General features: G+C 45.9%; 1 protein-coding gene and 1 long non-coding RNA gene across 2 annotated transcripts; one reads left to right on the top strand and one right to left on the bottom strand.

Annotated features, from left to right (window-relative positions):
* Positions 1-31,885: 31,885 nt before the first annotated feature.
* LOC143510232 (heparan sulfate glucosamine 3-O-sulfotransferase 3A1) lies at positions 31,886-65,093 on the bottom strand. Its single transcript, XM_076999361.1, has 2 exons — positions 64,025-65,093; positions 31,886-34,101 (listed from the first exon to the last, which is right to left on the bottom strand). Exons 1-2 carry the CDS (start codon positions 64,615-64,617, stop codon positions 33,480-33,482), a joined length of 1,215 nt encoding a protein of 404 aa, XP_076855476.1. The 5' UTR covers positions 64,618-65,093; the 3' UTR covers positions 31,886-33,479.
* LOC143510233 (uncharacterized) lies at positions 64,025-65,645 on the top strand. The gene is made up of 2 exons (XR_013129933.1): positions 64,025-64,304; positions 64,417-65,645. It is a non-coding gene; the product is annotated as an uncharacterized LOC143510233 (long non-coding RNA).
* The last annotated feature ends 6,444 nt before the right edge of the window (positions 65,646-72,089 follow it).

Below are 72,089 nucleotides of genomic sequence, written 5' to 3'. Positions count from 1 at the left end.
CTCTCCTCTAAACTGTGCAATAGAAATGAGCTTGTCTGTCCATAAACTGCTTGTCTCGAGGCACGCTGACTGATGGAAGACTCCTCTGTGTCCTTCAGGGGTGGAGAGGTGGAGGCTGTAATCAGATCTTCCCTCACTCCCAAGTCCTGAAGACGCAGGTGAAGAGAGGGGGTACAGACATGTTTCTTTCTCTCTGGTTGAGAGCGTCCTCTGTGTTGCCTTTAGTCTTGGTCTAAAGGGAATTTGACCCCGATGTTGTTATAAAGGAGAGACACAGTAGTCTGTTGGCTGGTCTCATTGCCATGGCCATGGGGTACGAGCTGGTCTCAGACCTGTCTGGTCATAAAGGACAGTAGCAGCTGTGGGATGCAGTGGAGGAGGTGGGGTCATCCCCGTCCCTGGCTCCACCCACCCAAGAGATGACTGCCACACCTGATTGGCCATGCTGGTGATGGTGTAGTGTAGTTCTCTGCACTGTTGGTCTACTGCACATTTTAGTTCAGGTTAGGCTGATAGGGGATTTTTGCCTAGCAAAATTAGTTTGTGATAGAATATATGTGATTTATACAGTGGAATCATTGGTTTCATTTAAGTTAATTTGAAGTGTGTATAAGAGATTGAGACCACTCTGGACTGGTTGGTGTGTGTTTGTGTGTGTGCACCTATGTGTGTGCGCATGTGTGTGAGTGTGTGAGTGGAGAGTATTCCAAATTATCGTTGTGGGGGACATGGTTACTTGCATCTCAAATTCAGACACAAGTATCATCACTGTCATCACCTTGTTCTGATCTCATATCATCTCTCAGTGGCACTATAGAAGGCTATTTGGAGTTCTCTAGTTACAAGTTCCCTAATCCATTGTTTTCATGGGAAGCCAGAGACCCAGTGGGTGTGTGCATGCATAGTGCTTCTACTGTACCTCACTTCAGATGTGGCTGCTTAGGTATAAATATCTGAAAACTCTTATTTAGGTTCTGCATCACCAATGTATAACTGTCAAACCTGACAGTAGCTCAGTGAGTATGTAAAAAAACATACCAACTGTTATGCAGCCTTTTAATTCTTGCAAGCTAGTTCAATGGTACAACTGACACACCAAATGCAACCTAAAGACATTCGATCTATGATAGTACTTTAATACTATGAAACCTCATGAGCAGAATACAGTAAGTTTGAACAGTACAATAAGTCTACAATATGAGCTGTCCTTAAGCATTTCTTAAAGTGTAAAATCACACTAACTGCTTTGTCCTGGTATATGTCCCATACTATTCCACTCTCCTGCACTGTGTGTGTGTGTGTGTGTGTGTGTGTGTGTGTGTGTGTGTGTGTGTGTGTGTGTGTGTGTGTGTGTGTGTGCGTGTGTGTGTGTGTGTGTGTGTGTGTGTGTGTGTGCGTGCACTTGGATATAGGTGCTCTGATCACTTTAACTGGGAAGCTGTGGGTTTCCACCATGCATTCCCTTGTCTAGTTGGTTAGGATTGTGATGGGGGATCAAGGCTCTTTAGGCTAATATAGATATGTTGGCAGGTTGACAGGCTGTAGAACTGTTAGACAATGCCAAAGACAAACCGTCTTTCAGTTCTGAGCTCTTGTGAGCCGGTGTGAGCCACAGATCCTCTGCCTAAGAATGTAATTAATGTAAACGTCCAAGTTACAGCCTAATCCTGGTGATCATGAGGGTGGTTGTTCTTCCTCTGTGAAGTGTTGTTCTTCCTCTGTGAGGTGTTGTTCTTCTGTGAGATGTTGTTCTTCCTCTGTGAGGTGTTGTTCTTCTGTGAGGTGTTCTTCTGTGAGATGTTGTTCTTCCTCTGTGAGGTGTTGTTCTTCTGTGAGGTGTTCTTCTGTGAGATGCTGTTCTTCTTCTGTGAGATGCTGTTCTTCTTCTGTGAGGTGTTGTTCTTCCTCTGTGAGGTGTTGTTCTTCCTCTGTGAGGTGTTGTTGTTCTGTGAGGTGTTGTTCTTCCTCTGTGAGGTGTTTTTCTGCCTCTGTGAGGTCTTGTTCTTCCTCTATGGTGTCTTGTTCTTCTATGAGGCCTTGTTCTTCCTCTGTGATGTGTTGTTCTGCCTATGTGAGGTGTTGTTCTTCCTCTGTGAGGTGTTGTTCTTCTTCTATGAGGTCTTGTTCTTCCTCTATGAGGTCTTGTTCTTCTGAGGCCTTGCTCGTCCTCTGTGAGGACTTGTTCTTCCTTTGTGAGGACTTGTTCTTCCTCTCTGAGGTGGTGTTCTTCCTCTCTGAGGTGGTGTTCTTCCTCTTTGAGGTGTTGTTCTTCCTCTGTGTCTCTTGCTCTCTGTCCAGAATGGTGCTTTAAGTTGTAAACATGTACTGTTGCAGTGAGGCAGGGTTTTGCCTCTTTCGTCTAATTATGTAAACTGTGAGATTTCTTGCTTTTTAAAAACTATTAAGGATTAGTGTTGCTATTAGAAAACAGAGATGCAGGAACAACCAATTATGAAGCTTGAAATGATCAAAAATAAAGATGTTATGAAAATCTTGTATATGAGTAGACACTTTGCTGATTTTGGTTTATTTTATATTTTTCAAAATTAATTGTATGTGTCAATTTATATACATTGAAGCACTACCTCTTGGGCCAGAAATATAGATTAGCCCATAAGTCTTTTGATCTGTTGTAGATAAATATCTTCAAACTCAGCTTGAACCTTTTTCTTTTGAAAGCTATTTGAAAACAGGTGAGACATTAAAATACAGAGACTCATGTTTTCAACAGACCTTCCAGAACTAATGGGAATAGGTTCTGTTGCCAGACAGCTGCTAGCTTCCCTAGCAACTAGGGCCTTTGAAATGAAGTGAGGTCATGGCCACTGGTGGGAGGTCCCTCCCCACCTATCTATCCCAGCATGCACTACCACCACCCTGTGACCCTTCAGAATGGTGGCCAGGGGAGTTGAAAGACTCCTTGCGATGAGTCAGTCCAGACACACTGGAGTCCTGCATCCTCTCTCTACTTCGGTCTGGACGTTTTCCCGAGGCCTCTGCTGAGATGGGGCAGGTCGGGCGAACGAACAAAAACAAAAGCTGTCGAGACCTGCTGTTTGTTTCTGCACGGTTCAAAAGGGCTGTTGTGCGAGGCCTGCCTGACGCACTTCCCCCAACCCCCCACTGGTGAAGCCGAGAGTCTCAGACTCCCCCCAGACTCCTGCACCCTCAGCATGCCTGCCCTTCTGGTCCAGACCGGACGGCTCCATTTCTTCTACCTACTCCTCACCTGCTTCCAAACACAGCATTAATTGCAGCATTAATACACTGGAGGGCACTCACCTTTAGCCTCTTCTCCAACACCTCCCATCCAGCTGCTCTCCTCGCTCAGTCTGTGGTAGCAAAGGCACCTGGAGTTGGAGATCCAGGTTTATCTGGAGGAGCCTGGACAGAAGGAGACGCAGGTGGCTCAGTGGGAAAGCCAAGCTACCATTCTACCCTCAGTGGAATGGGCAGGGTATTAGAATGGTGTAGTGTCTGTAAGTATATGGGCTAAGACCAGGGTGCTGTTAGCACATGTGCTGATGTATGTAACAGGAGAGCAGGTAGGGGAACGACGTCCCACAACTGACAGGAACCACTCTTTCTTATTTGTTGCTTTTAAACTCTCTGTCAGGAATGTCCCACTGAGCAGACAGTTGTATTTCATTTTGTGGACATTTTTTTCCCAGATTTGATATTTTGTTGTTAGACGTAAGCAGTGACAGTACTGTATGTAGATGGGGTTTAATCTGTATTGCAGTGACCTTTGTATAGCTGGGATTTAGGGGTGCACGATATGGACTAGAATTGCGATAACATTGTTGGATATCCCGATATCGATGTGAACCACGATAAATTAAGATTAAAATACAGAAATGTAGTGTCTCTCTGAACAGCAGCACGTTAATTTGTTTTGTTTTTTACTGTGTAATGAATCCAGAATAATTCCAAATATTTTGCAAGTTTATTCAACAATAGATTCAATCTAGGTTTATACTTTCACGAGTGAGCGACTCCGCACACCTCGTTAACCTCCGCGAACGGCGGAAGCGTTTAATCTTGCCGTGTCACATTCTTTGCAGTGTTGTCCGAAACGATATGTAGGCCTAGTAGTATTAAAAAAAACACCCCTCAAATACAGGGGAATGAACTTTTACCTGACCAATTTTAATGTTGCTTTGTGTTTTAGGTTTGAAAAGTGCTGGAATTTAGGCTAAAGTATTTGAAAAGGCTTGAAATTGTAACTACTTCGTTTCACAACAAATATCTGTCTGACTGAACAATTCTCTTGTATTACGTTAACAAATACGAGCCTCTTGTAATTCCAGGACGAAACATGAGAGCACGTGAAGACGTTAAGATTGGGCGTTTTGAAAATAAATATCCATTAAATAATGTGATAAAAAAGCGAATTATTTCGAATCATTTAGAGTATATGTATAAATATTTAATTCAATATCGTGCTGGGAATTATTGAAATGGACCTTGAAAGTGACGTACAAGTGCTTGAATTCCACCTTGTATAGGTGTATGAACCCTGCAAACATGACTGTTCTCATTGCGACGAGACGCGGCGCGCGCGAACTTTAAATAAATAATAACATTAAATAATGTGATAAAAAAGCGAATTATTTCGAATCATTTAGAGTATATGTATAAATATTTAATTCAATAACGTGCTGGGAATTATTGAAATGGACCTTGAAAGTGACGTACAAGTGCTTGAATTCCACCTTGTATAGGTGTATGAACCCTGCAAACATGACTGTTCTCATTGCGACGAGACGCGGCGCGCGCGAACTTTAAATAAATAATAACATTAAATAATGTGATAAAAAAGCGAATTATTTCGAATCATTTAGAGTATATGTATAAATATTTAATTCAATAACGTGCTGGGAATTATTGAAATTGACCTTGAAAGTGACGTACAAGTGCTTGAATTCCACCCTGTATAGGTGTATGAACCCTGCAAACATGACTGTTCTCATTGCGCCGAGACGCGGCGTGCGCGAACTTTAAATAAATAATAACATTAAATAATGTGATAAAAAAGCGAATTATTTCGAATCATTTAGAGTATATGTATAAATATTTAATTCAATAACGTGCTGGGAATTATTGAAATTGACCTTGAAAGTGACGTACAAGTGCTTGAATTCCACCCTGTATAGGTGTATGAACCCTGCAAACATGACTGTTCTCATTGCGTCGAGACGCGGCGCGCGCGAACTTACAAAATTCGAGAGGTGCACGACCTCGTGAATCGACAGCACGCGAGGCAATTGCACACGGGCGAAGCCACCGCGATTACGTTATTTTCGCCTCCCGGACCCTCGCGCCGCATCAAGTGTAAACCAGGCTTAAACCAAATCGCGTGTCTGATGAGCGTGTTCACCCCACTCCAGGGTTGCCAGGTCCTACAAAAGTTTTCCGCACAAAATCTGCGAGTGTAAGTTGTCGGCGGGGGGGGGGGGGGGGGGGGGGGGGGGTGGAGAGTGTGAAATGGAGACAAATTATGTATTATATCGCGATCGATTCTTAGTGTTGACTTGTAACTTCCGCAGTAGCCCAACTCAAAAGTAGCCCAAAAAACCGCACCCCGCGGCCCCAGTATTTTTACCCGCGGCTGGATTTTCAAACAAGCCCAATTTGGCGTGAAAACCGCGAACCTGGCAACTCTGCCTCACTCTGCCTCTTGCCTACTTACGTCACGTGATCATAGTCTGCAGCGCGAATAGCTCCCTCTATTGCTGGACGAGGATAACGCAATTTGAGTTTGCTGTTATTCAAGGAGTTATCGTGGCTCTTTCGATGTGTTTATCGTGAAACTTCACATCGCGATAACGATAAAAATACGATTAATCGTGCAGCCCTACTGGGATTTCTTGAGTCCTTGAAAAATGCTATATAAATATAGTTTGTTGTTGTTGTTGATGATGATTAATACTATTTAACAAAATACAGGGCATATAAATTAATCCTGGCTTTCATAAGTCAGACAAAGATGGAGCAGGACCTGCAGATATGTATGAGAACCCCACTCCTATTAAGGAAAAAGATTGTGAAGTTTTAGTCGTCAAGTAGTTTTATTGTCAATTCTGCATATGTACAGGACATACAGAGAATCGAAATTATGTACTCTTACATAATTATGTAACAACATGAAAGTACACTGAGAAGTAAAATTAAAATTATAAATAATAAGAGAATGATGACTAACTGTACAAGGTCACAGAGTAGACATATGTCTACAAGAGACACAAAACGGGACAATAGTGCAATACAAGAGTAACTTTAAACAGCTCTGATGAACATGACTGAGATGATGAAAGTGTGTGTGGACAAAGTCCCCTGCGTGGATCTCCATAGTAGAGGCAGGACGTGAGGCTCCTGTGCTCACCACCACCACAATTAGACACCACCTTCATGCCAGCACAGTGTTGGGAAGGCTCGCCAAAACAGAGTGTCTGTGGTTGTCAGCCCACAAACGTCAGTGACTGAAGTTAGCTAAACATCACTGGGACTCTTTGGTCAGAGACGATATATAGTCTTCTGGCATCATGCACCAGAGGTGGGTTTGGCATGAATAGAGCCAAGGTCATCCAGTGAAGAACTGGATCCTCACTGTGAGTTATGGTGGTGGATCTGATGACGTGGGCCTGTTTTTCTTACTGAGGCCCTGGGAATCTTGTTAGGATGCATGGCATTTTACATTCCATCAAATGCCAGGAAAGTTTATTCTCCAGGCAGAAGCATTTTTTGATCTAGGACTGGGAGGTGGTTGTGTCTTCCAGCAGGACAGTGACCCGAAGCATACCAGCTAATGCACAAACAATGGTGTGTTGACCATGGAATCAACATTGTGCACTGACCACACCAGCCCCCTGTGACCCTCTCTGAAATCTGTAGGGTGAGCAGAAGCTCAGACCCATAGACGAGGTTGGAGAAAGAGAAGAATACAGATGGTGTCCGTAAATGTGGTTTTGCCGGATTTTTTTATTAATTCATGAATTAATTTTTTATTAAATTATTTACCCTCTCATATTTGGTAAGATTGAGTAAAAACAATATGATGAACTGAGAAATATATAAATTCATTGTTTGTTTCTACTTTTCCATTGTATGTTCTTTTTAGAGTTTTCTTAGATTTATGGCATCGTAAATCTGAAACCAGTTTAGATTTATCCCAGTCCCATCATAGTTGATAGATGCATTATTTAAAATTGCACATTTTACATGATTTAAGAAGAGCCTCCTAGACCTGTGGTGATCTTGAGAGGATTGTGCAACCTGAATGTCCTTCGTGATGGGAGACACACACACACACACACACACACACACACACACACACACAACACATTCTTTCACATCAGTGAGATCTGGTTCTGGTATAGCATGAATCTGCAGCAGATGCATTAGAACTATAGTTTGCCACCTCGAGTTTCAAGTTGCTCTTTTCTTCAAGCCAAGATATTTATAGGCAGAGCAGCAGCCTGTGGCATAAGAGACACCATTCCAGCTGTTAAGAGAAACACAACAGAGGCAAAGTCAGTCACTTCAACAAAGGCAGCATGAAAGAGTGTGCTCTTGAATTCCTTGCCTCTTTGATAATACTTCCTGAGCACAGAGGTCTTGGCTGCTCTTTGAATGCCAGATGAAACGGTCTCACACTTGTGCTGAAGCATGTGTTTCGGCACAGAGGAGGGGGAGAATGATGCAGACCCAGGGATCACTGGGAGAGAGAGCAGGTGCTCAGGGACTGGGAAATATCTAGAGGAAAAGCTGCGTTATTAAGAAAAAAGTATTTATGTTTACTCCAGCACTTTATCCAACCTTTCCTAATTCTCTGTTTCTGTCTCCTCACCAATCTCTCTCTCTCTTTCTTTCTCTCTCTCTCTCTCTTTCTCTCTCTCTCTCTCTAATGAGTGGGTCTTGTTCCTCTTACCCTCACATACCCTCCCTTGTCTGAGTGTCCTGGAGAGCGGTTATTATCAGTAAAGTGCTTTTAAATCCTCTGCTGCTCAACAGCAGGATGTCTTCTGCATGCTAATCCCGTCAGATAGCAATCCCTCTCTTGCATCGCTCTCTCATGCCTGTTGTGCTGTCAGCAGCTGGAAAAGCATTCCTGACTCCACAGTCACTGTACACCACGGGGGGACAGCCAGCACCAGACTCTCTCCCAGGCATAGCACTGTCCACCAAAGCAGGACTGAATTTGGCCAGTTTTCCTTTGAAAACAGAGTAACTTACCCACATGCATGCACAAAAGCACAGAGCCGCTGTTGACATTGTTTTTTCATTGTTGATGTTTTAGTTAGTGGAATCTTACTTTTGCACACCTGTGCCACTTTCTTCAAATATCCTGGATATGAGGTCATGGAACGTGATGTGGCCAGAGAGTGCCTTTATCCATCAGACACGCAGCCTACAAAACCTGAAGGATTTTGCCTTTCTAAAGGTCACAGTTGTAGATGGGGAGGTGGCATTTAAACCCCATATAAGCCTACAGGTGCAAGGAAAGATTAAAACTTAACGGTTTTCAACATGATTTTTGGAATATTGAATGACAGAAATTGAAAAACATTACCACTGTTGTTCAAAACAGGAGAATTTGACTGGGAATTGAGGGTTAAGGGACACTTAGAGTTTTATTAGTGTAAAAAGCAAACCATCAAAGCACATGTATCTAGAACCAAAAACTCCAAGATCTGAGTCTGCACAACAGTGTGATTTTGTCATGAACTACCTGTGCTAGCCACATACTGAAGCTGCTGGCCTGATGACCTGTTAGGAGTGAAGAAAGAGCATTTAGTGACCTCTGTGTGATTCTAAGGACAATTCTGTGCACGCTCACCTGGGCCACAGGTTACTGAGATCTGTCTCTGCTCCTTCGGTTGCTGATCTCTGAATTCCACCCCCAGCCCACTGCCGACCCCTGTTGTGTTATTTCGGTTTTTGTTAACTGATGTTCACATGGATGGGTGTACTACAATATGACAAAACATCAACTGTAAAACAATGCATTCAGTCTGAAGCGCACACATCCATCACACGACGGCGTGTGCAGTTTGTCAGCTGTGCGTGATCGAGGGATTAAACGAGCATCTGTTTCGGAACCCTCTGCTAATTTGTGCATGCGGCGGCGCTGTGTGGCAGCGAGCCCATTCGCTAATGCTGGGGTGTTAGGGGCGGGGTTGAGCGTTCCTGTTGATTCAGCACATTAACCGATTAATGAACTGAGGAAAACATCAGCCTGCAAAAACAGCCGTTCAGAAAGAAGCTAGAGAGGGCTCTCTGACTTCCTCCTGTGGACTAGAGTTATAGTCTCACAGGTTCATATATTTAAAACCTTCAGGCTAGAGCTGATGTCACTGAAAACCTTGGAAAATGTTGACATTTATTTGTTTGTACCCAAGGATGCCAAAGAAAGTGTTCCACTGAACAGCTGAAGCTGACTGAAAGTTCAGCTCAGTGGTAAAGTCTAGGGTTAGGACCAGTTTAACCAGTGAAATGTGTCTGCTGGTGAGTTGACTTTCTAACTAAAAATGGCACTTACACAATAGGAGTGTGATTACACTCTGGCTACACAGGGGGCAGTGTCCACAAAGAGAAAGCTAAAAAGAGGTCTGCGACTGGGAGTTTTCTGTAGCATTTCTGTAGTGTTTCTGTAGTGTTTTTCATTCATACAAACTCGTTTGGATAAAATTGATAAATATCCTGCACGTTTCTTTGGGACAATAACACTCTGCTTGTAAAGGATTTAGTAACTATCTTATGAACTGATTTAGGATATTTTTTCATTAAAATTGTGTTTTCATTTTTTAAGTATAGAAAATCTGACATATGTAATCCAGCCCCCAGCAGGAGTGTTTGGATGTAGTGTGGTAATGCAGACCCCTACACCTCATAGCTGATTGGTCCATGGTGCATGAAGTCATTCCTGTAGCTGCAGGGATGGTCTGTAACTCTTGCTTACTTGTGAAGTAGCAACATATATAGAACTTCATTTCTTTCTCTGTGTGTGTGTGTGTGTGTGTGTGTGTGTGTGTGTGTGTGTGTGTGTGTGTGTGTGTGTGTGCACCCTCTGACCGAAGACATCACTAGAAAATACCTGAGCTGGAACCCTTTCACACTGAGGTTTACAACAATGCTTTCATTAACGGACTCTCTCCCTCTCCCTCTCTCACTGTTTCATGGCCAACTGAACGAAATCTGATCTCTAAGATCAGACCCAGTTTGGTTTCTTTCTCTCTTACTAGGAAAAGGCAGCACGAGTTAAGGAGCTCTGTGCCCTTAGGGCTGTGGGACAATCAAGACCTCATCATAGACTGGCTGCATTTCTTTGCCTAGCGATTCTGGCACAGATATCTAGAAAATGTAAACATGGTTTAAAATATGCTGTTCTGAGGAGTATAGAGAACATAGAGTATAGAGAACCAAGAGTATAGTGGAGTATAGAGAACCAAGAGTATAGTGGAGTATAGAGAACAGAGAGTATAGAGGCGTATAGAGAACCAAGAGTATAGTGGAGTATAGAGAACAGAGAGTATAGAGGAGTATAGAGAACACTGAATATAGAGGAGTATAGAGAACAGTGAGTATAGAGGAGTATAGATGGAGTGTGGATGCTACAGACCAACCGATGATAAAAGACTCTCCCTTCCCTTCTCCTCAGTCCTCTCTGCAGCCGAGCCAGAGATTCCAGTTCCAGAATAAATTTTCTGTTTTATAGTTTTAGTAATTTATACTATAATGTAATGATTGTGATTGTAATAAATATTAATATAATAATGTTATCTATTAAAATGTAGTTTTGTGTGTGTATAGATGTGATGAGGCAAAAAGACCATGGTTGTTTCTCTCTGATTCTGAGAGGAGTCTCCGGGACAGAAATAGTAGTTAATAATGAAAGATTTATGTTGAGTACGCTTGCAATTACAGGCTGCAGTAGACAATTAGGTGCCTCCCTAACACAGCACCCAGCTCCTCTGACTTCCTGCCTCATCTCTCTCTCTCTCTCTCTCTCTCTCTCTCTCTCCCCATCTCCATCTCTCAAACACACACACACACACACACACACACACACACACACACACACACACACACACACACACACACACATATACACACACAAGAAATGCACATTACGCCTTATGTTGTCTAAAACATTCCAGCAGAAAGAAAGAGATGCAATGAAGGAAGGACGGAAATGTCCTGGTGGGAACACTGGGCTCAGTGCAGTGTATTCAGCAGTGCAGTGTATTCAGCAGTGCAGTGTATTCAGCAGTGCAGTATATTCAGCAGTACAGTGTATTCAGCGTCGTGGCAACCTGAGCATGGCGTTATGAGTGCCCATTACCCTCCCCTGTCCCTCCACCCCTGTCCTGCTGTACCTACTTGTTTGGAGGGCAACACAGCACGCTGGCGTCCCCGACAGCTCAAAGGGCTGCTTATCCCCTCCGGGCTCTCAGCTTACAGCTGGTAATTACAGACAATCACGGGAGATCAGCCCTAGCTGCATGAGTGACCTAGCCCAGCATCTGGTGCCTGTGTCTGCCTGGCTGCACCCCACCCTGAACCCCACCACCACCACCCCCCATCCAGAGGTGGGAGAACTGGGGACGTTCTGTGTGCGTGACCACAGGTGGACCGGGCAGGAAGACGGCAGAACACAATGGCGTCATTCACAGCTCTTGTATGGATGTCTTGCAGCTTTAATAGGGTTGGAATGACAGACACTGACAGTTGGGGAGTGCTCCCTTCACTAAGCATGGTTATAGGAATGAAGGACTGGGGGGGTGTAGACCCAGCAGAGGCTTGGTGCTAAGATTGGGTTGAGTTTTTTGTTTGGTTGGTTTGTAAATGAAGTGTAATCATAGAAATTGCTAAAATATTCTTCACTACTCCTCAGAGGAGGTAGAAATGTACCTGCGTAATGGAGTAGTGCTTCTATCTAAAGGTGTTTGAATAGTCTCTGTTTAGAGAACCATTGTGTCTTTCCCTGCACGGTGTTGACAAAAGAGCTAGAGCACTTCCATAGGTAACCACACTAGAGTCCCCTCTCTCCCTCCATCTCCCTCCATCTTCCTCCATCCTCCGCCATCTCCCTCCATCTCAATGTAGATTTGATTAGCAAATAATGGAGAAAGCTCAAACTGCAGTCAAAAGGGGAGGATGCAGTGAGGAACAGAATAAATGCGGCGTAATTACAGGGAGTGGAGTGTAATGGACACGAATGCTGTCACTTCACTAACCACAGAACAGCTGAACTACTGTCATGAGCAGGGAGGAATGCTGTACTGGGTAGAGCTGTAGAACCACAGAAAATGTCTCATAGACATAGAGTCATCCACCATGCCATTTCCCCCCCATTCTCTCTCTGATTTGCGCTTTCTCTTGCCGGTCTTGGTCCGTCAAGCTCGCTCTAACTGCTCCCCTCTCCTCCTCTCCACTCCTCCTTTCTCCTCTCTTCCTCTCTTCTCTCCTCTCTCCTGTCCAATGCTTTCCATTCCTCCTCTTTCCTCTCCTCCTCCTCGATTCTCCCTCTTTCATCCATCCTCTTCCTCTCCACTCCTCTCCTCTCCAGTGCTCTCCTCTCCTAACCCTTCCCTCCATCACTCTCTCCATTATTCCATTCTCTCGTATGTGTGTTATGTTAATGTTAATCAGAGTCAGTAGACTGTGGTTGGGCTACTCCCCGTACTCAGACCTCACGTTAATCAGTCACCTCATTATAGATCAGTCAGAACAATATATGTGCTTACAGACAGTCCTTCATGTTCAGCACAGGAGCCCCTGTAGCCCCCCCCTCCGCCTGGCTATGTCCCTCCTCTTCCAGCCTGCCCAGACGCATGTCTGGTATAGTCATGGCTCAGAAAAGGTCTTAAACTGTTTTTTCATTACATCTGGAATGTTCCAATGTTTCTGTGTTGTTTCCTCTTGTGTGTGTCATTGTGTCTGTAACCTTCCTGAACTCTGGTAACATTAAGATGTAATGGCATTGCTGATTGAGTCAGTGGAGTAGGAGTTGAGATCCAGGTAGAGCCTATCAACACGCCCATATACTCATTGACATGCCCACAGACTGATTGATACGCCCACAGATTAATCGACACGCCCACAGACTTGTCGACACGCCCACAGACTCATTTATACGCCCACAGACTCATCAAGAAGCCTGTGGACACCATCAGCTCTGTCAGGGGGGCTTTTGTCTAGAAGAAACTTAATGAACATATATAATCACTATTATTATGAGGCCTATTGAAAAGCAGAGTTCTTTCATTCATTCCCGTGTAGCACTGCACAGTTCAGCGTTTCTCATGTTCCTGAGTTAATAAGCCACATTGCAGGCTGCGAAAATGTGATCATAGATGCTTTCTGTTTGCGCTATGTGGAGCCCTGCCGTTTCCATCATGTTAGGCTGGGTGTTTTTAAAGCCTCGTAGCTGTTACCGTATTTTATTACGTCGTAAAGAGGGAAATCCTTAAGGCATCACTGGGATGCTGAAAAGTTTCAAGATTTCTCTGATTGCAGTTGGAGAATGTGGCACGTAAACGAGGCTGAACGTCTCACGAGAGCTCCAGCTGGAGGAGCAGTCCAGGGGCTGCGGTGACCTACCCCTCCTCTCCAGACCTACCCCTCCTCTCCAGAACACAGTCGACATTCCCGCCTGCACCCCGCAGACATTATCCCCACTTAAACCCTTGAGTTGTCGAATGGTTGGAGAGTGTAGATATACATATATTGGATGGTGTAGATGCACGTGTGTTGGACAGTTAGACGTAGACGTGTCGGCCTCTGTACTGAATGAGGAGGTTGTGAGGAGCGGTAGGAGAAAACGGTAGTAGTTGTGACAGCCTGGGGTCATCCTGGGGTCAGCCTTGTCACGGTGGAGCTGCTGATCTATCTGTGTGGTGCGGTGTGTGTTGTGGGGGGGGGGGGTGTTGTGGGTGTGGTTGGAGGTACACTATTATCACTCCATCTGTAGTTGCGGGGAAGAGCTAACGTGGCATTACAAGCATGAGTAGCTGTGGATAGGAGAGTAAGACTAGCAGCTCAATTTCTGTGGGGCAACATTCATTTAACTTGAATTGTTTTATATCAACAGTTCTAACAATGTAAATGAAAAAAAAAACACTGGCAAGGTTCCTTGTTTGTATAATACCATGTTAAGAAGTTTAATTTGTCATCAACATTGAGCACTCTTAGTATGAAATGTTACTCGCTAACACTTATCTTGTCAGTTGATGAACAAAGTACATTACACAAAAAAATGACAAATCCTTTAAATAATTATGCATAAAAACAACAACAGTAAATAAATACATTTTACCTTCTCAGAATTTGTAAATTTCCCCCGAATTTTTCTAAATCACACTACTAAATTCTTAGTATCAAATCAACGATACTCTGGAGCATTAACCACTGGCCAGACATACTGTCCTGATTGCCACAGTACAACAACCAATCACAGCGCTCTGATTGCCACAGTACCACAGCCAATCACAGCGCTTGAAATGCCTTGGCAGAGCTCTGCCTAGTCCTGGGGCAGGATGATACTGTGTCACTGGCACAGGCTCTGCAGGGTGTCTTAGCCTTGATGCTCTCCACGTGTCAGTTTTGTCCACTCTCTTTTCTCCACAATTCTTTTGCCAGCTTTCTTTAGTCAGACTGACACTTTTGTATTAATGCCTTTTGGTTTTTTATAGAAAAACATGTAATGCATTTATATGTCTGTGCATACCTGGGTATTGAGAGCTGGGTGCTTAAGAAAAAGAGTCTGTTTATGGAATCGATAAAAAGGAACATCTGGCCCTGCAATTGTGTTACTGCATTAACATCCACACCTGCCACTGTTGCAGAATGGATTCAGTCGTGCCATACAGCGTCATACCCCACACCAGTGCCGCAGCTCCATACGCAGCCTCACTGAACCCACAGTGAGCCGGGTTAGCAGGGGCGTGGCCTACCGCTCTGGACATCACGCTCGCATGGCTGCTGTTTAGGCTCCTCCCACTGCGCCCCTATGTGGAGAGTGATTTGCTCTTGTGTTGGTGTGGTTCAGCCCTGCGGCGTGGGACAACTGAGGGGTGTGGCTGCCACGCTGCTCAGGGCCGTAAAGCACTTCCATATGTGAGGAGGTGGGGTGAGAGGGCCTGTAACCACCCTCACAGTGTCTGTGTCTCCCCCAGCAGTCTCAGACTGGGGCCACCCGGGGCATTTTGCCATGACCACAGCAAGCCACTTCATCACTTCTCCCCACAGTTTACCAGAGTCCAGCTCTGACAGGCTGGGAAGAGCAGTAACAGTGTTAAAACAGTTATATTCTCAGAGCGGGCCATGCTCTCAACGTTGGGCTTGTCATTAGGTAATCTGTTTAAACTGATTTTGAAGTGAAGGATGCCGTCACTAGGGATTAGGAGGGAGTTCTTGACCGGGGCCTTTGATCACTCTGTGAAGTTATTCTGAAGTTATGCAGTGTCAGGTTTTGCTTTCTCATTGTGAAAGACATGCATGTGCACTCTGCCTCATCGGTGTGTGTGAGCGTGCACGTGTGTGTTGAAAGGGCTCATCGAGACGTCTGCACACTGTTTGAAGTGCTGCTTCAGTCCCACCCCTCTCCTGCCTCCATTACCATGAAGCATGGCATGAAAACCTGCCTCCCCCTCATCTCTCCTCATGGAACGTCCCCTGCCTCCCCCGCATCTCTCCGTGTGGAACTTCCCATGCCTTTGACCTGCTCACTTGCCATCCATCCCCCCACACGGCTCTTTCTCATGCTTGCTTTCTTTTAATGCTTCTATACATCCATACTTCTCTACTTCCCTCCTGTCTCATAAAAACACTTCACTCAGCTGCCAAGTGGTGAGGAATTGAGATTTAATTTCAGCAGACTACACACTAGAGGAGCAAGAACCATTCAGTCCAGAGGTCCTACCCTGAAAGTGCTCAGCTCATGTGAAGGTGACAGTAGCCCCTACGGCCCAGATGATGACAGACTTCTCACACCAGCAACACTCTACCATGCAGTCAGATGTCCTGCTGTTGTGATGTCCTTTCATGCCATGGTTTCTCATGATCTTTTGGCTTGTGAGGGCACATATTTATATTGATTATTTATTTATTCAGCATATAAGTACTGTATGTTATTTCTGTAGGCTCATGCAGCACATGTACAAATGTTATCCAGGCTTTGGCTTGGATGGAGGTGGAGCCTGAGGATCTGGATGGAGGTGGAGCCTGATGACCTGGATGGAGGTGGAGCCTGATGTCTTGTGGTTAACTATTACTTCAGAGGCCTTTATCAGGTCCACAGGGTTCTCATGCTCCGCGTGTTTAGCCGCAGCCTGTCAGAGGAGGTGGGTGGCAGTGGCTACGTCTGCTCCTGCCCCACCTCTGGCCCACTGGCAGGCTCTTTCTGCCCCATTACTCTCCATTAGCCCCATCCAGCTGGGGCTGCACAGCACAGAGGGGCTTGTGGAGTGACCCGGGAGTCATGATGACGATGAAGGTGCAGGTATATGTTTGTGTGTGTGTGTGTGTGTGTGTGTGTGTGTGTGTGTGTGTGTGTGTGTGTGTGTGTGTGTGTGTGTGTAAACAGTGTGTCTGTCGGGGGGTGAGAGAAGAGAGGGTCTAGCCTGACCCCTAGATCTAGAAGGGTGCCATAGACCCAGAAAGGTGGAGAACCAACACCATGGTTGATTGGGCATGATAGAAGTGTTTATTAATCTGAAGAATCTGTTCATGCTTGCGCGCATGTACAGGTGGTTAAGGCCTCAGCGCTGACATCAGCAGCTGTTTTTCACAGGTAATGTAAAACGGTACTTATCTGACCTCAGAGACTGCGTGAAGCATGTGAGAGCAGTGTGGAGTGTCGCGGTGAAGAACACCCCATGACTGTAAACAAAGATGAGCTTCCTGTTTTGAACATCAGTTGAAGTTTTGTGTGTTATTGACACAGGCTATTAGCCCCACTTCTGCTTATTGGTCCAGAAAGACTCCATCTGCCTGTTAAATACATCTTTGCTGCATCTCCACGTCTGTCTCCATAGGATATTGTGGCCCAAAAAATGCATGAACGTCTCTTAGCGAGCAGCGAGACAGCTTTTAAAACAAGCAAACACAGATGCAGAGGAAAACTGCTAAGGATTTGCAACAAATCTATTTATGAAGAAATGTTATGGTTACTGCAATTCCCTGCTTGAACTGAACTCATATGAATTTATAAAATGTCTTGTGAAATGTATTCAGTTACCCCTTCTCTCCGCCTTATTTACAATTTAGAAAACGTAAAAATATTTTTATTGATACTTAATTTATATCCTCTGCTCTTGAGTCCCATAATGTTTGACAGGACAGTCATGAAAGGGCTGTTGAGAACATCTGTTGGTTTTACAGTCTGCAGAGCTTCAGTGCACATGTTGAACTTTCCCTACACAAATGCTTATTCCATGAAAACCTTTTTCCCCATTCTCATCGGAAGACTTCTGTCTTTCATGACATGTTAGTGAGAGCAACCACCTGTGTCCCAGACTGCATTGGCATGGCAGGCGACACTAAATAAAGCAGAGCCAGCGACTCTTTAGGAGATGGCGTTTATGTTGCCATAAAATAATAGCCAAGCACATACCAAGCTAAGCACACACACCCTCATGAGCACACACGCTACGCAGAAAAGGGTGTTTGGACAGAGGGTCAAAATAACAGCAGAACTGTGTCCCCTTAGCTGGACAGATGATCTGTCCCCACAGCTGGACAGACGATCTGTCCTCAGTGCTGGACAGATGTTCTCTCCCCATAGCAGGACAGACGATCTGTCCCCTTAGCTGGTGACACCACGTCAGGCCTGATCTTAAAGGCGGATGCAGAGAGAGGATAAAGGAGAGGAAGATGGGGGAGAGTCTTTCTTCTGGCTCCCAATCTTCATTATGTGTCTTTCTATCTCAGTCTATCTCTCTGTGCATCCGTGGGACAATGCTAGAAGTTCTGGTTCTTCTCCAAAGTATCAGGAAGTGCCATTTGTGCCCCGGCACCATTGATGCACTTGTAACTGTATGTCTTCCACATGTATGGATGTGTGTGTGTGTGTGTGTGTGTGTGTGTGTGTGTGTGTGTGTGTGTGTGTGTGTGTGTGTGTGTGTGTGTGTGTGTGTGTGTGTGTGTGTGTGTGTGTGTGTGTGTGTGTGTGAATGTGAATGTTCCATTGCACTGGGCTGCAGTTGGCATGTCTGCAGCCTCTATGCTGACCACAGTTAATGTGTTGCTTGGCAAAGTGTGAGTCCTTGGAGTGGGTCCAGTGGTGCTCCAGGATCATCACATGCCTGAATGTTTACGTGAGTTCCTCTTCACGCAGCAAACCAAACAGAGAAGCAGCCGTCGTTTTATGGAGCATAATGTACATTCAGAAATGTGATGCATTTTATCGTTGTATTTAACTTGGTCATAACACTTGAACGTACAGGAACATGGATCGGCTTTGCTGTGTAAAATCACAGGTGGTGTGGCGGTAACCCTTTGCCTTGGCTTTAAACTTAACCCTAACCCAAACCCTAACCCTAACCCAGTCCCATGTATTCTGTAAGTTGGGTGTTGTTTTAGGTTGCCTGCATAGGACAGCATCTCAGCACCTCTTTCCCAGAATGCCATTCAGTGCGTGAAGGAGTAATGCCCCACTGAAGTTGCTCTTTTGAAAGAATGACGTGTGAGAAGCAGTAGGAGTGAGAGAGATCAGAGATCACATGACCACCATTAACTTACATTTTTGCTTTCTTTCGTAGTCAAATGTCCCTCATGTGTTTTTGGTGTGTCTTCTGTGTCTGCCGTCTGTGTCATAGTGAGCAATGTTTGTTTTTCTTTCAGCTCACTCTAACTTGTGCCTTTTCCTGCTCGTGCTATGAATATAGATAGAAGTACAATTTCAGCTTGCAAACTCAAAGCATTTGATCCAGCTGTTTTAATCACCGAACACACACCCTCAACAACCAGCTACATATGGTTTTTACTTAGCCATTATCTACAATGCAAAATCTGTCAAACGGGAAAGAGCCAGTTTCTTCTTCTGCCGTTATACCAGTGTGTTATGCCAAAGTGCCAGTATAATTGTATTTCTAATTTTTCTGTATTTCTTCACATTATGCGTTTGAACCTCAATATCCGCCCTCTCTGCCCCTGCTGTATACACACGTGTTATGATGGTCCCCCCCCCATTCTGTGTATGTTGGGGTAAGTAGCCTTTGAGACTGAAGGGGAGCATCTGCACTGCTACAGCTCTGCCTCAAACACCACCGCAGAGACACAGACACAGACAGACAGACAGACACAGAGAGAGAGATGGACAAAGGGGGGCAGGCACAGACAGACAGAAAGAGCCACACACACAGTGACCTTTTCTTAATCCTCGTGAGGATCTTCAATACTGTAAGCACGACCCACCCCTATAGTTACCAGTCCAGTGATCAATGGTCTTTATGTGTGTGCGTGTGTGTGTGCGTGTCTGTGCGTGTGTGTGTGTTTCCATGCTACTCCAGTGTGCTGCCTGCCATGACTGTTTCTCTCCTGTGCGGTTGTCCAAGGCTGCCCCTCCACAGCCTGAAGCAGGTGATTGTCTCGCCCAAGTTTTGGAGTGCAGACAGGTGTTCCTGGAGGCCAATCCACAGATACTAAAGACCATTATATTTACCATCATTCACTCTTTTTACCATGATTCTCTACCTCTAGAGTGGCATGGTCTCATGGTCAGTTGACATTTTCAGAATGCAGATTTAAATGCTTTTCTGTCCGTCACCTGTCCGTCACCTGTCCGTCACCTGTCCGTCACCTGTCCGTCTCTTGTTTGTTACCCGTCTGTCACCTGTTTGTAATTGTTTTATTATTGCTGCCTGTACGAGTCGCTCTCTACCCTTTTGTAGCCGTTGGTTGCCCAGCACTGCGGCTCTGTGTCCACTGGAGAGGCCAGGAGACAGGGTGATGGCGCGAGATGACGGAGCGGGGGACACACCCCAGTCTTGTAGCGGCATTCGGCTCCACAGGAGTGAGATCAAGCAGCAGTCTGTACCACGCTGTAGTGGAAGAAAACACTCGACCGTCTGGCTCAGAACAGCAGAACGTACCAGATTCTTAATAGATTTTTTTTTCTTTGTTTGGTCAACATGTCTTTTCTCATGGTCACTCTTTGTTTTAGCTTAGTATAACAGTGTAGTAAATGCTGATACAGTTTTCAAGATGGTATACATTTAAAATTTTTCAATTCCTAGTTTGAAAACCACTGCATTAAACATCACCAACATCCTCAAATCTTAGCACTACACACTGTATTAAACAACACAACCTACTCATGTCTTAGCACTCAATAATTAAAAGCTATTTTTTATCTATAAGGGTTATTTTACATAAATGCAATGAAATGTTTTGCGTTTGAACAGTATAAATGATCATCCAGGTCAAAACACAGCTGTGAGAAATTTGTTGCCTTTACTAGATTTTTGGCTTTGATAAATTTGATGTTTACAAAATATTTGTAATTTTGTAAAGATTTTTGTAATATATTGTTAGGTGTGTTTTGATCTACTGAGGTAACACCACATGATATTTTTAGATTAACTTGTCATACCATGAAGATTTCTGTCTGCCACACCTCAGCTTGCCTCATAACATTACGTGTGTAGAAAGTCCAGTGCTGTGGGAGGAGCTGTGAGGAGGTGGTGAAGAGCTGTGTGGAGGCGGTGAGGAGCTGTGAGGAGTTGTGAGGCGGTGGCGGGGAGGTGGTGAGGAGCTGTGAGGAGGCTGTGTGTCCACTGCAAACCTGGATCTGTACAGTACCAGATCTGCAGGTGACGAGTCGATCCGTTCAGGCTGTCGGGATATAGAGCAGCCTAGGGGGCATTGGGCTGATTCGTGGGGAGCTGTGAGTTTCAGATGCGGAGGGCTAGTGTGACCGCTGGTGACCTGGTTAATGGGCGTGAAGCTGGCAGTGGGAGTGTATGGGAGTGGGGGCGGCCTGTTATGGGTCATGAGGAAGTGTCTTTGTCTGCAACTTCCTTTAGGTAAATGGCGCAGGATAAGTGTGGAAACCAGGATGCTCCTCATCAGAGCTGAGAGAGCCGAGATCGGCGGAGCAGGGATGGAGCTGCCAGAAGAAGGTTACTCAGAAACCTACATGGACGGGTCATTTAAAAAGGCCGTGACCTCTAGGGGGAAAGAAGGGCGTGTGTTTGTCAATGCTGCTGTCGGAGGAGGGTCCAACCAGCCGCTTGTGTAGAATGTTCCATCGTTGTCATGCCCACAGGACTTTAATCACTGCTGGGGGGGGGGGGGGGGGGAGGGGGGGGCTACGGCTCAGTAAAAACCCATTTTGATGCCTCATTGGAGGGGCTTTAAAATCTCTCCACACTCTTCCCCTATACTTTTAGCCCCCTAGATTAAAATTAACAGTGTAGAACAGCACCGAATATGGAGCGTGGTTTGCCACAGACATACCTGTCCTTGTTTGTCCTGAAAAGAAAAAATATATAATTAATTACCTAATCAAATTAACATGGACATACTGAGGGTCAGATACTGTATATTTTGGCAATGTGCTTTATTACATTTCAGAATTGTAGCCTAATGCAAACTTTTTGTGTGGCATCACAGATCACGGACGTAATGGGGGGGGGGGGGGGGGGGGGGGGGGGGGGGGGGGGGTGCTTTTTTTTTTTCAAAAGCCGGGTTTGGTCCCCCCCAGTTTTTATGGTTAAAACCAAATATTTAAATAGCGACAAATCCATGTCCCCCCCACTTTTGAAATCAAAATTACGTCCATGTCACAGATCATGATTGCCTGTGAATCACATGACTAATTCTGTGCAGGGCTGATGGTCTGTTCTGATGTCCATCCTGCTCATCTCTATGGGTGGCTGATCAAAGCTGTGTGTGTGTGTGTGTGTGTGTGTGTGCGCGCACGCTTTGGACTGTGCTGTTGTGTTGTTTTTCTCCTTCAAAGGTGAGGGTGTGAGTTTCATGCCTCCAACCACTGGAACACCCCCCCCCAGCCGAGACGGGAGATTAGCTAAACAAATCCGGTAGAGTGGTTGAGGTTAATGGCAGGGCAGACATCCCTGGCTGTCTATTGGTGAGACGTATCTTAGCAGCACTGATGTAAACCAGTTTAGCAAAGGAAATTACCTGGATCTAAAGACCTTCTCGTTCAAGAACAGAAAACAGTATTGCATGAACCCAGTTATACTAGAGAGAGAGTAAGATCCTGTGTGAATCCCAAACTCATTTTCATTAGTTAAGGAATTCTTTACTGATTCGTTCATTACCCACTGGATCTAATCTTTCCAAAAGATAAACAACGTGATAATAAAGGAAAACCATTGAAGGTTCTTACCATTTACATGGATGCCTTTCTGACATCATTTGTATATGTGCAGCCTGGTTAGGGGCGTGGTCAAATGAGACTCCTCCCACACCTGCTGGAAGGCTGCACACCTCGCTGGCGTGGATCTCTACTGATAGCTGGTTCAAATGCTCCAGGAAGTCTTTATTCCCTCCTGGACTTGTGTAGGTGACCACTACACTACTACTAACATATGTTGTCAAGGACAAGCCTTTATGCTCCTTGCTGACATCACTTTTGCCCTTGTGTGCGTGCATGTGTGTGTGTGTGTGTGTGTGTGTGTGTATCTCACAATGGGCCGAGTGTTGAGAGGTACAATGTGGTCATCCTCAAGAAGTAATTTTCTGGTGGTAATAACCACCGTCAGTGTGGCTGTCAGCCTTAAATTCTCCTATTTTCCCACTGTTCAAAATAAAAGGAAAAAAAAGTATATCCTGGAAGGTTGAAGTTTGTTAGCGGTCTTTAAAATAATTACTTTGAACATAAAATGTGCCAAAGTTCAGGTGCTGGGAAATACCCGATAACAAAAAGCACCTGTCAGAATCAGGCCCTCCGTTTATAGTGGTTTTTACCCCTAGGCTGAAGCACACGCTGCACAGATGTAGTAAAGCACAGGCGCTTGCTCACGCTCGCTGTAGATCGTTTGATTATGTCTGAATGTGAGGTGGATGGCACCAACACTGTTAATGAATACACCAGGAGAGTGCAGAGGGTGTGTCATTTTGCAGACCTGTGGTGGTGGTCCTTGCCCAACCTCTCAGCGCTCATTACTTCTTAGGTGTAACATGTTTGCCACTTTCTTCCGCCTCATATCTTGATTTGCATCAATACCTATTTGCAAGTGAAAATGTGTGTACACTGAAACCAAATACAGCCTGTCTGTAGCTCAGCACGCTGATGTAGCATCTGTGGCCACACGTCGACTCCCCATAGATGACCGGCATCATTCCTCTAATACTTCTTCACTTCTTTTTCTATCCATTCAACCCCAAAATAAAACGGCAAAACCAAATTACTTCGGTTAGTAAATGAACCGAATGCTTTCACCAATGATTCACCAAAGCACACGCATGTGTTCTCCCTGTGCATGTCTGGGATTTCCATGCGTTTGAATTGAAGGATTCCGTTCCCATAGCCCTAGGTCAGGTCCCAGCACAGGCGTTAGTCTGCTGCTTTTTACACCAAAGATGCTTTGCTGGATGATGGAGGATCATCAGGTTCCTCCAGTAGGGCTGCTGCTTCAGAGGAAGGGCTAGACGAAGGTTAAAAGCCCCTGAGTCTCACAAGCACATTCTTCACGTGGCTCGTAATAGGATCAACTCCTCCGTAACTCCACCGATGGGCCAGTCCTCCCTCAGTCCTGCTGCCGGGTCTCAGAGAAAGGGCTGCACCCCGACTCACACTCATTGGGCACTTTAAGGGTAGGGAGAGCTTTTTATTTTATTTTTTATTCTTGAAACTCAATTTCTGTGGTGTGCTGAGGAGGGCATGGTATAAGTCCAGGGTGTAAAGATTTTTTAGTTCAGACCTCAGAGTGTGCTCTGGCAATGGAAGGCTTCATCCGTGATTGAAGAGCTTTAAATGGGCTACTCTGGGAAGATATTCATAACAGTCCCCTTGTGCCCATTAATAAACTTTCACAAGGCCAGGTTCTGCTCTCTCCTTCCACTCATCTTTCTCCAACAAACGGTACTTGGTGTCTTTTAAAACACACAAAAAAATTGTGTGACTTATGGTGATATATTGAACATATTTCCTCATTTATCATGTTTAAAGTCCACAAAAGCAACTTGATGAGTGACCAAATGTGACTCCTCAATCACCGTAATCGTTCTTATCGACCTCTTATTTATCGAGCAGGCCTCTGCAGGCCACCCTGAGGCAAAGAGCTGTCATGTTCCTGGTTTGAACCAGATTGGGAGGAAGTCCAGAGTGCGGGTTTGCTCCGCCAGCGCGTGTGACCTTCCCACCCTGTGCCACGTACTCTGGGTCATTAAGGAGTGTTTGGAGGCACAGTGCCAACCTGAAGTCTCCACAGACTACTGTGTAGGTATGATGGAAGGTGGAGAGCCCTCACCCTTGACCCCAATGGGGTGATGGATTTGGGCGGCGCTACTGGCGTGTTCCGTTGGGACTAGTTTGTCATAATTCCCACAGGTCCTCAGGTCGGCGCTGGACGCAGGACAGGGACATACGCATGCGGTCAGATACCTCGTAACGAGGACTGGCGAATGAGAGTAAAGAAACAGGCCCAGCAGCAGCAGGAGGTCGGCCTTCTCAGAGGACCGGTCCACAGCAGACAAAACCAGACAACCGTTGGCCTGTGCTCCTCATATCCTGCTAGTTCATTGCCAAAACAGATGCAGCCATAGACGCTGTAGTTGTGTTGGGTCCATGGCGTGCGGTGGATATGATTATGGGCTAGTGCGGGGCCTGAGGGCCGTACCGAGCTCTTCTGGAATGTGATCCAGATTATTGGGTCCATGTTCAAATTTAATGTCAAGCTGACAGGGCATGAAGTGGAAGACAATAACTGCAGAAGGCTGTGGAAGTGAAACAAACGCTTTACCAACACCATCTTCAGCCCGTCCACCGTGCGCTGCTAATTAAAAGGGCTCTTTATGTCTGGGCAATGCCCCTTCTTTGTTAAGTCAGAATCGGATATCAGAGACGGAGCAAAGAGTGAGCTCAGACTCGCTGACATAAATACCAGCACCCTGAGGATGACCTGAGGGTTCTGGCCCAACACCTGGGATCTGTTACCTGATCCTCCACACACACATGCACACACACATCAGTATAAATACATAAACACACCATGACATCTCAGCAAAACCTGCTGGTAAATTTTGAGTGTGTAACATGTAGCACATTAGTTTGTCAGTATCTCTGAGATGCCTGTTACCTGTAAACATTTGTAGTTGTAAACATTTGCAGTTGTAATCCGTACCTGTCAGTGGTCATAGTCTTTTATGAATTTTACAAATAAATACCCAATATCGTCTATCTGGACGTCTGAGAAAAGGTTGCCTTGAGCAGACAGTAATGTGTGACACATCATGCTTTAGCCAAACACGACACGGCTGTGTGAATTCTTCTAGCAGGCAGTTGACACCTCAGACAGCTCAGTCATAATACAGCATGTTTACACTGCTGCCCTCCCGCACATGCATTCATCATTCAGCCAGGGCCTGAAGAAACCCACTCCTGTGGAAAAATAACTCCGTGTCATACCTGCTGTATTTATGAAGCTGGGCTCAGGGCTTTAACGTGGCCCAGCTCAGACCTGCTCTGCTGCATGACTCCCGGGAGAGGGCATTTGTCAAAGCAGAAAGGGGGTGGGGGGTCAGAGGAGAGGCAGCAGAGTGAGTCTGAATGGCACAGTATGAAATGGGCTGGGGGGGGGGGGGGGGGTCTCCCTCAGTGATGGTGATGGGAACTGAACAGACTGACCTCATATTAATTCTACCTCCACTATTAGGGTGAGTTCAGGCTGGAAATTGTTGCACTGCAGTATGACACTGTTTGCCTGCCTCCATAGAGTTCACAGCAGTTCCACAACATTGGTAGAGAATGCCCACCGTGCGCTAACAACAGACCAAACACACCCACAACGCATAGATGTACATATGCACACATGCAACACAGAGATGTACATACACACACACGCAACACAGAGATGCACACATGCAACACAGAGATGTACATACACACACACGCAACACAGAGATGCACACATGCAACACAGAGATGTACATACACACACACGCAACACAGAGATGCACACATGCAACACAGAGATGTACATACACACACACGCAACACAGAGATGCACACATGCAACACAGAGATGCACATGTGCACACACAAGCTCTCACATGCACACTCACAACTTCATATTTGCAGAGAAGAACTCAGAGTTGATTCTCTCGCCTATAATGGCTGTGTTAACCTGCCATATGCTCACCACTTTGTCTGAGTTCATCCACACCCCCATAATTCACATAACGACCATTATACACACAGGCCATAATCTATTGGATGTAAGACATAGTGGTTTCCCCTGCTGTAGTGATGGGGCTGCTGCATCTCTGTAGCTCCACAGTCTCCTGGATTTTTTGGTTGGATGCAGAAGCAGCAGTGGGTCGTGTGCCTCCACCTCCTGGAGCCTGCTGTCTCACATGTATAATTGCAGGTGGAGCGCTTGGATTCAGCCTCCGCCTGTTTGTCTCACCAGCCTGAGTGTAATGTTGTGCCACTCTTGATCTCACTGTGACCTTGCCCTGGTCTGGCCGGGCAGAATCTGGTCATGTGCACGCGTTTGTCCTGAGGTCAGTATAACAACATCGCAACCATGTGTCTAATGTCCACACTTTCATGCTTTCACTTTTCACTCTGTAGGTTTAAAAATGTGAATAATGCTGGAAATAGAACTGTGTGAACACATTGAAGATCAGGTGTGTGTGTGTGTGTGTGTGTGTGAGAGAGAGAGAGAAATAGAGGGAGGGAGAGAGAGTTTGTGTGTGTGTGTGTGTGTGTGTGTGTGTGTGTGTGTGTGTGTGTGTGCTGGTGCCCTGTATGTTGGGAGCTCTGACTGGAGTAATGATGTGCTTGTCTGGGAATCAAGCTAACGTTACTCGCTCAGTGCGTGAACAAAAGTGTTTCTTTTTTGAGCTGTGTGTTTCAAGACCTTGTCACATGAAACAATCTGTTCTGTGTTTTATAGTCTCAGTCACAGGATCATTTCAGTTATCTGGATCTGTGTTTGCTTGGGTGGAGTATTGAGCCTGACTGAGCGAACATAAGTCAGAGGTGTCGTGTGTCAGCTACAACCTGGTGAATATGTAGTTGTTCAAACTCTGCAGGTTTGATGAGCTAAATCAGGACTGTCATGTCGTTTGCAGGATTTCCTGAGTCTGCCTTATATATAACCTCACTGTGGCATATAGGATGAGTGACAGTCTGCAGTTGAACACTAACCAAAAACAAGGTACAAAGCACTGAAATCAGAATAACAGACCCAAACCAGAGATGCCAGTGTGTCCATATGACCTGCTGGAGCTTTGTGGAGTGACAGGACCTCCAGGAGCCCAGCACTGCCTTCCTGGCCCTGGGGAGAAAGTCACTCCGACCCCCAGGCTGTTTGGTCCCGTCTGTTTAGACCGCTGTCACTCTGCTTTTCATCTGCGGAAGGGAAAATCTGAGCTTACTGTGAACGCAGCTTTCATCGACTGTCACGAGCAGTTAGAGTTCCCGTCTACAGGAGCTGTTCCTTCGCTTTAGGAAGGATGGCGGAGAGAAAAGGCGGGAGTGATCTGAAGCGTGCGTGTGTGGAGAAGTCGGCTCAGAGCCGCCGCGAACTGTGCAGTATAGTGTTTTTTTTTTTTTTGTTTTGTCCCAGGGTGCAACACTTCAAACAAAGTGGCCCTCCTTTTCCAGTCAGCGTGCGAACCGTTCATAAACACCATCAGGCCGTATTTCAGCCGCGAGCGTCCACTTCATGACAGCTGCAGGAGAGTCCCCACACCGGAGCTCTAGGTTTGCTAGAGTCCTACTGATCTCAGTACAGCCATATTGGAAAAACGCATTTGTGGTGGTATGCCGATCGTTTACAGCAGTACGAGCTTTGTGCTGTTCGATAGAGCCATAGAGCCATGTCTGTTCTTCCTGCTAGTAGGATTAAAAGTGATGCACAAAAAAGAAGAGGCTGATTTCAGCTGCAGTCTACTGCAGGAGTGTGTGTGTGTGTGTGTGTGTGTGTGTGTGTGTGTGTGTGTGTGTGTGTGTATGTGTGTGTGTAAATGAGCAGCAGAGACGGGTCTCAGTAAACTCCTGTCAGACTGCGGCAGACCAACATAAGAACAGAGGTGGGGGGGTGTGTCTTGCCCCTGACCCCTGACCCCGGGGTGTGACCACCGCTCCTCTCAGCATCTCCCACTCCTGCTCATTGTCCTGCCTCCATTTCCTACTCCTCCAGTCCTGCCATCACATTGTTCCTGACGTGTTTTCCTAACATTTGTTGGTCAGGATAACCTCTCCTGCCACATGGATCAACAGTGTAGGAAGTCCTACACCAACCACGCAAGATCAGTAATAATATAAAAGCCATGCTTTACACAGTTTCTCTTAAAAAGAATATTAAATTTTTTTGTAAAAAAAGAAAATAAACTGATAAAAAGAGCAGTCAAAATAAAGACCCCTTTAAAAATCTATTACATGAGGATTGAATGTGTGAAAAGCTCTCTGATCTTCCACAGTGAGTAAAAACTAGAATTTTGCTCTCAAGTCATAATGTAAATTCGGGGGTTCTTAATAATGTTTGGTGACCTGAGTCATTTATTTTGGCAAAGCCATTAAGACATTTTAGAACAAATTAAAGAATTCTCAAACCAGTCCTGAATGACTGTTTTTAAGATCTTATGTGATCCCTGTGTCACATCAGGATTCCTGCTACAGCACTATGAACTTCTGTACTCTTTTAAAAGAGCTGTTGAGTGTTCGGTAATCCAATCTAGATAACACACAAGCTAACGTGTCAGCAGTGCTCATGATGTTATTTGCCATTATGGAAGTGCCTGTATATTACAGGCAACACTGGGGTGTTTCTAAAGTTGAGATCACTCAAAGTTCTTAGGGTTAGGCCTTCAAAGATGCAATGAGAATATTCCAGTGTTTTTGTCGTATTCATTTCATATGAAACTCTGTGCCTGTACAGCAAGCTACGAGTTCTGTGATGTAACGTGAAGACAGTCATCAGCCTGAGATGCTTCTCCGCTAGTAAGAACACACGAGTGAATCATCTCTTCAGACGTCTCAACTCAGCTGGGTTAAAACTTCAGGGATAAAGTCTTATGTTGTGATAAACTGATAATATCAACTAACAATAATATGAAACATTGTTCAGTCAGAGGTCAGCCAAAGGATTTCAAGAGCAGCTTCAGGGTTATGTAACTCCCATAATTGCTTCAACATGAAGAGCTGAAAGAATGGCTGTAGTACATTTTGCCCCATTGTAAGGTGGGGGGTGGGGCATGTGAGGCAGTAAGAGGCAGTCCAGCTCCGTCCCTGGCTGGGAGATAGTTGGAGTGATACTGCTTTTGTCTGGGGACCCACTTTCCACTCTAGGACACATTCTCTGCTTTAACAGTCACAGTCCTTCGGCCTCCATCCAGAGGCAGTCTGCCTGTGTGGAGGGAGATAGGACCCAAAATGACGAGGGTTTATCAGAGCTCAGAAGGGACACTGAATGAGGATGATTACCCGTAGGTGAACACACACACGCACACGCACACGCACACACACACATACACGCACACACACACACACACACACACACACACACACACACACACACACACACACACACACACACACACACACACACACACACACACACAGCTTTAGTACCCCCTACCCACCTGGTACAACTACTTGCTGACAGAAACCTGAGGTAGTCTCTGAGAAGATGTGAGATTATGCATGTGAGGTCTAAAGTGGAAGATTCCGGAGCATCGCTTTCCGATTTTATCACCCACACTCATTAAGCCCAGTCCCCTCTGTCTAAAACAGGACTCTCTGGCCTCGGAACAGATGTTGGGTGACCATGTCTTAGTCTTACCGCAAAGCTCGCATCATTCTTGAAACATCATTGTTAATATAAATGTCCTTGTTACAAAATCACAAAATTTTGATGAAAACCAATAAGGATTTGCATTTAATAGCATCTTTGAAGTAATGAAATCCTGGTTTTAGATTAGTCTGTACATCATTTCAGACTATGATAATTGTTTCATAAGAAGGATATTTAAAAAGTGGTCTCAAGATAATTTTCTGTAGGTATAAATACATTTGAACATGACGTATTCCCTTGAAATGTTTCCCTTAAATGTTTTTGTGCTGTTACCATGTGAGAAGTTGGCAGGAACGATGGGTGGGGCCAAGGGTTAGACCTAACACAACATCCTGTGTGATGCTAACAACAGTCTTAGCACCGAGTCTTGATCGGTGAGTATCTGAGAGACTACTTTCAGGAATTTCTTTTCAGCCCGTTCACACATTGAGCTGTCTGCCTTTAGCACTTTCAGCATGTGGGTCCACGTCTCTCAGCAGGTCAAAGACCGGCAGCAGAATTCTCAAGCAAAGGCTAAAACAAACAGACATGTGGAGAGGGGGACAGAGGCCCTGAAGAACGAGTGCTTCATACTGCACAATGCTGTACAGGGGAGAGGAGCCACAGAGAGAGAGGGACAGAGAACGGAGAAGAAGAAGAGACAGGAACCGCCGTTGGTACTGTCGAGGCCAAACAGAAATTGAATTGGCAAGTTGTCCTCCATAAACAAAATGTGACTTCCCTCCAGGAGTGGCTGTGGGTTCCAGTGTTTTCAGACCATCCCAAAAGAAAAAACACCCAAGCAAACAAAGAAAGCCACATCTCTGTCCTCAAGCACTGCGTTGGCTTGCCATGGGCAAATTAGCCCCTCTGCCACCTATAACCCAAACTCCCACAAGCCTGTCAGCGTCTGGCAGTGTGGAGGGGCAGATAAACACAGACAGTGAGAGATGGTGGATGGGTGGAGATAGGCACTCTGCCCGCCCTGTGGAGTCCAGGACTGCTGCGGAGGAGTGGGCTGTGGTGTCCACCACAGTGCTCGCTGGCGCCCCTCGCTGGCGCCCCTCGCTGGTGCAGCCGTAACACACACACTGTTCTGTGCCATGCCAGCACAAGGGAGGAAGCCAGAGAAGGATGCTGCTACCCACGGATCGCTTTAGAGAACACTCATGGCGTCTGTCCCTCAAAGGGTTAAACCACAAGGAGTTTGTTTAACTATACAATACTCACATAGACTGTGGCATGCTGCAATACTCAGAGCCTGGCATTCAAACACGGCTCGGTTGATATTTTTACCCTACACTGGGACCCTCACATTTGCGTGCTTGGGCAGAAATTGAGATTTATCAGACTTCACAGTGTTTTTCAGACCTTTAGCTGTTTAGTTCTAGGACATTTTTGCCCCTGTAGCCCCAGTTTCCTCCTCTTGGCTGACATGAGCGGAACTCAATGTGCTCTGTCGCCTCTACTGACCATCCACCTCGACCTTTGCCATGTCGTATGTTTCAAAATGCTTTTCTGCTCACCACGGTTGTAAAGAGTGGTTCCTGGAGTTACCACAGCTTTCCTGTCATCTCAGACCAGTCTGACCATTCTCCTCTGACCTCTCCCAGTAATGAGGTATTTCTGCCCACAGAACTACAACTTACTGGGCATGTTTTGTTTGTCACACCATTCTGGAAAACTTGAAAATCTGTTGTGCATGAAAGTCCCAGATTAGCAGTTTCTAAAATACTCAAACCAACCTGTCTGGCACCAATGGTCACGCCAACGGACAGGCCTACGGTCACTTTCTTCCTCTTATTTCAAACTAAGGCTCTTGGCCTAATTGACATGATATGGATTAGAAATTAATTGAATAATTACACGATAGGGCAGGAGATGGTCCTCATATTGGCCAGTAAGTGAAATGCACCATGTACCGGATTCTTTTCCAGCTTAACTTTAATGAAGTAAATTAAAACTCGGTTAGTAGCATATGGTCATGTGATCACCATGTCTGATGGATATAGTGTTTTATGGTGTAGTAGCTGATAGATATAGTGTGGTATGGTGTTATAATTGGAGCTGTAACTAGTTGTTAGGAGAAACACCTATGCAAGAAACAACTGCAGTATTCTGTATTACAGCTGCATTTCAGTAAAATACTGCTAAACAGTGACTCTGGTTCATAAACATTATTTTATTTTATTAAAGTGTGCTTTAGAAAATCTACCGAGGTTTAACTAAAACCAAACATATGATTCATACGGCTGATAATATTGTAAAGAAATATAATATAATATTGCAAAGAAAAATATTCAGTTGCTTTGCTCTCTCGAAATTGAGTGAGTGAGTGTTCCCATGACGCACAATAGATTTGAGACACACAGACAGAAAGACAGACAGACAGACAGACAGCATGAACATTCACTCACAACAATCCCTTGAAAGTGTGTGGAAGAATCAGAAATTATACAATAAAAGCTTCATCATGGACATTTTTACCTTCAATGCTAGTCTAGCCCTGTAATGAAGACAAAGACTGGCTCAATAATATCCTCTGTGTTAAACACACACACACGCTGTCAACAGAGAATATGCAATGACCCCAATGTTCCCAGACCACTTTAACTGGGAGGGTGTGTAGGGGGTGGAACATTCAGTTGAGTGGCAGAAAGGCGGGACACCAAGCACTAAAACAGACGTTTGAGAAAGATGTCATGCAAAAGGGGTGTGTGGCCACAGACAGAAGATTCCCCAAGAGAAAAGAAACCCTTAGATTGACACATTTGTGTTGTAAGATTCAAAATAAAAATGACTTATATCAGGCACTATAAACATTCAGAGTAAAATGATCAATGATTAGTCCTCGAGGGTTCTCAGTGATGCTTATTAAAACAGTTTCCACTATATCTGTGTACATCATTCTTTTTTAAATAAATAAACTTAAGAAAAATAGTGTTTATCTTTAAATTCTTTTCTTTAAAATTTTTGCCAAGCTTTGCAAGCAGCTTGATAGTCATATATTTAAGGAATGGCGAAACCCAACTCTGTTTGAAAGCTTTCTGTGCCGTCAGAGTCAGGGCAGATGCACCGTAGTCCATGGCCCACTCCAAGTTCTGTGTAGTTCCTCAGAACTTTCAGTGTCTTGATAAATGTCGGTAATTCCTGATGGATTCAGCGTGATGGGGTAAAGGATGTGTGGATGTGTGATCTTCCTGTTTTAATGAGCTCGGTCTCCTGTGCTGTCCTTCATAAGCACAAAGAGGGGGAAGTGTTAACTGCACTGCTGTGAGGGTGCATGTTTGATGGGGTTTGAGGCCCACGTGTTGTGAGGATGATCGGAACTGGCATGTGAAGTGGTGGATGTTGGTCAGAAGGAGTGCTGCGTCAGTCATTGTTGCTGGTGAGATCAATGGTATAATAAACATATGCTCCTTCTTCCTTTGTTGGGTAACGTTGTGGTGTTGGGCATGACTACAGTTTGGCCTCACAGTATACGGTCTCCTGAGCTTCATGTGGTCAGTCATCCCAGCCAAATATCCTCCCAGTCATCTGGTAGAACTTCATGTTGAAGGGCCTGTAGAAGTCTCGTAGGCGCCGCACCACCTCCGGGTGGATGTTGGGGTGGGTCCTCCCTTTGGTCTTCCCCAGGCAGTGGGGTTTGCTGCTGCCCTCCGCTTTCTTCAGGCAGGGGAAGCCCTTGGTCTGGTTAAAGTAGAAGTGTTTGTCCGTGATGATCCTCTTCAGCCCCAGGAAGTCCTGCACGCGGCCCAGCTCCCCCGCCGGGTCGCTGATCAGCCGCTCGCCGCTCACAAACAGGATCTGGTGCATGGGGAAGAACTGCAGCCAGTTGTCCAGGTGTTTGGCGTAGATGCCGATCTGCACGGCGCTCCACGAGGTGTCGATCAGTCCCGTGGTCCTGTTCTTGAAGGTCAGGCTCTCGAAGGTGGGAATGTCGGGCTTCTTGGACAACGTCTGGGTGTAGTCCGAAATGGCCCGCGTCACGGGGTCCCGCACCACCACGATCAGCTTGGTGGAGCGGGACATGGAGTGGATCCGGGCCGGGGCCTCGCGGGTGACGAAGTAGCTGGGTGTTTTCTCCATGGTGATCTGACCCTCCAGGGTCTTGGGCATCAGCTCTCTGGGGAGGAGAAAGATGAACAAAACTAGGTTTATGATGAGTGTACAGGCCAGTTACAGTACGCCACGTCATCGCCATTCCTCACATTTACAAACAGTTCAAAACAAAACAGTTTTCCACCCAGCACAAATATTGCTCTTGAACAATCCATTAGGAGTAATATATTTTAAAAGTGAGAACTGTTCCAAATTTTGAAATATCTGACAATAAATAAATAAATTAGCAAGTATCGCTTAACAATTGACAGCATTGATACCGACAGTGAGCATTTAGTGAATTAATGGAAGCTTGCTGTTGACTACTGAAACAAATGTAATTCAATAGAGTGAGAGAGCATCAAATTCAGTATGACACTGACACACAAGTCCTACCATCTGCTGTCTGAGCAGATCAGCCGGTCTCAGCAGAGCCAGAGAACTGAGGCAGATCTCCTCAGAGACCTTGGGGAGTCAGCGGGAGGAGCACCTGTGATTCCCCAGCAGCCGTGAAGGCCAGGCAGCCACACATTGCCTGTCCTCACACTCAGACTTCCCCTGCCCTGTTCTAAGAGCACATGTACTGTCTTGATGCTCCTGAAGACCAAAATGCTAAATCCCCTCACAGTATCTGTGACACACAATTTAAAAGTCTGTGTTTAAGCTTATGAGTAAAAGAGTGCAGAAATAATCATAATGTCACCGTGGTGGTAGCTCCCTAGTGTCAGTAGGAAACAGAAGCTAACACCCCTCCCACTCCAACCCTTATTGGAGAATCCATCACTGGCAATGAAAACCTTCCACTGGCCAGAGGCAACAGACATAATATTTGGTTTGTCTTCTCCAGTACAGCTTTTACTTTTGATCTGGGGGGTTTTAAAGAAAAAGAGAAAACAGAGTATATAGAAATTTCTCTTTTTCTCTTTCATTCCCTCTCCCTCTACCACTCTCCCTCTTTCTCTCTCCCTCACACTTTTTTCACTCTCTCAGTCTCTCTTTCTCTCCCCCACACTCCCTTTTTTCTCACTCTATCAGTCTTTCTCTCTCTCACTCCACCACTCTCCTCTTCCAGACACTCTCCTGGACAGTGATCTGGACTACAGCGGATAAAAGCAGTGTGTTAATGATTTATAACCCTCCACCATTTAGGGCACTGCAATAATTTCCCCTTTAAAGCCCAAGTAGAGAATATGTCCCTCAATTATTTATTCCCCTCTGTGCCAAGTGAGGGGCCTTAGGCCTGATGAAATGGCCTCTCACGCCCCCTACAGGAGGTCTGATGTGCAGGCCGCCACAGCAGCATTACTGCGGTGGGCTCAGAGATGTGGTCAGGGCTCTGTTCTCTGCTCTGTTCTCTTTCTCCTACTGTTTCTGGGCTTGTGTGACATTTTGCCTACCAAGCTATGCTTTCCACAGCAGAGTGTGTATGTGAGTGTGCATGCGTGTGTGTGTGTGTGTGTGTGTGTGTGTGTGTGTGTGTGTGTGTGTGTGTGTGTGTGTGTCAAAGTTTGAGCGTCTCTGAGTGTGACACTCAATGTTTATCTGCCACACAGCTGGGCTAGTAGACAGTCACACTCAGATGAACACAAGCTGAGGGAGGGGAGAGACTGAGAGAGAGGGATAGGGAGAGAGAGAGAGAAAGATGAAGAGAGAGAAGGATGTAAAAAGACTGAGTGAGAGCAGGATCGGGGGAATAAAGGAGAGGGGAGGAGAGTGCTTTTGTCCTGCGACAGTCTGGCTTTTAGAAGGATACACGTCTGAGCCTCACAACAAAACACTTTTATCATCTGTTGAAATGATAAATAAAGCAGGCGGTGTGATGTCACTGCCACATGTGCAGCTCAACACTTGAGTCTGTGTGCAGCTCAACACTTGAGTCTGTGTGCAGCTCAACACTTGAGTCTGTGTGCAGCTCAACACTTGAGTCTGTGTGCAGCTGAACGCTGAGTCTGTGTGCAGCTCAACACTTGAGTCTGTGTGCAGCCGAACGCTGAGTCTGTGTGCAGCTCAACACTTGAGTCTGTGTGCAGCCGAACGCTGAGTCTGTGTGCAGCTCAACCCTTGAGTCTGTGTGCAGCCGAACGCTGAGTCTGTGTGCAGCCGAACGCTGAGTCTGTGTGCAGCTGAACGCTGAGTCTGTGTGCAGCCGAACGCTGAGTCTGTGTGCAGCCGAACGCTGAGTCTGTGTGCAGCTCAACACTTGAGTCTGTGTGCAGCTCAACACTTGAGTCTGTGTGCAGCTGAACGCTGAGTCTGTGTGCAGCTCAACACTTGAGTCTGTGTGCAGCTGAACGCTGAGTCTGTGTGCAGCTCAACACTTGAGTCTGTGTGCAGCCGAACGCTGAGTCTGTGTGCAGCTCAACACTTGAGTCTGTGTGCAGCCGAACACTGAGTCTGTGTGCAGCTCAACCCTTGAGTCTGTGTGCAGCCGAACGCTGAGTCTGTGTGCAGCCGAACGCTGAGTCTGTGTGCAGCTGAACGCTGAGTCTGTGTGCAGCCGAACGCTGAGTCTGTGTGCAGCCGAACGCTGAGTCTGTGTGCAGCTCAACACTTGAGTCTGTGTGCAGCTCAACACTTGAGTCTGTGTGCAGCTCAACACTTGAGTCTGTGTGCAGCTGAACGCTGAGTCTGTGTGCAGCTCAACACTTGAGTCTGTGTGCAGCTCAACACTTGAGTCTGTGTGCAGCTCAACACTTGAGTCTGTGTGCAGCTGAACGCTGAGTCTGTGTGCAGCTCAACACTTAAGTCTGTGTGCAGCTCAACACTTGAGTCTGTGTGCAGCCGAACGCTGAGTCTGTGTGCAGCTCAACACTTGAGTCTGTGTGCAGCTGAACGCTGAGTCTGTGTGCAGCTCAACACTTGAGTCTGTGTGCAGCTGAACACTTGAGTCTGTGTGCAGCTCAACACTTGAGTCTGTGTGCAGCCGAACGCTGAGTCTGTGTGCAGCCGAACGCTGAGTCTGTGTGCAGCTCAACACTTGAGTCTGTGTGCAGCTGAATGCTGAGTCTGTGTGCAGCTCAACACTTGAGTCTGTGTGCAGCTCAACACTTGAGTCTGTGTGCAGCTCAACACTTGAGTCTGTGTGCAGCCGAACGCTGAGTCTGTGTGCAGCCGAACCAGGGTTGCCAACTTTTGACGTTCGTTTGGAGTGAGATTTTAACCTGGAGCCGGTGGCGAGTGTATTTTGTTGAGCGGGGGGGCGGGGTGGCGAACGTAAAATGGACACAGATTCAGTGTTAGCAAACTAGTAACGTATTGAATCATATATGTGGATCTGAGGTAAATAAACTGGATATTTTTTTCCGGCGTGAGATATCAGAAGTGTGGCGTGAGAGCGTGTGAAAACGGTCAAATGCGTGTGTCTCACGCTCAATGCGTGAGAGTTGGCAACCTTGCGAACGCTGAGTCTGTGTGCAGCCGAACGCTGAGTCTGTGTGCAGCTGAACGCTGAGTGTGTGTGCAGCTCAACACTGAGTGTGTGTTCATTGCTCTGATGCAGCAGTTTGACATGATCAGGCATATGTGATGTAAAAAGAAGAGGGAGAAGAGGAGGGAAAAGGATTGAGCCTCCCGACCTCTCAGATGACCTCCGACCTTTCACCTCCCCAGAGGCCACGCCGCTGGTTTTAGTTGTCAGGGTATCCCAAACATATTAGCAGCACTGTGAAGGATGGAGATCACAGCTCTACATTTAAAGGTCTCACTGTGTGTTCAGCATGTAAACGCCAGAGATGATTTAGAGCCCAGACGCTTGGTCCAAGCCGCAGTAAAGAGCACCTCAGTTGTGCAGCGCTGCCAAGTCTAAGCTTCCAGCAGCCTTTTCAACACAAAACACCCCCAGCCCCAAACTGGGCTTTCATTGTAAAAACAGAGGACATCACAATGCCATAGTGACTGAGAAATCGGACTGCTGCAGTGTTCAGAACTGTTCCACCATCTGTTTACAGGCATCACACCGAGGACACAAATAATTGATGGGACATCCTGACATCCAGTAAGACCAGTTAGACCAGTTAGACCAGTTAGACCCATCTTCCCTGCCAGCACGTTCCGGCCCTCGCCAGGTCGGAAGCACACCACATCATCATGAAATAGGCATGACCCAGTCCTTTTATATTTAATAAGCGCCATCTTTACTGGGTTCCAGTATGCTGTTTTAATGGTTTCCACTATGATGTTCCTGCTTTGTTTCAGTGTGGCTGCTGCCAAGCCCAAACTGTAGAACAGGGTCCAGGTCCGCCAGGCAGCACACGCACCTTCTCACCCTACACAGCTCCACCCACCTACCGACCTGGGGACTGTAGACACCCCACATGACAGAGCCACTCAACCAAGAACTGCGTTCACAGGGCCGGTTTGCCAAGTGGTGTTTTGATTTGAGGTCAGTATAAAGAGTGTAGAAAGGTCAGTGTGGCGGGATGGAGCAAAACACAGGAAATCATCAGATCTCTGAAGCGCTGTAACCTTTGAGAAACAATGTTATTTTTAACATTTTTCTTTCTAACAGCTGACAACCAAGGCAAGAATATCACCTTGATATGTGGCTCTGAATTCAGATGATAATAAAATATAAACATAATACAAACAGATGCTTGTTATTTTCACAGACTTGGTTGCAATGTTGTTTCACAGACACGGTAGACTGTAATTAATCACACATGATATTTGGCTTTGTCATCCAGCACAGTAGATTTGAAATGACACTAGGGTCTCATGTCCGTTCTACTTTTGTGAAGTCCAGATCAAAACAACATCACGTCACAGTCTAATAACTTGGAAATGCCAGTGTTTGCAGCCATTGTGCTGCAGGCCGTTGGGTCCTGTTATCACATGTGTACATCAGCGCTGGCGTCTGAAATTAGACGAGACTTGTACAAGACACATGTATTCTCCAGGGACTCCAGGGTTTGAAACAGTCTGGCATATTAGCTGGTTTCTCAGGAAGATAGAGGGAAGGAGGGGGGATGAGGAGACCGAGAATGAGAGAGAGAGAGAAGGAGGAAGAAACAAAAGGAGAGACAGAGATGGAGAGAGATTGAGAGAGAGAGAGAGAGAGAGAGATGGAGAGAGTGAGTGTGCTGGGAAGGAATAGTACAGCTTGTTAAGTATTTGAAAGTTAAATGAACTTCAGAGCAAGAAAATCCTGAAATGACTGCTAAAAAGAGCCAATTGAAAGAGAGAAAGGGAGAGAGAAAGAGAGAGAGAGAGAGAAAGAGGGCAAGCATAGCTGACGTACGAAGACATCCAGAGTTACAGCTGCGGAGAGCTCAGTAAAAGGTGGAGGGCTGTTCCGCTGTCTCCAGTGCTGTCTCCAGTGGAGTGTTACTGCCAGACTGGGGGTGATGGAACACATGAAGGAGTTGGGTTTCCAAGCACAGAAGAGATTTACTGCCCTTCCTGAGGAGCCCTTTCATGTCTCTCTTAAGCCCATGGACTATCGCTCCCAGCAGTCGTTGCTGGGCTGCCTTGCCTCACTGGGAGGCCTGGTCCATCGAGTAGGACATCTGCACCACGGAAGCCCAGGAGCACTCAGACTCTCAGCACTCAGACTCCTGGTGTTCTGCCCACTCTTCCCCAAGAAACGCTCATGATGCCCCTGTGCGCCATGTTTACCCCTGACCCACGCCTGCCTACCTCTGAACAAGCTGCAGTCATAGTCTACTTGAGTCTGAGATGTTTACCTTAACGTGGTCTTCTGCCACCAGCACCAGCAGTTCCTCGTACTCACATTATTACAGCTGTGGGACTTTCTAAAAGGAAATAATTGACCTGCAGTTGTAACTCATTCTCACTCGGTTCACACGTGAGGGCTAAATCAGGGGCCTCTGACAGCATCTGACACTCATCATGCGTCTGTGAATCAAACCTAAAGATGGCTTGTGGTATTAGAGAGAAGAAGGTTCTGCCAGGGGAGTGTTCGGAGCAAGCTGGGATATCTGCTGGTGGCGATGTGCTGAGGACGGACCCTGATCAGAAAAGTCCTGGACCCCTGGCCTGTCCAAGCTGTAGGAAGTGTGGATCCATCCACTGAGTGCTAACGGAGGAAAGAATCTCTCATGTGTTTCACTGCTATTCTGAACACACCAGTAATGGCCTCAGTATTTATGAGGTCTAAACCTGTCTGATACCCCCCCTCTCCCCACACTCCTCTTTCCTCTGTTTAATCCTCTCTCTACCCAAAGACCATATTGACAGGTGTTCATTTTCTAGGTGGGTGAACTCCAGCAGAGGTCAGTGCTCCGGTAATTCACTAGAACACTGTTAGTGTGTGTGGCCCACACTGCATCTGTCGGCAAGTGTGTCTGTGTGAACACGACTTGTCTACACGTGTTGTTCATGAGCCTCGCAGATGCTGTAAGTCTGCTGTGACTTACTGCCAAGCAACTGAGAAGCTCTAGGAAACTCTTCATAAGAAACTTCATAAAGTGTTAATAAGAATCTGCATGAGCTGTACCAGATTCATTAACTTTGTCGTGCTTGCTGTACGTTTCTCTTCTTCTACATTTCTCTGCAGTTGTCAGTGAGGTGGCTTTGCCTGTGCGCGTCTCCACTTTACTGCGTGAGGAGAAAGCCAGCAGTGGACGCAGACCTCCACCTGTCCATTTACCTGTCCGCCCTTATGCTGCCCACCCTGTCTGATAAAGCCCGTGTGCAGACCCTCCCAGGACCAGGCAGTGTGGAGCGAAGAGAACACTCATGCTGCGTGTGGTGCCGAGGAGGCCTTTACAGTGAGCTGATATGGGGGTGGATTTATGATCTTAGACTTGTGAGGCCTGGAGGCTGTCGTGACCTCCAGAGGCAGCAAAACAAACAGAACCAAACACTTTAGCCATGGCTAGGCTAGGAGTCTGTGTGCATATGAACCCTGTTACTTCCCAGTAGCGAGATGTTTTTTTCTGGTGTTTAGGCGTGTGGGTGGGTGGGTGGGTGGGTGTGTGTGTGTGTGTGTGTGTGTGTGTGTGTGTGTGTGTGTGTGTGTGTGTGTGTGTGTGTGCATTTCTCATCTGTATCTGGCATCAAAAAATGAGTGTGTGAAGTATGAGGGGATGATAACATTGTGCCTGCATTATTTTGTTAATATCACACTGACCCAGTTGTTTTTAAGCTGCTGCAAGTTTGAAGTGTGAGTTGGAATGGGAGACAATGCTGGGATTAGCTTTACATGCAACACTGGGATTATCTTTACATGCAATGCTGGGATTATCTTCAGAAGCAGCACCCCTCTCAATCCCCTCCCCCGCTCTCACAATCTCTTTTCTGCCAAGTCAGCTTTGAGAGTCTCAGGAGCTTGAGAGATTAAGTCACCTAAACTCAGAGCTTAATCCAAGATCATTTTCGAGGTGTCGTATTTCTCCAGCATTGGCATTGACCTGGCTGTCCAGGCTGGGTCCGGGGCCGTGGTTCAGAGGTCACGCCTGTGGCACATCACAGGCCTGTCAGACACACTCTGGAAAACGCCCATCACCAGCCACAACCGCACACTGTGGAGCCTAGCAGATATGCTGAAGACCTCCGAGTGGAGAGGATTGGAGTGTTGTGCCGATGTAGATATAAAGGCTTCATTTTCTGCTGAATCATCTCCCCATGTCTGAGGGCCATGGCTGCTCGAGGTCTTCTCTCTGTTGTCTTTCTTTGTGCCTTGCGGTGTAGCAGGCTGGCGATGACTGATGGGGAGTTCTGGGTGCATTAGTGCTCCATGTGTGCATGAGTGTGTTTGAAAGGGTGTAGGTGTTTGTGCATGTGAGCATGAGTGACTAAAGTGTTTCACTGCTCAGACCAAACAGCAGAATGTGATGTATAAATATTAGGGCTAAAGTCCCAGAGTAGAGTACTTGTATCTCCAAAAAAAAAAAAATCCCCACTTCAGTTCTGGGTGGAGCTTCCCCACCTCATCATCAGTTCTGGGTGGAGCTTCCCCACCTCATCATCAGTTCTTGGTGGAGCCTCTCCACCTCATCATCAGTTCTGGGTGGAGCTTCCCCACCTCATCATCAGTTCTGGGTGGAGCTTCCCCACCTCATCATCAGTTCTGGGTGGAGCTTCCCCACCTCATCATCAGTTCTGGGTGGAGCTTCCCCACCTCATCATCAGTTCTGGGTGGAGCTTCCCCACCTCATCATCAGTTCTGGGTGGAGCTTCTCCAGTTCAGTCTACTGCCTGTATACAGTGAGATTTGGATGTTTGGATGTGGAATGGATTTTCGTTCCTTTCTTCCTTTTACACACACACTGCCAGTGAGAGTATGACATGGATGAGTAGACAGCTGTTATCTGTGTGATTGGTAGAGGGGAGCTCGTTATCTCCACTTCTAACCCTGGGCCTTTTGATGCCGATTGGCCCCAGGGGGTGTACAGGTGTGCTAGCACGTCTGCTAATGAGAATCTGTAGTTATATTTGATTTCACTGTGGTTTTTCAGTCCCACAGAATCCTCCCAGCTGGACGCTTCCTGCACACTCGGGTCTACACGCTGTGCAGCGTTTGGAGACAGAGGCTGAATCTGAGCTTGACATGCACAAACACATTGTGTACTCACGTTAACAACTTCACCCCAACACACAATACCAGTGTACACCGCACCCTCTGCTTCCGTCAGTTTCTTGCTATAGTACGTTTTGTGACACAGGGTTTCAGTGTGATCACTCCAAATAAATTTTGTCTGCAGGGGAAGACAAAAGCTGTCTGATTGGAGTGTTTGCCAGTAACAAACTAGGACCACAAGACCACAGCCTGTTCCTCAGCTTGTCTGCACACTGGCTTTGTAGTGCTTCATCTGTGGAGTGGATGACAGGTTCACTACACAAGTTCTTCCTTTCTGCTTCACATAAGATCAGGTCAAAGGTCATTCTGACGGAGACATGCTCATTATCAGGTTATCAGGAGCTCAACACATCTGCGGTTCACATTGTTTGGATGAATGGTTATTGAGCAGATAGAAGGAGTGTCCTCATAGAATAATGTGTGTGAGAGAAAGACAGTGAGAGGAGAGATGTGTGTGGAATAAGTGTGTGGCTGGGTGCTTGTGTCTCGCTGCTAATCCTCAGCATTAGTTACTTAATCATCTTCACCAAAGGGCATGACCTTAGTGTCTGGGGAGGTCATGAGGGAGGGTCTCTGTGCCTCCTTTAAACCCTCTCTGTGCCACCTTAAATCCATCTCTGTGCCACCTTTCATTCTTTTCTGCTCACCTTCTAAATCATGATCTGTGGGGATGACAGGCTGTGCTGCTTAGCACACACACTCATAAATGCATGCGTGCACACACACACACACACACACACACACACGCACACACACGCGTCTCTCTCTCTCTATATCCATCACACTCTCTCTCATTCATGTCTACATTAATAGTACTATAGCTGAGACACTGCTGTATAAGGTAGTTGCATATGAAAATGTTTTCTAATTTTATATTGTATTGTGTAAAACTTAAAAATGTCATATAAAAATGTTTTCCAGTGGTCATAAAAGCACTCTTAACCCCCTCCCTGAGCAGGTGTAGTGGACCCCCACCCTGAGCAGATGTAGTGGACCCCCACCCTGAGCAGATGTAGTGAACCCCCACCCTGAGCAGATGTAGTGGACCCCCACCCTGAGTAGTTGTAGTGGACCCCCACCCTGAGTAGGTGTAGTGGACCCCCACCCTGAGCAGATGTAGTGAACCCCCACCCTGAGCGGGTGTAGTGGACCCCCACCCTGAGTAGGTGTAGTGGACCCCCACCCTGAGTAGGTGTAGTGGACCCCCACCCTGAGTAGTTGTAGTGGACCCCCACCCTGAGCAGGTGTAGTGGACCCCCACCCTGAGCAGGTGTAGTGGAGACATGATGACAGGTACTTAGGCTTACAGTTGTCTACATTTCTTGTAGCATTTCTTTCTTTCTTTTAGACTATTCTGATGTCATAGTGTTTAAAGTATTTAAGTGTTCATTTTCAGTTTTACATTGTATAATGTTCAATTTCCTGTGTTCAATTTCCAAACCACTTTTTATGAATGTAAAGCTACGTACCATAGCACAGCTAAATCTCCCTCTCTCCCTCCCTCTCTCTGCCCCTTCATCTCTCCCTCCTTCCATCCCTCCCTTCTCCTCTGCCTCCCTCCCTTCATCTCTCCTTCTCTCTCTCTCTCTCTCCCCCTCCCTCCCTCTCTCTCACCCCAACAACGCTCTCACCCACAATAACGCTCTCAGACCAACAACACTCTCAGACTCTTTATTCTTGTTATTCTGTCCTCACTCTCTTTCTGTCTATATCTTTCTATTCCTCTTTTCCTCTCTCATTTTCCAGAATGGTACCATGCAGCAGGGACACACACACACACACACACACACACACACACACACACACACACACACACACACACACACACACACACACACACACACACACACACACACAATCACTCTGCTGTTGTGAATGTTTGAAACGTGTTTAAAATTTACATGAAAAACAAACAAAAAAAAACACCACACACCACACCTTGCTAGGCTCTTTCTCTCTCTCTCTCTCTCTCTCTCTCTCTCTCTCTCTCTCTCTCTCTCTCTCTCTCTCTCTCTCTCTCTATCTATCTAATGCCAGGCCCTGTACTGCTTTTACCATGTTGGCCTGCAGGAGCATTAAATATTTAAGGGGAAATCCCTCCCTCCTGTCACATATTGTGCCGAACAAATAATGAGATTGTAATGATGAGTTAGCACGGTGATTTATCCAGGTAGAGGAGGACAGGCTCCCATAGAGGAAGCATGAGGGGGTTAATGATATGGTTGAAGGCCCCTCTCCCCATTCACAGACCTGTTTTGCATTATCCATTAAGTAAATAGCCCAAGAGAGCGAGGGAAGGTGTCCCACTCCTCACCAGTGATGACGGCACACTGGCCAAGGACACCAGGATGCTGGGGGAAGCTGGGGGAAGCTGGGGGATGCTGGGGGATGCTGGGGGATGCTGGGTTACCACGGCGTCTGATGCCAAGAAACAGAGCGTGGGAGAAAGGAGGTAGAGTGGGAAGAGAGGCCAGAGGAATGGGTGAGGAAGGATGGATGAGAGAAAGGCTTGGACAGAGAATGAGTGAAAGAATGAAAGAGAGAGAGAGAGAGACAGTGGGGGTGAAAGTGAAAGCTTGATAATAGGAAAGATGGATGAAGTGATGAAGAAAGCCACTATGATTTGTTATACATGTCTGTAGCAATACAAATAGCAGAGGTGGTAGGACTGGCAAGGACAGGGGGTCTAGAGTCCAAACCTAACAGAACAAGGGAGAGGGTCCAAACATAACAGAACCAAGAAGAGGGTCCAAACCCAAGGGAACCAGGGACAGAAGGACCTGAGTCCAAACCCAACAGAACCAGGAAGAGGGTCAAAACCTAACAGAACCAGGTACAGAAGGACCTGAATCCAGACCCAACAGAACCAGTTGGCGGAGCTGCAGGGGATTGTGTGCTGGAGGGCGAATAATCGGCCCGTGGAGAGTTTCAGTAGTGCAGACTCTCCCCACGGTGCCGTCAGCAGGGAGCAGGCAGCTTCATCTTCACAGCAGCTCAGCATGAGCTGATATGGGGTGTGACCAAGTGGCTGATGAAATGCTGTTAACAGCAGCCCGGTTTCTGCCATCGGAGGGAGGAAAGGTCCGACTGAAGCAGCCCAGGAGATCGCTGTAATGCCCCAACAAAGGGCCTTTCACAGCTGCGTTTTTGTTTCCGAACAAAGACAGCGGATCAGATTGATAGAGGAGTTATACTTTAGAGAGGCTGATGGCTGGGTGTCACTGGGCCAAGAAGTTCAAAAAGTTCTAGAAAAAGGTTACAGACAAAATGATGAAAAGCCTTGATCACTGAGGGAGGCGAGTGTGTGGAGCTGCACTAACCCTAACCCTAACCCTAACCCTCCACGCGAGTGGCTAGTGCTATGCTGCCCTGCGCTACACCCTCCACTACACGCCGACTTTGGCTTCATGTATGTTCATACACCATCTCACACCCCACACAGTCTGCCCGCCAACTGTCTGCCTGCTTTGGATCAGGAAAATAAATCATTAGTGATTACTTTTAAATGGCTGTGTTGATGTGTAGACATTTGTGTACAAATACGTTTTATACCTTTATAGTCATAAGGCCATAAATGAACATGCAGCTTTTGGTTCAGAAAATACTCGTGTGTGTGTGTGTGTGTGTGTGTGTGTGTGTGTGTGTGTGTGTGTGTGTGTGTGTGTAATGGAGTGTGGGCAGATCTGCGTTGGAGAGGTTTTGTTGGGGGTGAACTGCTATCAGATGATGAGTCACAATCAATCAGCAATTGGGTTTTCAGTTTTTAATATTGATATAATCGTTCCCCTAGAACACATTAAAACTCAGGAAAGATAATGGGTGGATGTTTTGAGAGAGAAAGGAGAGAGTGAACAAGCCCACAGCCCTTGAATGACAAATGCTCTGTACATACCAAACAGCGTCTGGAAAGAAATATAGATACATAAAAAGTGTGATTAGAAAAATAAATAGAGTGTACAGAATGTAATGGAGACAGCGTGCCGTAAAGCATCACTCAGGAAAACACATTTGCACAGACAAAAAAAGGAATAAAACCCCCATTAACTCTACCCATATTTGTGGTTATTTAGCTGTTAATATATTCATAGCCCGATTCACACATATATTATCACTTACATATTGTAGGAAAAATTGGAAGTGCTAGTTGCTCTTTTAAGTGTGTGAAGCATGAATGTGTGCTGTAGGGTCCTGCTTACTCTCTTCCCCTCTCCCCCTCTCTTCCCCTCCCCTCTTCCCCTCTCCTCCTCTCTCCCCTCCCCTCTTCCCTCCCCTCCCCTCTTCTCCTCACTCCCTCCTTCCCCTCCCCCTTCCCTCCCCTCCTCTTCCATCCCCTCCCCTCTTCTCCTCCCTCCCTTCTCTCCCCTCTTCCCTCCCCTCCCCTCTTCCCTATCCTTCTCTCTTCCCTCCCCTCCTCTCTTCTCTTCCATCCCCTCCTCTCTTCCCTCCCCTCCCCTCTTCCCTCCCCTCCCCTCTTCTCCTCACTCCCTCCTTCCCCTCCCCCTTCCCTCCCCTCCTCTTCCATCCCCTCCCCTCTTCTCCTCCCTCCCTTCCCTCCCCTCCCCTCTTCCCCTCCCCTCCCCTCTTCCCCTCCCCTCCTCTCTTCCCTCCCCTCCCCTCTTCCCCTCTCCTCCTCTCTTCCCTCCCCTCCCCTCTTCCCCTCCTCTCTTCCCTCCCCTCCCCTCCCCTCTTCCCCTCCCCTCCCCTCTCCTCCTCTCTTCCCTCCCCTCCCCTCTCCTCCTCTCTTCCCTCCCCTCCCCTCCCCTCTTCCCCTCCCCTCCCCTCTCCTCCTCTCTTCCCTCCCCTCCCCTCCCCTCTCCTCCTCTCTTCCCTCCCCTCCCCTCCCCTCTTCCCCTCCCCTCCCCTCTTCCCCTCCCCTCCCCCCCTCTCCTCCTCTCTTCCCTCCCCTCCCCTCTTCCCTCCCCTCCCCTCCCCTCTTCCCCTCCCCTCCCCTCTTCCCCTCTCCTCCTCTCTTCCCTCCCCTCCCCTCCCCTCTTCTCCTCTCCTCCTCTCTTCCCTCCCCTCCCCTCTTCCCCTCCCCTCCCCTCTTCCCTCCCCTCCTCTCTTCCCTCCCCTCTTCTCTATCCTCCTGCTTACAGTCCATGTGCTAGTGCAGCAGGGCCCTTGAGTGGGTTTGTGTGAGCTTGTGTCTTCTGGTAAAAGCACCACAGGTGCACGCAGGTCTCTGTGCCTCAGCCTGCAGGATGGTGAGCAGAAGCTGGGATGGTCAGACGTGGTTCCAGCCTCAACCTCTTTAGTAAACCGTTCTTCCTTCCCTGCCTGTGCTAACTACACACATGCTCTATAGGGCTGCCTTAACTTCTGCTGTCCTAAGTTCACCATACAGTAAAGACAAATCTATCCACATTTACCCCCATGGACAAGGTGCCCACTAAGCTGTGTAAATCATCCTTCTCTGCTCCCTGTCTGCAGTACTGCAGAACTGTGCAATCAAAATCTGATTAGCAAATTAGATAACAAAAATTCCAAAGGTAATTGGAAAATAATTGAATCTCAATTCCCCTCTCCTAAAAATGAATGTTACCACTCTCAGATCAGCTGGAGAGAAATGACCATGACCTCTACCGATGTGGCTTTCATTTATTTCTCTAATGAAAGCTATCGCTCAGGATTTACTGTTGCTTGGCCCTTTTAAATATTGCTGGCTTTCAGAACAGCCCCAAAGCACATGTTGCATGTCAAGCCAACAGTCACGACACGCTTCCGTCCGTCCTGAGAGATGCCCGCTCCACCGTGGGTGACCGACGCCCACCACACACGACTGATGGAAGCTGTAAGTTGCTTTCCTCCCCTCTGTCCCTAATGTGGGATCGTAATGGCCTGTGGGCAGGGTTGCTTCTACAGCAGCGGTCTGGGCACGTGACGACCCGTCTCTCTGTTTGTGTGGGAATGGCATTTTGACCAGCGTTGCGAGCACTTTGCACTAATAAAACTTCTCTAAATTGTTTGTGTAACTAAATTATGGTTGTCCCAGAGTCCCTGGCGGACGTCAAGTTAAGACGATAAGCAAACAAATATAAATCGCCCGCTGCTCAGCTCATGAGGCCCGCCCGCATGACGATCTCGGGCAGTGTGTTCCCAGACCTGTCTAACTCAACAAAGGAAAGATTACAAACGTCTTCATGAGGATGAAATAGGCATGCTATCATGGCAGTGCAGCGCTAAATATAACCCGGGAGATCAGACAAGACTGAGGGCTTACGCTAGGGATGGGAGAAGCTGCTCTATACGTCACGTTCTGCACAGCCGCACAGAGAAAAGATCCTCCTGGAACCCGTTATTAAAGTTTGATAGACATTATGGTCTTGTTGCTTCTGTGATGCATGATGTACTGTATAGGGATATAAGGGTGTGTCCGCATGTTTTACACTAATTACCTGTCTGTGAGCTTTGTCTGTAGGTTTGTGTGTGTGTGTGTGTGTGTGCGTGTGCGTGCGTGCGTGCGTACGCACTCCATGCTCAGTTGTGTAACTATGGAAACCAAGAAAGGGACAGGAAGCAGAGCAGATTTGTAAAGGGAAGTGATCATGGTGCTGGTGAATTATGCAGCCGAGCTAATAGGGTCACTCAAATATTGATGAGTGAGATGGAAGTAGAGAGAGAGAGAGAGACAGAGAGAGACAGAGACAGAGAGAGACAGAGACAGAGAGAGACAGAGACAGAGAGAGAGAGAGAGAGAGCCTCAGGGCTGACGCTGGCTTACACTTAGCCCCTCTGTGTTCAGCCACCAGGGTGGAGCTCCCACTAAGAGGCTGTGGTTTTTCAGCCAGGTAGCTGTGACCAGGCTTCTGGTGTATGATCAAAACCTCAATCACAGGCAACGCTAAAGTCAGAGTGGGCGTGACCAGTGCCTAACTCACCAATGGTGTGCCAGGAACACTCTGACCTGCTGAGGGGCTCTGAGGGGCTCTGTTTAACCAGCTTTGTCTCATGTGCTGCTCTTCCCAAATGGCTGTGGCCACTGATGCATACGTGTGTGGTCAGTCTCAGTGTCCTGGTGTCCAGCACAGGCTGCTGCCTGGAACAGCCCAGCAGGAGTCTGGAACAGCCCAGCAGGAGTCTGGAACAGCCCAGCAGGAGTCTGGAACAGCCCAGCAGGAGTCTGGAACAGCCCAGCAGGAGTCTGGAACAGCCCAGCAGGAGTCTGACTCATCCAGTGGTCTCAGGCTTGAGTGGATGTCATGAGTCAAACCTTCCATTGCTCACTTTCTTACTCTATAAACATTTACACACACGTAATCTTTCTTGTGTATACGTAAACACTAACACACACACTTACACTTTCTTGTGTATACGTAAACACTAACACACCCCCTTACACTTTCTTGTGTATACTCCATAACCACTAACATACAAATATACACGTTCTTGTGTATACTCTATAAACACTAACACTCACTCTTGTGTATGCTTAAACACTAACACACACACTTTCTTGTGTATACTCTATAAACACTAATACTCATGCACAAGACGAATGTATGTATAAATGAATGAAGTTACACTTATATAGCTCTTTCTCAGAACTCAAAAATTGACTGCTGTTATATGCAGTCAATATATCAGAAATAAATCCAGTCAACACACTGGACATTATGAAAAGTTTGGGACTTTCTGTTAAGAAAGAGAAACATGTTTATATAGAACACAGCACAATGCTTGAGGTACAGAACCTCACCAGTTCTATACAGGATATTATATTCTATACAAATCAAGGCACAACTGCTACGGGGTTATTCACATAACATCTGAGCGTCTGAGCAAGCGTCCCTCACATTTCTCTTTTTTTGGTAATGTTTTTTTCCTACAGCACTACCTTTTGGAAAAACATGCAGTTCTCCTCTGCTGAAGTGCACACACACGTGTGTGTGTGTGCGTGGTCGCAGCCTCCGGCCCATCACTCAGATGTGCGGACGTGGAGTGTCTGTCTAATGAGAGGTCATGATCACATCCCCATTCAGAACGCTCAGGTGGGATCCATCAAGCTCATCCTCACTGTGACTGCCATATCAATCATTCTGAACGGCCCTGCCCCGACATCTCCACACCCCACACCTTGTACTGCCCCTGACCCCACCCCTGACATAGCCACACCCCACACTTTGTACCACCCCTGATCCTCCAATGCTGGCACGTCAGAACTATCTGATGTCCAGGGTGTCATGTTAGGCTGATTACCTAAGCATCACTCAAAAGGTGTAAGACCTGTAGTAGACCTGGTGAGTGAGTTTTGGGCCATCTCTGCCCAAGGAAGGAAAGTAGCCCAGTTGTTGGGATTATTGTAGCAGAATACGCGTAGGAACTTCCGCAACCCCCAACAATACATGTAGAAACAAGGGTTCTGCAGTCTGAGAAGCACTGGGCAAACCTGAAAAAGGGATAATTTTTACTCCGCAAGAGAAATGGTTCATGATGGTTAACACTGCTGTGTATCCCTGTGACTCAGGCAGGTCAAAATGTCTATGGCCACGTGTGTCCATTGATGTATAGATACAGGAAGAGGGTGGAGCTTACCAACAGGTATGGCTTTGGTGTCTTGCACTGTGAACAGATTGAACATGAGGCTACATATTGGTAGACATCAGTGGCCATGGATCCCCACCAATATCTTCCAGAGAGGAATTTCAGTGTGTGCGTTTTACCAGGGTGGCCAGTGGTCAGTGACGTGTGAGACCACGTAAGTATCCGATCGTGGCACTCTGCCGGGACATACCGTTTACCTGTGGGACACTCAGTAGGTGTCTACTGACTGCTCATCAGCACGTCGATCTCCTCATCGATCTCCCACCTGATGGAGGAGATTCGTTTTTCAGGAATTATAGCATCTCTGTCCAGTTCATCTGTGTTCCTGTCCTCTTGGTGTAGCCGGGCAAAAGCGACAGCTTTGTTGTTCTGAGAACCTGGTCTGTAGGTAATAGAAAAATCATGTTTGTCTCGCCGGTAGTTTGCGGGCATTGCGCATGTATTCTAAGTTGAGGTGATCTGTGATGCCCTTAAAGGGATAGTTGGCCTCCTCTAGCCAGTGGTGCCACTCATTCAAAGCCAACTTGATGGCCAGTAATTCTCTCTCAGATATTCCATATTTGCATTCCACAGGGGTGAGTTTATGCAAATAGAACGCTACAGGGTGCATTCGTGAACCCTCTAGTCTCTGTGAGAGGATGGCTCCCACACCTACATCAGAGGCGTCAACTGCCACAATAAAAGAAGCCACTGGAACTGAGTGTTTCAGCATGGGCGCAGTGGTAAAGGACATCTTCAGCCTCTCAACGGATCTATCTGCTTTGGCAGACCATGCCAATTTCCTAGGAGCCCCCTTAAGGAGAGCTGTGAGTGGCAATGGAGCTGAAATTACAGATAAACCGCCTATAGAAGTTGGCAAAACCCAGGAAGCTCTATAGTTGTCTCACCATGGTAGTTCTAGGCCAGTCTCGAATGGCTCTGACCTTGTTGTCATCCATTGTGATGCCCATCTGGCTAATCTTGAAGCCCAGGAAAGAGATTGCTTGTTTATTAAACTCACATTTCTCTGCCTTCACAAAGAGGTGATTCTTGAGAAGTATTTCCAACAACTTGCATACTTATGCATATGTGTGGGGAGGTCAGGTGAATAGATCAATAAATCATCGATATAAGCTATGACACATTTAGCCAGGTGTTCCCTAAGTATATCATTCATGAATGCCTGAAAGACGGAAGGAGCAACACTAAGGCCATATAGCATGACAAGATACTCGTAATGTCCCCGTATGGTACTGAAGGCCATCTTCCATTCATTTCCCTCCTTAATCCTCACCAGGTTATAAGCACTCCTATGGTCCAATTTAGTGAAGTACTTGGCCTCCCTCAACAGGTCCAGGGTAGCAGGTATGAGGGGTAACGGGTATGGTCTTACATATATGGTTAATGCCTCTGTAATCTACGCATGGCCTCAGACCTCCTTTTTTCGGACAAAGAAAAATTCACATGCAATGGGAGACGTGGAGGGACAGGAGAACCCCTGTTGAAGGGGCTCTTTGATATACTCTTCCATGGATTTGTCCTCCTGTCTGAAAGGATAGACAGGCTTTGAGTAGAACTGCTCCATCAATAATCTCAATTGCACAGTGATAAGGATGGTGTGGTGGCAACTGTGTAGCTTTCTCCTTGGTAAAAACTGCTATGAGATCCTGGTACTTGTTTGGGATGTGACGTGGAACAGAAGATGGTGTTTCGGGACTCTACTGAGGTGGAGCCTCAGTCTTGGATTGCAAACATTCTTTCATACAAAATGGTGACCAGGCGACCATCTCCACTTCTGTTCAAGAAATCTGAGGGTTATGTTTGTGTAACCATGGCAACCCTAATACCGCTGGGAAGTCAGATGTTTCAATTACAAAAAACGACGTAACCTCAGAATACAAAGCGCTAGAACAGATTTTAATGGGTTTTGTCCTGTGTAAAATGACACCCCTTCCTACTGGGGCGCCATCAAGAGAAGTTATGTTATATGTTCGGTTCAATGGTTCAAAGGGAATCCTTGGCGACTTGAGATAAAACTCCTCTCCACTCCTGAATCAATCAGTGCTTGGAACAGCAGAGTCACACTCTGTTGAAATAATCACAGGGATGGTAAAAGACTTGCGAATACAGTTATCGCCAACACTCACCCGGTTAGACTGAATGGTGAATTATGATTTCCTCTCTTGTTTAGTCCGCACGAGCTGAGGACAATCTCTTCCTCTATGTCTGGAATTACCACAATCCAAGCAATTACACAATACTCGTTTCCGAAATGTTGTTGGCGCTCTTCCCTTGTTAGACGAGTTGATTCGCACTGCATTGATTCCTCAGCATTCCTGGCATATTCGTAGGGTTGGGGCAGGTTACAACGTGTGCTTCGCTGTGATTTATGCTCCCGCAGTAAATGATCAATCCGGATAATAAGGGTGATGAGTTTGTTCAAAGTAAGACCCTCATCATTACAAGCCAGTTCCTGCACAACCTCCTCCTTTAAATCATTACGATATGTGATTAGCAGTGCTGTATCATTGCAGCCACTACCAGCTGCCACCGTATGGAATTCAAGAGCAAATTCTGCTGTGGTCCGGATACCTTGATGTCATTTAGGAAGAAGCTCTCCACAAGATTTTCCCCCATGAGCATGGTCAAACACTGCACGAAAGCAAGCGAGGAATTGGTCGGACGTTAGCTGGTTACTGCTCTCCCATACTGCTCTCTTTAAAGCCTTATTGGTAAGCCGTGAGAAAGAAAGTCACTTTACCATTATTGGTGCCTGGTGGCTGGTTATTGAAAAAAATCTCGTATTGCAGAAAGAAACCCCTGCCCTCCTCAGGTGACCCATTGTATTTCTCTGGCTTACTTACTTCATAGCAGGCTTGAGGAGTAGGAAGTGAATCACCCGTTGGGTTGGCAAGGTTAGGAGTAGACTTGGCCATAGCCTGTTTCATAACAACTTCTCACATTTTCTTGCTTAATTCCACCATAATTTTCTGCTTTCCCACTTGTTGCTGGAAAAGGGCTTCCAGAAAGACTCTTATATTCTCGAATTGGCATTGGTGCTGTTCAAGCATTTGGCCTTGAACCACCACTGTTTGAGCCACTCTGCCTGTCAGGCGACGTATTCTGTGACGGCTGGAACATGGTGTCTCGCAAACGTGTGCAGATGTAAAAATCATTTTTATTAAGCGAGCAGTAGCAGACAGTTCAACCGTAATTCAAGCTCCATGTCAAAAACAATCCAGGTTAGTTAACTAGCGATAACTAGGTCGAACCATAATAGAAAAGCTCAATATGCGTACTTCCAGGAGTTTTCGGCAATACTTCGCAAAAAGACTAAAGACTGGTGGAGTATATAAGGAAGATACTACATTGAGAACAGGTGTGAGTTAGTATTTAGGGGAGGAGAAATGAGGCAGATGACGATGGAAATTCTGGGTGCTGTGGTCTTCTTGGGTCTGCTGTATGACACCCTTTGTGTGATCAGTGGGGTCTCTTTGTGTGTTGAGCGGAGTCTTTGTGTGTTGAGAAGGGTTTATTTGTGTCTTGAGTGGGGTCTTTTTGTGTCTTGAGTGAACAGGCTTTGTGTTGAGTGGGGTCTCTGTGTGTTGAGTAGGGTCTCTTTGCATGTTGAGTAGGGTCTATTTGTGTGTTTAGTAGGGTCTCTGTGTGTTGAGTAGGCTCTGTTTGTGTGTTGACACTTCACTATGTGATGGAGGGGCACAGTACCCCCCCACTAATATCCCCCTCTGACTTATCCTCTTAACCCTGTCCCTAATATTTTGCCTTAGATTGGGTCAGTTGCTGAAATGCTTCCACTTCCACAGACCTGACACTTCCACAGATCTGACATTTCCACAGACCTGACATGGTTAAAGCATTACAGGGACTTCAGCCACAGTTCAACCTAAATGGGACCTACAACCGAATCAGAAACATGACCTACAACTGCATTGAACAACTGTGAGACTTATTAAGGACAAATTCAGAATCATAGACATTAAGATGGTCCACTACAGCATATAAGCTTTACCCAGGGAGAGGCAAAGTGTGACACCATGACACTCACCACAAACATGCAGTACATCCACACCACAAACATGCAGTACAACTGTATTACAAACACGCAGTACAACTGTATCACAAACATGCAGTACAGCCACACCACAAACACAAAGTACAGCCACATCAGAAACACACAGTACAGCCGCAGCACACACACGCAGTACAACCGCATCAGAATCGCATGCTACAGCCACATCAGAAACACACAGTACAGCCGCAGCACACACACGCAGTACAACCGCATCAGAATCGCATGCTACAGCCACATCAGAAACATCATGCAATTTGACCACATCAGAAACATAAATTGCAATGGCATCAGAAACACGCTACAACCGCACCATAAATATGCACTATAACCACTTCAAAAAGTATTCATCAGAAAAACTGTGCTTGAGAAGACATATGAGTACCCACAGGACTGTCAGTATTCCCCTCAAACACGCCTCACGAGCTTGGCTGGGATGCTGAGAGTTTGACCTGCATCATGTAGCGTTTACAGTCTAATTTATGACCTGTAATCAGAGTGCACTTAAACATCAGCACTTCCCTCCAGCACCGCCGCTGTTAACAAGAGCTCACGCCAGACTAGACCAGGAACTCAGGACAACGCCAAACGTTTCTCCTGTTTTACGGCCCTCTCTCTCCCTCTCTCTTCTTATTCTCTATCTGCCAAATTCTAACCTGCTGGCCGTCACTGATGAGCACAGAGGTCTCGTCTCTCCTGTCTTGTGATAAAACCATTTGCTGTGGGAAAGTGGAAACTATGGCACTTTCAGGGGGTTTCGGTTCCACCGTGCCGATCCTCTGAGGGCAGTAACATGCATGTGCTTGGCGCACGTATCGTTTACTCACAAGCCCCTCTCTCTGGGCGCATTGCCACCTGGCTCTCAATGAGTGCAGAGGTGAGACTGCGGTCCTCGTGACGCCAGACGTTCTCTGCTGCTTTGATCTACGGCAGTTCTGCAGTTATTTTTTTTCATTTTGGTTTTGTTTTTTTGGGGTGAATCATTTCTCATGGTGGTTGTCAGGTTGACTTTTAGTTGTAGAAATGACAGTGATTGCTTCAGGCTCACTGCCTCCCCCAAGCACAAAACTACAGTGTCAGTGACACACAAATGAAACACTCCACCTAACTGTATAACTAACTGACAGCTTGGGGCTTTAAAAAAATATTATGAGGGTTGAACACTTCAGTACCTTTCCTACATACATGTTGGGGGGTGGGGGGGACTCCCAAACAGTAGATTACTATGGCAGCTTCTGGTTGGAGTCTCCTCTCCAGACATGATGCAAGTCTCCTCAGGTTAGTCAGCATTGTGGCATCTGAAAGCTGTTCCTCTCCAGCAAGAGGGAGAAAATTAATCTGATCTTCACAGGCATGAATCCAGGAATCATTCAGGACTCATCCAGTAAATCATGTGTCCCTGGACTATAGAGCTGCCTCTCCAGTGCTGGTGTCTATAGGTTTTGGTTTCGCTGCTGTTTGTGAAGATATCTTATGAGCTGTGTGATTATAGGTCAAGACTTAGGCAAAGGAACAAGTCCACAATGCTACACAAGCTCCACGAAGACCAAGATGTCTCTTTATTACTAGCTTCTTTATCAGATGTTTTGTTACCCCATGGATTAGATTTTTAAAGTTAAGAAGTCGCCCTTCATTCTAATACATTCTAATTGTTCCTGTCATGTGTGAACACACAAGGGTAGTGTAGATTAATAGAGTAATTTCATAACTACTGGGTTTTAGTGTCAAAGGTTGTTTTCAAACCCAGCTTTCCCTGGAGTAAACTACATGCATCGGTCAGCAAACAGTGTAACATGAGTCAAGTGTAACTGATGCCCTAGCCCACAGTCGCACGTGCACCCGCACGCACATACACACACACACACACACACACACACACACACACACACACACACACACACACACACACTGCCTCTCTTATAGGGCTGGTCAGTCATCAATTACACCTTCTCTCCACACACACCCTCATCAAAGATTTGTCCACTCTATGATCCTGGTGGCTTGCACCATGTGGATGAAAGTTATCAATTAGAGCCCTGCTGGGCTGCCCTCAGGGACACGAACTCTAGCAGTGGGGCTAGCATAGCAGGTGAAGAAGTCAGGTGTGTGTGTGTGTGTGTGTGTGAGTGTGTGAGGAAGTGTCTTGGGAGTCGGCTGCACCTGCTGCCTCCCTTCAGAGCCCCACTGGGAGCAGATTCCCAGAATGCCTTCCAGGCAGCTGCTGACAGTCAGCTCTGTCATGCAGTCACCCCCCCCCCCCCCCCCCCCACACACACACACACAGACAAAGGGCCTTGGTGATCAGCTGCTTTGAATGTATTTGTGTCTATGTGGTGTTCAACCAGGGGCTTGTATCTGTGTGTGTGTGGGTGTGTGTGTATGTGTGTACTATATGTGTGTACTGGGGTTTGCAAGTGTGTATAGTCCTCCAACAAGAGGTGAGGGACCTCTCGTGTCTCGCATCACAATTATGCCCATAAGAGTTTTCCCAGCGCTGTAGGGCAATACTGTATGTGTGTGTGTGTGTGTGTGTGTGTGTGTGTGTGTGTGTGTGTGTGTGTGTGTGTGTGTGTGTGTGTGTGTGAGAGAGAGAGAGAGAGAGAGAGAGAGAGAGAAATCTCCTGAGATTGTGTTACTGACCTTCTTAACCCCAAAACACAACTTATAGTTCTGAATGAACTCTACCCTGGCCCTTATACGTTCACAGACACACTTGACACACACGCACAGACACACACACACACATGCCTGCACCCTCAGGTAGTGTCCTCTTTGTTTGGGGTGATGTCATAGTCCAGCTGGTTCCTGTCATCCTACCACTACACTTTTACACTTTTATGATCTTCAGATCCCTGCACAGGTACAGAAACCGATGCTCCAATGAGCAGCAGGCTTGTGTGTGTTTGTGTGTGTGTGTGTGTGTGTGTGTGTGTGTGTGTGTGTGTGTGTGTGTGTGTGTGTGTGTGTGTGTGTGTGAATGCCCACTGACTGCATCAGTGATTCATAGTCTTGTCTATTTCTACAGTCAGTAGCTTTGGGAGTTCCATCTTGGGCTCCAGGGATATGATCATTACTGAAGTGTTTATAATCTCAGGGATATGATAATAACTGAAGTGTTTATAATCTCAGGGATATGATAATAACTGAAGTGTTTATAATCTCAGGGATATGATAATAACTGAAGTGTTTATAATCTCAGGGATATGATCATTACTGAAGTGTTTATAATCTCAGGGATATGATAATAACTGAAGTGTTTATAATCTCAGGGATATGATCATAACTGAAGTGTTTATAATCTCAGGGATATGATCATAACTGAAGTGTTTATAATCTCAGGGATATGATCATTACTGAAGTGTTTATAATCTCAGGCATATGATAATAACTGAAGTGTTTATAATCTCAGGGATATGATCATAACTGAAGTGTTTATAATCTCAGGGATATGATAATAACTGAAGTGTTTATAATCTCAGGGATATGATCATAACTGAAGTGTTTATAATCTCAGGGATATGATCATAACTGAAGTGTTTATAATCTCAGGGATATGATCATAACTGAAGTGTTTATAATCTCAGGGATATGATAATAACTGAAGTGTTTATAATCTCAGGCATATGATAATAACTGAAGTGTTTATAATCTCAGGGATATGATCATAACTGAAGTGTTTATAATCTCAGGGATATGATAATAACTGAAGTGTTTATAATCTCAGGGATATGATCATAACTGAAGTGTTTATAATCTCAGGGATATGATCATAACTGAAGTGTTTATAATCTCAGGGATATGATCATAACTGAAGTGTTTATAATCTCAGGGATATGATAATAACTGAAGTGTTTATAATCTCAGGCATATGATAATAACTGAAGTGTTTATAATCTCAGGGATATGATAATAACTGAAGTGTTTATAATCTCAGGGATATGATAATAACTGAAGTGTTTATAATCTCAGGGATATGATCACAACTGAAGTGTTTATAATCTCAAGGATATGATAATAACTGAAGTGTTTATAATCTCAGGGATATGATCATAACTGAAGTGTTTATAATCTCAGGGATATGATAATAACTGAAGTGTTTATAGGATTTGGTCTGATTGTGTGGGCAAAGAATTTTGATCTGCACTTTCTGGCCTATAGAGTTTAGAGTATGTTTAAATGAGTCCAGACTAGAAGTGCTTTGATACATGCTCTCAAAATCCACAGGAGAGAAGCTTTAGCACAGACCTACTGATGGGGGAGGAAAACACACACACACACACACACACACACACACACACACACACACACACACACACACACACACACACACACACACACACACAGCTTCTCTTATGGAGAGTTTTGCCCCATTCCCTTGAGCCCCATGGGACTCCTGACTTTGCCATGAACTGCAGTTTCTGGTCTATTACTGAATTTCCTCTCTGATACACTGCTGCCTCTACAAACACTGTTACCCCTGATTTAGTGCAATATAACACCATTTAAATAAAATAAATTTTCTGTGTTCAGTTCAGTATGCCTTTGTGCTACAGCTACTGGAAACAATACTTTGAGAAGGCTCTTCATGGCCAACAGGGGTACAAACTGTTATTTTATATTTATTCAGTTTCTCTGTGATGTAAGTTCAGCCGAAGCCAAAGGTGAGGGGTCACGCAGGTCAGGAATATGGTGGTCTCCAGCTTGACCTCTGAAGTTGCAGGTCATGTATGCTTTATTGAGCAGGTGGTGATTCTGTGCTGTGATGCTGACCCAAGGCTCACGCAACCCCTCCACCTGTTTAAAGCCTCCCACTGTGGCCCCAACAGGTGAGAGTCACTCCACCGGCTGCTGGAGCAAACCAGGCCATGATGGACATTGGCCACAGCAGGATCTCACACTGCAGGATTGGGAGGGTTAGCCTATTTCTTTTGGGCCCTCTTGTCTACACTCAGATGGCTGATTACCCTAAGAAAACCCTGGGGGAACAAGCAATGCTTGTAACCAGTGATGAAGTCACTGACCGTGTGTCAGTTGTACAAAACCATGAGCAGCTTCCATTCTGTGTGATTATCGGCTTCCACACCACAGTAATGAGGATCAAATGATAATGTCTCATTATCACACACTGACTGTGTAGTGCAGAGATATACTGGATATACTAAGATTTGAAAACTTAGTTGGATACATAATGTTACAGACATGATGCTGTTGAGAGTGTAGAGATGAATACTGCTGCTTCACAGTGGCACCTTCTACTGACAGCCCTGCTGCTCTGTACAGCTTAGAAATGCTTACATAGATAATCTTAAAAAAACACAAAAACTCAGATGAGTCAGAGCACAGACGGGGAATATCACTCTGTTTAATGTTCCTTTCCTCAAACGAGGGCTTAGATACTGAGAAAATGTATAGTCTATAATCCACAACCAATCCAACTGCATACAAGTGCACGCACACACACACACACACACACACACACACACACACACACACACACTTCCATCCCCAGTTCCCACACACCACTTGGTCCAGTGTGTGTGATTCCCTCTCAGTCTCCCAGTCACCTATTATGAGAGACAAAGAGGCCGTCATCCTTGCGATGCTGATTGGTCTGTGTGTGGAGGCTTCAGAGTTCACTCTGAATAGAGACCCATAATTCCAGCAAATTGGACACAGTGATTAGTGCAAAAAAGCGAGGGGGGCATTCCTAACATTAGCAAGGGGGTGAAAGAGAGGGACAATTACCACAGAAGGGTGGGATGGGTGGGGTTTGAGGGGGAGTGGGTGAGGTGAGTGGGGTGAGTTAGGGTGGGTGGGGGTGAGTGGGGTTGGGTGGTTTGTGGGTGGGGTGGATGGGGGTGAGGGGGTTTATGAAGCAAAACTATTCCCATGTTTGTTTTCTTTCTTTCTGAGCCATTTGTATACAGCCATCAAATCACTGTGTTTGGCGCAGGGGTTTTGGCATGAGAGAGTGAGCAGCGAATGCTGGGAAGTGTTGTTTTGTTCTGTCTCTTGAACAGCTCTCTCTCTCTCTCACACACACACACGCACATACAAATACATAAATACTAAACCCCTCTCATCTCTATACAGGATAATCAAATAACGAAACCCCTCTCATCTCCATACAGGATAGTCAAATAACTAAACCCCTCTCATCTCCATACAGTATAGTCTAATAACTAAACCCCTCTCATCTCCATACAGGATAGTCAAATAACTAAACCCCTCTCATCTCCATACAGGATAGTCTAATAACTAAACCCCTCTCATCTCCATACAGGATAGCCTAATAACTAAACCCCTCTCATCTCCATACAGGATAGCCTAATAACTAAACCCCTCTCATCTGCATACAGGATAGCCTAATAACTAAACCCCTCTCATCTCCATACAGGATAGCCTAATAACTAAACCCCTCTCATCTCCATACAGGATAGTCTAATAACTAAACCCCTCTCATCTGCATACAGGATAGCCTAATAACTAAACCCCTCTCGCCTCTATACAGGATAATGTAATAACTAAACCCCTCTCATCTCCATACAGGATAGTTTAATAACTAAACCCCTCTCATCTCTATACAGGATAGCCTAATAACTAAACCCCTCTCGCCTCTATACAGGATAATGTAATAACTAAACCCATCTCATCTCCATACAGGATAGTTTAATAACTAAACCCCTCTCATCTCTATACAGGATAGCCTAATAACTAAAGCCCTCTCATCTCTATACAGGATAGCCTAATAACTAAAGCCCTCTCATCTCCATACAAGATAGTCTAATAACTAAACCCCTCTCATCTCCATACAGGATAATGTAATAACTAAACCCCTCTCATCTCCATACAGGATAGCCTAATAACTAAAGCCCTCTCATCTCCATACAGGATAGCCTAATAACTAAACCCCTCTCATCTCTATACAGGATAGCCTAATAACTAAACCCCTCTCATCTCCATACAAGATAGTCAAATAACTAAACCCCTCTGATACCCCTGCAGGATAGCCTAATAACTAAACCCTTCTTATCACCTTGTATTACCATTCTCTTTTAACAGCCTGGCCCTGGGAGCCCAGAACTACGCGCTTTGGCACCGATGAACCCAGCCGGCTCAGCTCACATTGTTTTCCCTCCGGTGTGATTTTTAATTCGAGGGAACCCCTCTCCTCTTAAAAGGAGAACCCATTAAGTGTATCGGTCTGTGAGGCCCGCCTTCAGAATCCTGCGTCACATTCCACGGAATCTTGGCAACAGCTCAGGATTGATGGGACTCTCACAGACACAAAACAGCACAATGGATGAATAGGTAAATAGAAGGGTGTGAGAGAGGGATGGCAGAAAGAGAGAGTCAATATTCGGTGGGAGGCACAGAGATGGAGCATGGCCTGGGGGGCAAGAGAGCAGGGTGTTGGGGAGCTCTGTATGACCCAGGGCAAAAGAGGGGAGGAGACAGGGGTATTTGGAAGGAAGTTCCTTCACACTCTTTTGCAGTGTGCGGCAGATGGTTCCTTAATCTAAAGGTGAATTATACCTTAAGAGAGTGACAGGCAACCATTCATTAAAGCCTTAAGCCACCTTAATAAGAGACCTGTGGCCCATTATGCAGAGCAGCCCGAGACAGCGGCTATTAAACTGTCTTGCGAGTAGGCAGATCCCAGAATCAACAGGCACGCTCACAAATCCGTCAGAGACCACGAGCAGAAATCGATTGTATTGGGCAGCACAGAAAGAATGAAAGAATTAAAATTTTTTTTTTTTCGGTGCATTTTTGCGTGTTCGGTTTTTTAAACCAAAGGAAGCAAATGTTATACCTTGTCGAACAAATTATAACAGTAATTTGAAGAATCGGTAGAGATGAGGAAAAAATGTGATTCACAGTAAAGACAAATGCTAATTTACAAAATCAACCGTGGTTGAATTTTGGCGTTGTAATACAATGATTCCCCTGCCCGCCTGAATCGTCTTCTTAAGTTCAGTGGAGTTCATAATTAATCAACTAATACTGCGTTTAAAACAATCCCATTAATGTGAAGTATTTGTGATAAGCTATGCAAAGCTTTCAAAATAAATAAATGTATAAATGGCAGTATTGATCTACCTTAAAAAATACCACACTATTGTCAAACTGAATCAAATTTGTGTTTTTTCCAGCGGTTTACCAAGATGAAACTTTAAAATCTACATTAAATGAAAATGTACAACCCTGATCTGAAAAAAGACTTTAAACTGCAAAACTGCACAATTTGTTGTCATAACCAACAAAACAAACTGAATAAGAGAACGAATTATTCCGATTTTTCTGGTTTTCCCCATCGAAATAAGTGTGTGTGTGTGTGTGTGTGTGTGTGTGTGTGTGTGTGTGTGTGTGTGTGTGTGTGTGTGTGTGTGTGTGTGTGTGTGTGTGAATTATAACAAATATTCATCTACTATCTAGTTTCAAAAACTGAAAAGGAGATAGCGGTGGCGGTTGCGAAACCAAAGAACTTCTGTTTAAAGAAAAATAAACTTTCTTTGCAGTTCAAGAAATCTCTCATGTGGGCTAATCGCTCATATTTCAGTAAGGGTGCTTATTTCTTGCCAGTGAGAGGCACTGGCCACGCATTTTTGCAATATGATGAAATTTCTTTTAATCTTTAGGCCTATATAAATATTTGTAGATAATAATAAGCCCGTTTTTATTAATAGGTCCTCGTTGGAAAAGACCTATTAGTCTATTAATAAGACCTATTATTATTATTATTATTATTATTAACGATGCTAATAAATACATTTGGTTATTAATTATTTAGCCTACCTGTACCAGTCCAGTCCGTTCTCATAGTTTCGGTCAAAGAAGTGCGGTTCGGCTCCCACGGCCCTGATGTCGGGGTGCACGCGGAGGAACTCCAGCAGCGCGCGCGTCCCGCCTTTCTTCACCCCGATTATTATAGCTTGTGGCAGCTTCTTGGTCCCTTCACCAAGCGGACTAAGCTTATCCGTCCCAAAATATGAGGATTTCGGCACAAAGTCCGCGTCAAAATGAGCAGGAAGCCTCATGTTGGAGTCAGGTAGCGCGCGCTCCTCTACTAATCCAGGTAAATCATTTTCACCTCCGCCGTATATAACACTGTCGAAGCGATGCCCGACACTTTGGTACCTAACGACCGATTTCGCAGTCCATTTCTGTAGTAGTCTTTTCCTCCTCAGAGACCGCAAGTGGTTTAGATCCGAGGCGAAGAATCTCACGACAGCTTCCGAGGTTTTCACCGGAGACGGTATGGTGCTGCAGCGGTCGGCGAGGCAGTGGAGAAAGTAGAGAGACGCGAGGATGGACAGCAACATCACCGCGAATTTCCTGAAGATGCTCTTATTAGATCGGGGATCCAAGACGACGGTACTAGATGCCATGTCGGTCCACGGGTCGCTTTGGTCGCAACCACAGCCATGCTAGACAGACATCCTCAGGTCTTGCCATCAAAAACGCAGGAGGGTTTCCAACGAGTACGGATCCAAAGTGGATTAGATTTCGCACGTGTTGGTCTCAAATATAATCACGCGTGTCCAGTTTCCGAGATCCGCATGTAGTATATTATTATTCTCTCAAAATATTTTAGTATTACATGTGTATTAGCACTATTGCTTTAACTGTATCATGCAGAGTTGAAATATTATTTGCATTTGTTCCTGCAAAATAGTTCACCAATCTAAACTTGTCTTATTTGTGTTATTAAATTTGCAAACGAAATTTCTGAAATATATCTATATCGAAACAAAAACAAACAAGCAAAAAGAAATTCAAGATCATTTTATAACGATCTTCCAGGTTGTCCTAAACTTTAACTCCACTCTCTGTCCACGTGTTGCTTGCGCCTAACTTCTGGAAGTCGTCATTAATAATAGACTTGTCGATGTCCAATCGCTTGCGATCAATCCCTTTAGAGCTTGTGGAATTTGTTTAACAGTGACCAATGAAATGCTGAGTGGGCGGTAACAGTGTCACCAACCTGTCATACCCTCTGACGAACTGTCATACTCGCACCGGATGCAAATATCACGTTCTCAATCTTTGGTGGCAGTCAAATAAAGTAGGCTACTTAGGCGATCATTTGGTATTTCCAGTGAATGTTTAACAGGTTTTCAGTTTTTGAAAACTACATTACAAAAGTTCACGAACTACAATAACTGATCAGTTAAGACGTCATATAAATAGCCTACATTTCTTTTTACAGTTATAAATAAAATAAAATGTACAAAATGTAAAACTTTTTACTTTTTAACATTTACTGTACTTTCAACATGGAACCTATTTGCAATTTTCCCATAAACCAATGAAAATGGTTTAATGTATCATAGTGGAAGTATCATATAGACTCACATCTGTTATATATTTTTAATGTTTGTCTTTGAGTGTGTGAAATAAACAATGTGTAACTAAATGATTTTTTTCATGCATTTGTGTAATCCTGAACAGAATGTAATTGACAGTTCTGTAATACACAGTTTGCACACAATACAGGCATGCGCATATAGATACTGTGCTAATCAGAAGAATGCAAACCTACATTACAGCATGACAAAAGCTAAAAACCGTCTCCGCACCCTCCAGCACACCCCCCGTCTCCGGGGGCTTTGGTTGACTCTGCGTGTCCTCTTGTCCTACAACACTCTTCTGCACTTTTTCATCTAAACAGTTTGACTAATGCATCATTCGGTCAGCCTACTGACAACACTTCTGATGTTTGGAAACACTCTCCCTGCCCGGATGTCTGTCGCTCCTCACGGCCGCCCAGGACGAGTCTGTCTCGCTGCTCCGCCTTTCACACATCCTGTTTTTTTTTTTATAAGCAGTGGAACAGTGTGCAGCAAACTAAAAGTAACAAAGTCACATTATTTCTTTACAAGTGAACAAGAACAGAACCAAATGTTTCACATCTGCTCAGTTTGTGCCATTAGCATGAGAAAGACTGCAGAGTTGGTGAATGCACTACAGCCCACCAGCTCAGAATAGCAGCGGAGACCTCCATCACAGTGCCGGTCCCGCTTACACCAGATGTCTCTGTGTTGCCGACACAAAGCAGGGGCTGCCTTGCCTTTTACAAGCCCGGGGTGCGCCTGCCCTGCCTCCCCAGAGGAGGCCGAGAGTGAGAGCGGAGGCGCGGCCTGCGTGGCCTCCCAGCCTGGCCCCGGGGTCAAATGATTTTACATCGTCATCGTTGGCCTCATGATGAAGGAATGCAGGGTGACGAGTGCCCGTTCAGGCGCAGCGCTGGGGTTAACGGCCCTGCTGAGGGGGCTACGCCTCACAGGCTGGACCCAAAAATCACTCTGGCTAGGGGATGATTTTTCGTTAGGTAGTTATTTTATTTCACTCCACTCCTTCCACTGTCTGTAAGCATGTTGGATCTCATTCTTGAAGCAGTGTTTTTTTTTGCCCTTCTGTTTCTCCAGTCTAACACACCTCAGGCCACAGTGCATGAGCAAAAATCCAATATAATCCAATGTAATAATAAAAAACTGTTTACTATATATACATTTCAGAAATAGCCTTTATTTTTTAGTTTTCAGTTTAGATGTTCACCAACTGCTGCATAATTTTGCATATTTGCATATTTTAAAGGATTTCAAATCCACAGCATGGTACAAAGAGTTCTACAAACAATACTTGAAAGAAAATTTCATGGCATTTCAGTGGGGTCAGGGAGACTTCATGGCCAGTAAACAGTGCAAGGACGGGAGGAAATCTCACCAACCTGGGATGTGGATGTCCGTTTAGTGTTCACGGCACTGTGCGTTGTCTGTGGACAGGTTTATTCATGGCTCAGGGACGTCTCAGCATGGAGGAGACATGTTTACTACCAGGGACACGGGGCCAGAAAAACACATCTCAGGGGCATCCCAGCAGCGGGAGCCAAAGGATGTGTGAGGTAGGGTTTTCGCATGTGTAAAAGAGACAGAGAGAGCTCAAGTCATCACTGAGCATTCCACTTCCCGTTTTTACAGAACTGATGAACTTCAGGAAAAAGCACCACTGATACTTGTGACGTAGGACATATTAAATGAGCTCATTAATTGGATGGCCCTGGTTTTGGATCAGTTATGCATTATGGCATTGTTTTGTGTGTAACAACATAGTTATTTCGTAAATGGCTTTGGTGGAAGTGATTCAGCTAAAACAAGTCTTGCTGGCTAAAACAAGCCAGCACCAGCTGATGAGCATGTTTTCTTCCCTTGGTCACACTGTCTAGTCTCTCTATAATCGTTGTAGGACACTGTTTACCTCTTTATACTGAATCACAAGACCACTAACCCAGGCAGTGCTACCATCGCTGCAGGGCTGGTTTAAGGGTCCTCGTCCATGCTCAAGAAGGAGTTTGTGTCCACAGAGATGCCAATAACTCATGCTCTTAATCGAATTAGGACAGATCTGAGCTGCTGCTAAGTGATTAGATTAATGTTTAGATTAAGATTAGTTGTGCTGAACTGCCCATGGCTTGTTTACACACAATTTATGGTTTAAAAAATAACTACATTTACCATACCCACCACCCTGATATATGGCTCCAGAAAATTGTAGACTAGGGAAATTACAGCACACCGGATGATTCTTAGTTAAATGTGTGTATGTGTGTGCGTACGTGCGTGTGAGAGAGATGCTGATTACATGCTACATTCCATCCACTAAGAGGCAGCATGATGCAGCCAAACCAGTGGTGGCTGGAATCAAAGGGACCGGGGAGGAGTCTTGAGCAGGAGGAGTCTGTGGGTTGTTGGAGGGGTGTGGCCTTGGATGGGGCGGGGCCTCAGAGGGGTTGTGGTCTTTCTTGCTTGTAACTCAGGCTGCCTTGAATCCTCATGCGTCATTCACACGGCCTATCAAGACAATGGCAACAGTTGTGCCAAATTAATTTCAGAATAGAATGCATGCTGAAAGAGACATGGACCGAGAGATCCCCTGACTCATTTGATTTAACAAACTGACTGACATGATCCAAGAACACCCAGGAATGACACTATAATATTCTACAAGTTTGTTTTTAAACTGATAAGAAAAAAATTAATCGTGTGTTACCCTCTGCATGCTCTCTCCCTCCATCTTCCCCTCATCCCACTCTCCCTTCATCTCTCCCCCACCATCTCTCCCTCTCTCTATCTCTCTCTCCCTCGCTCTCCATCTTCCTCCCTTAATCTCTCTCCCTCCCTCCCTCTCTCCTTTCATCTCTCCCTCCCTCTCTCTTTCAATCTCCCTGCATCTCTCCCTCTCTCTCCCTCCCTCCCTCACACTATTGCTCTTTTCCTCTCTTCCACTGCCCTGATCTCTCTTCCTCCCCTCTCTCCCTCTCTCTCCATTGATCATACTAATGGGCTTGCCTTATGGTATGACTTTCCCAACCCCTCTGTGTGAAACTTCTTGATGACCCTCCCCTTTTTCGAGGAGGCCCTCTGCTCAGCTGATGACGCTGTCATTAGATGGATTGCACTCCAACATAAACAAACGTGGGCAACCTTCAACCCTTCCGCCTGTCTGTTAGTCTGCAGTGGACCTCCAGTGATGGCTGCCATGGCAAGAGAGTGGATGTGCGAGCAAGCAGCGCCGTGACGACACCAGCACATAATAGGCAGTGTATAAAGAGACTCTTTATTAACAAAAAAAAAAAAAACAAAGTAAGGCGTGTACAGCCATTTCCTGCAGGAGGAATCTGCGCTTTGTCTTAGTGTCTTGTCCTTTCTTCATCTAACTGTTGTGTCCTAGGCAGCAGTTCTAAAAGGCTGTCTCTGGGAGAAGGGAAATAAGCCTAATGGGCTGTCTGTGGGAGAAGGGGTGGAATCCTAATGGGCTGTCTGTGGGAGAAGTAGCAGAAATAAGATTTTTTTTTGTTGTTGTTGCTCTTTTAAACTGTATGTTTAGTAATTATTGAGCAGTGATGAGAGGAAAGGAAGTTGTGGCACTTCGAAATACTTTCACAGTAAATTCACATGGCTTCACTTTAAGGAACGTGGGGATTTTTAAAGTGGTATGAGAGGACGGACACAGACCACAGCACACTGAAGCTTCCTGTAGCTCTTTTTGTTTGAACCCTGCAGAATGGGACGCTTCCCCCCAGCTCCCACACTAACAGCACGCGTTCTTTAGCAAAGCCTTGGAATCTGAGCCACGCCAGATGTCTCGTCCTCACTCAAACTGTCAGAGAAGAAGCCATGAAAACCAAGAAGCTGCTACCACAATAATCATGATCCTACTGACTGACATCAGTCTTTCTCTCTCTTCTTTTCACTCTCACTCTTCCTCTATGTGCCTCTCTGTCTGTCTCTCTCTCTCCTGCTGTCTGTTTGTCTCTCTTCCTCTATCTGTCTCTCTGTCTCTTTCTCTCTCTCTCTCCCTCACTCTCTCTCTGACTCACATTCTCTCATTCTCACTCTCTTCTGCCAAATGTCTGTGTGGATTGAACCAGGTGTTCTTTAAGCTCAGAAGTACCATGACCCCAGCTGAAAAACAGCCACCCCCTCTCAAAATGTTCTGACACCTGAGATTCAAGACCATGGCCAAGATCAACACATCATGCAATCTGTCCAGTCAGGCAGGACCAGGGGACGTTCTTCGAGATAGGAGAGAGACTGGAGTCGACTTCTGTCAGTCCTAACGAGTTGATGGTGTAAGGCTCATTATATTCCTGTCGTCTCTGTAAGCCTTCCTTCTACCTTGGTGTAATAAGGCTTCATGGGCTTAGATAATAACATGAAGATGGTGGAGAAGGTAGAAATAGGGCTGGGACGTCACACTGGAAACACAGTGATAGTCTGCAAAGACGAGCTGGCAGGACATGGGAACTGGCAACTGACAGGAAACGTGTGTGTGTGTGCACATAGTTAAATGTAGATAGTTTAGATGGCAAGTGCAGTGAGGTTAATTTACAGCGATTACCCACTGTTCCCCAGGTGAGTATCACCTGAATTCCCCGGACTTGGTCCTCCATCACTGTCCTGCACAGGGTTTTACCACTGTCAGACTGGTTTGGAGTCATGAACCCACACCTACACACACACACACACACACACACACACACACACACACACACACACACACACACACACACACACACAAGCACTCCAGGCCAGAGTTTATGGCTGCATGGACAGGCTTGGCTAGTATGATTCCCCCTTGTATGATTTTTTTTCACTGGAAAAGATTTGAATTATTATGCAATAAGAAATCTAATAGCAACACCGCCGATTTTTCAATAGCGGACAGTAAAGTGTAAAGAAACGCTGAAAGAGTTTGTCTTTAATATCAGCATGGCGATGAAGAGTTATTATAATTCATTTGTGAGCAGATGCTGCAGCATTTTTCATCCTTTAGTATAAGTTTCATCTCCCCGCTAGTGCCTATCTCACGAGAAGCTCTGGCCTGGCCACACGGAAAATATATAATGAACGCTATTAGTTAACGTCAACGTCTAGTCTAATGCCATTAGACGAGACGTGAGCGGCGCGCTCATTTACACAGCTAGCGGTTTTTGCGAGACCCCAACAGTATAATTAAATTTCTGCCGCCCATGACTTGTTAATATCAGCCGATGCGTGAAAGATACCTTGTTAGCCTCGCTGGGTAATCATATGGCGGTGACAAATGATGCCGCTGTAGTGTCTGGGGAGCGAGCGTGGCGCGTGCCACGCAAACGTGAAGACGCGCCGCAGACCAGGCTACACAAGGACGCGCACGCCATCACGCGCAGTGCTCTTCTGCCGTAGTCCTGTGATGTTTTTGTAATGATTTGTTTAAGTATAACACCACTCCGCATCGACATCATTCCGTATTCTTTTTTGTGACTTATGAATACCTGCCGTTCCTGCATGAATCACCTGCCATTCAACGATCTGCTGCCACACATCCTCAGATCACACACAAGCGTCAGTACCTGCACCTGCTAGTCACGCACTTGACTGGTACAGTATGTCAACTGCTGTCGTGAGCTTGTCTGGTACGAGTGTGGTGGGATGTCAGAGGAGGAGTGTGTGAGTGTGTGAGTGTGTGTGTGTGTGTGTGTGTGTGTGTGTGTGTGTGTGTGTGTGTGTGGAGGGGGGGGGGGGTGGCTGACATCTGTGGCGCTTACAGAGTCTGCTCCGCCTCCCCCCCCTTTGCTATGTTTACCAGAACACCAGTCAGCAAAAGGAAATTCTGCTCATGTAATCGAACGTGGGTTTAGTGTCTCACTCAGCCACTCAGCACTCCTCCAGCTCCTTTGATCCACAGCAACAATTAATTGTAAGTTGGTAATGAAGGTGGTATAATCAGTAATGAATGAAGTACACAGAGTTTCTTCACCTTGACAGGTACTTTGCTTGCACAGCTGATTGAGGACATCTCTAAAAAGTCCTACTTCTCTGGTAAAATATGCAGTAAAATGCAGATGCAGTAAAAGTTAAATCTTAAAACATGACAGTTCCAGTCATTACACCATATCAGCTAGAGTAAAGGACTACAGTAAAGATATGAGTCTTTACCCTCTCTTGTCTAAAGATTGCATAATCCTAATCCTAGTATGGGAAGGTAGCTTGTTCCAGAGAGTTGCGCCAGACGCTGGATCATCTCTGCTCCTCAGAGTAGACCCGGGAATCTCTAAACACTTGAGGGAAGGATTAGTTGAGGGTGGGATCAGTTCAGCCAAAGGCCCCCATCTTCATCCTGCTCCTCAATGTCCGGACTCAAGACAAACGTCTCTCAGATCTAAGCCCATGCCATCCCACTGACATGCCACACGCACACCACACACGCACACCACACACACACCCATGTCACACACACCCATATCACACACAGTGGCGTCTCTTTCTGATGAAGTGATATGGGTGATGAAGCAGCTGGCCTACTTTGACACAACTAA

This window comes from Brachyhypopomus gauderio, chromosome 3 (assembly GCF_052324685.1).
Source record: "Brachyhypopomus gauderio isolate BG-103 chromosome 3, BGAUD_0.2, whole genome shotgun sequence".
Classification (NCBI taxonomy): Eukaryota; Metazoa; Chordata; class Actinopteri; order Gymnotiformes; family Hypopomidae; genus Brachyhypopomus; species Brachyhypopomus gauderio.
The sequence above is the reverse complement of the archived record's forward strand: the minus strand, read 5'-3'. Positions and strand labels throughout refer to the sequence as shown.

Bases quoted from the DNA above. Each gene is read 5' to 3' on its own strand.
- LOC143510232 (XM_076999361.1), bottom strand. From the start codon at position 64,617: ATGGCATCTAGTACCGTCGTCTTGGATCCCCGATCTAATAAGAGCATC. The intron at 34,102-64,024 runs GTAGGCTAAATA...TCTCCTCCCCAG, and splicing joins AACGGACTGGACTGGTACAG to AGAGCTGATGCCCAAGACCC.